At 41.3% G+C, this 71,544-nt stretch overlaps 3 protein-coding genes across 4 annotated transcripts; all 3 read right to left on the reverse strand.

Annotated features, from left to right (window-relative positions):
• Nucleotides 1-24,551: 24,551 nt before the first annotated feature.
• Nucleotides 24,552-35,895, reverse strand: LOC146655533 (phosphatidylinositol 3,4,5-trisphosphate 3-phosphatase and dual-specificity protein phosphatase PTEN). Of its 2 annotated transcripts, XM_085427942.1 has the most exons (10): nt 35,105-35,894; nt 31,220-31,304; nt 31,044-31,088; nt 30,889-30,932; nt 30,444-30,682; nt 29,370-29,511; nt 27,604-27,672; nt 26,853-27,019; nt 25,760-26,101; nt 24,552-25,637 (listed from the first exon to the last, which is right to left on the reverse strand). In XM_085427942.1, exons 1-10 carry the CDS (start codon nt 35,181-35,183, stop codon nt 25,455-25,457), a joined length of 1,395 nt encoding a protein of 464 aa, XP_085284068.1. In that variant the 5' UTR covers nt 35,184-35,894; the 3' UTR covers nt 24,552-25,454. The 2 variants fall into 2 exon arrangements, with proteins under 2 accessions (XP_085284068.1, XP_085284069.1); XM_085427943.1 differs by lacking the exon at nt 27,604-27,672 and having other exon boundaries at nt 35,105-35,895.
• Nucleotides 35,896-40,212: 4,317 nt separating this feature from the next.
• LOC146655534 (bifunctional 3'-phosphoadenosine 5'-phosphosulfate synthase 2-like) lies at nt 40,213-53,726 on the reverse strand. The gene is made up of 12 exons (XM_085427945.1): nt 53,294-53,726; nt 51,359-51,473; nt 51,047-51,282; nt 50,766-50,904; nt 50,476-50,594; nt 48,887-49,000; nt 47,748-47,859; nt 45,312-45,517; nt 45,058-45,193; nt 42,528-42,796; nt 42,215-42,444; nt 40,213-40,585 (listed from the first exon to the last, which is right to left on the reverse strand). Exons 1-12 carry the CDS (start codon nt 53,315-53,317, stop codon nt 40,444-40,446), a joined length of 1,842 nt encoding a protein of 613 aa, XP_085284071.1. The 5' UTR covers nt 53,318-53,726; the 3' UTR covers nt 40,213-40,443.
• Nucleotides 53,727-58,808: 5,082 nt separating this feature from the next.
• LOC146655535 (multiple inositol polyphosphate phosphatase 1-like) lies at nt 58,809-70,935 on the reverse strand. Its single transcript, XM_085427946.1, has 5 exons — nt 70,318-70,935; nt 70,045-70,239; nt 68,245-68,342; nt 65,852-65,982; nt 58,809-59,420 (listed from the first exon to the last, which is right to left on the reverse strand). The coding sequence occupies exons 1-5, from the start codon at nt 70,904-70,906 to the stop codon at nt 59,039-59,041; spliced, it is 1,395 nt and encodes a 464-aa protein (XP_085284072.1). The 5' UTR covers nt 70,907-70,935; the 3' UTR covers nt 58,809-59,038.
• Between the last annotated feature and the right edge of the window lie 609 nt (nt 70,936-71,544).

Genomic DNA, 71,544 nt, shown 5'->3' on the forward strand with positions numbered 1-71,544 from the left:
GTTCTTAATCCCTTATTACACACTTATAACATACAATAAAGCAAATTAACTAGCAGATGTTGAAAGAAGTAGTGGTCCTTAAAATAAATGACACAAGCACATACTCACAGGAGATTTTAGGACACTTTTATAGCTAAAACAGCAAAATACTTCCAGGCAGCCTGCTAAACATTATAGGTCTTAAGAAAATGAAGAACAATTGTTAGAATTCAGTTTAATAACAGAAAATTACATTTGTTTTACTATTTACAACTTAATTCTCAGTTTTTTCTTTTACATAGAAAAAACAGCTGTTTTCTGTGAATTCATAGTTAATGTCTGTTATTTAAGTGCACAAAAAAGTCCTTTTTTTGTTTGCTTGGTTTGCAGATGTGATAAATATATACACACACAGACCCAGTGCAATGTGTGCTGCATAGTCAAACCTTAAAAAGTGACTCTTGAAGGGCTGTGACAGGATATGGACGTCACACAAGTTAGATTTGAAAACAATCGGCTTCCTAGGCTGCGAGTCTGGAGGATAAGTAAGTGGATGAGCTGGTTGCGGTCTTCTTGGCACAGATGCATATAATTTTGGTGCTTTGTCCTGTGTCTTGTGTGGGCTTAATGCTTAATGCAATAATAGCACACAAAGCTGTTACCAACAGGCCACAATGTGAGCATTGCTCTGCTGCATTCTGCTTTACTACAACAAAACCAAATAGCTGCAAAACCGCCACCAGAGAGCTGCTGCTCGTACATTTCTGCTCCGTGGAGCAGCATTATCATCCGCAGCCAATGTGTTCCGCCTCCCATCGCCCCCGGGTCATATGCAGAATAAGGCAGTGTAGTAGCTCCACTGAGATGGAGGAAAGGAACAAAAATAAAATAAAGTAAGACAATGTTTTTGTTGTTTTAAAGAGGCTGCTGGAAGGGGCCGTGTTGCAAAGCATCCCTAGGGACACAGAAGAAACGGTAAGGAGATGATTCAGGGGAGACGGCAGGTAACAGTTCGTCTCCCACTCATGCAGCTTCACGTATGCTGAAGTTCATTAATGGTGTGCATTTCATAGATTTAGCTAACTTTAGTCACAATGCCCTGGGTCTTTTTTTAGAAACTGGGTCACATCAATGTAAACTCAGAATAACAAGCAAAGCAACAAGTTTTGTTTTGTGGTTTTTGTTTGTTTTTTTTCCAGAAATTGTTTTGCATGCATGTCAGTGCTGCAATCTGCTCTGAAGCTGACACGTCTCCTTTTAAGTGCACTATGCATTTGTTCATTTCAATTTTCATGCGATGTTGTGGCAGAGCGCTTCCTATTTCTTTTTAACTTCCTTGAAGTTGAACTTCTTTAAATTTAGCTGCAGAGCATCTTTTTTGTTTATAGAGCTGGCGCTTTTAGGCCTACAGGTGGTAATCATAATCTACAAATGCACTGGGACTGAATACCAAATCCATATTGGCTTTGCTTTTAAATTCAGAGAAGCTATACTGCAGCAGCTTTGACATTTAAGCATAACTGCCATGCTAGTTTTCTCCTTTTGTGTCTCGAAGAGACTTTATTTTAAACTTTGGGGAAGGAATGCACAAATTTAAAGTTATATTTAGGGGTTAAAACCAGGTATGAATATGCTTTTTGGACATATCTTGAATGAGAAGTCCACAGCAAGTATTTAGAGTATTTTGGGTAAGTAAGCTAAGATTCACATGTAACTGGTCTTGTGGAGATAAAATGTGCTTTTGACTTTGCCCAGTGTAGCAGTAATCAGGACTGGGAGGACAACCCTGATGCTTCTTCACACACAGAACAGGAAGAGAATCACGCTGCTCTTCAACTACAGGAAATACCCTCTGTGCCGATGACGCAGGTCTCAGGGGAAAGCTCAGCAAATTCTGTAGAGGTGAAGCAAACTGTAAACTGTGTAAGTGCAAGGCTGCCTGTGCAAAGCTGTGCAACATATTTCAGCATGGACACACACACACACACACACACACACACACAAACGTTCACGCATTGAGATACATTATTTCTTTAAGTTCTATCTTGTGTTGTATGTTAAAACTATGGCATACAATTAAGTTTGACTTAGTTGTCAAACACAACTACAGGATATGCCTTTCTCTCCCTCAGCACCAGCTTACACACATGCACGCAAACTAGATGAAAGGACGTAAATCTGTAAAGCTGCCACTAGATGATAAGTCTGAGCAGCGAGATTTCCCCCAGCAACACGTCCAGCGGTCTGCCTAATTAGAGCCGAGTGTATCTGTGGGCAACGGAGTCTGTATCTGCAAATGTAAAGGGGATTTGGCCAGGAGCATTCATTCACTCGGCTGTCTGGTGGGAAGACAATGGTGAGGGCTGCAGATTGGATTTCTTGTTTCCAGAGGAAAAAAAGAATAATGCCGGTTGAATATCCCATAGAGATGGATTTATTGGGAGTGCTGGTATTGGAAAAATCCGGTTAGGGACTTAATCAAAACAGAGCAGCAACAGCAGCAGAGACTAAGCTGAGCCTGTAGGCCAGGCCAAACTGAAGCCAGCCCTGCATATCCTGTCCTTTACCTGTCCTCTCTGTCCTCAGAGTGGGTCCACTCCACTCATTTATCCTTTGTCTGAGCCATTATATGAAAGGGCGTCCTCCCTTCCTGTCCTCAAGGATAAGCCCTCCCTCATTTCTGCGTGTGACCTCATGCAGAATATACGAACATTTTTCTGTCTGTGTGCAGAGTTTTGCTGTGAAACTCCAAATCAGGGATACCTAGACCTCAAGAGTTACTTAAGCACTAATCAGGAATAAAACAGAACACATAGAATATGGATATAATACATCAAATGTAAGGCACAAACACAATAAAACTATACAACAGTGTCCAATGATGTTCAGTTTAAGCTTATTTGGTACATGAAGGTTGTGTATGTGACGTTTTTAAGTTCATTTATTTAATGGTTCTTTGGAACCTGGCGTCCACATGTGTGGACATCACATTTTGGGCCGTCTAGACCAAAATACTTAATTTTGCTCTACAAGGGCCTGATATCCCCTTATGAGGACATTATACTCCCACTGTTCTATCAAAGACATCCTCATATGTGGATCTCATTTTTCTCAGAAACAAAAATCAGGTAAGAAATAAATAAAAATCTGGTAATTCTTTGTTTTTACGTTCATCTCGTCCCAATCAGCCCAAATAGCAAAGAGAAATTAAAAATGCATGCCGTGAAAGAGTTCGGGTCTTAGGAGGTTTAGCTAAACAATTTGACTTTCATTAACAGAATCCCAGCTGCTGGCTGCACAATCATTTCATTTTATTATTTTAATACATGGATGTTTATGCATTTCAATCAGAAGTCAGTGGTATGTATCGAATTACAGGATGCATAACCAGTCAAATGTTTTACTACACATCAGTGACTCCTTTTTTTATTTCTTCAATAAAATATAAGAATCTTTAGTTGAGGTCATAAAAGTAAGTAATGAAACAATGCGTAACAATGCCAGGTTAACTTATTTCCTCCTATAGCTATAAGATAATGACCAAAAGCATTAGAAGGAGAGAACTAGGTGATTGGCTTCAAATAATGGAAGTTTCCAGACTAAAATCTCACTGAGATGCTTTGAGATGAAGTGGATAGCAGAGAGAAAGCAAAGTAACCAAAGTGCCACACATTTCTGCAACACTGTTTGGACAAATGTTTCAACCAAAGTTTCGTTTAATGTAAGAAGAATGTCATAAGTGTGCTCATCAGGTTTTCACATTGAATCTAGGATTTAAAATTTAATTACTTATGTAACAAGTGTCACCTGGCAGTTTGTTGCTCTCTGCCAGGTGATTGGCTGAAGAGCTGTGAAAAGGTAGTGGGTGTGTGGGGTGAAGTCAGCGCTCTTCTGTGGAAAAAAACCAGAGGCAATTAATTCACTCAGGTGCGAGTGGGTATACTGTCGGTAAGAGACTTTTGCCATTTTTGTTTGGATCTTTTGCTATTGCATGTGCCTATTTTTAATGTGTCATTGGACTTTTTTAGTGTGACCACGAATTTTAATAGAAGAATTGATCAAGCCCTAGATCGACTGCGCGCAGGGAAACTGATCAATATTGTAGGTATATTGAGTGTTTGTTTTAGCTTCATGATTTTGAATGGTTTTATAAAATTGCTATTTTATTGGGTAATATTTTAATTGATAATGTTGTTTGTTTTTCAGCTGTGCTGTCTCTGCTGTCCTTTTTTTTTTTTTTTTTTTTTTTTTTTTTTTGTTCTTTTGATTGATTTGTAATTTTGTTTTGGTTAGTCCGTCCAGCCGTAGAGGCGGTTATTGATTGAGAGTAAGTTTTGTAAGGGCGGACTAACCTCTCTTTTGTTTTTTTTATTTTAATTGTTTGTGCCACTTCCCTTTATCTCTCAGATCACAGGCCATACATAGCACTGATTCCCAGTTGCGCTGAGACCCGAATTGTTTGCAGTGTGTGCCACGATTGCAGTGTCGCTAAGCGGGGTGTGACGGGTTGCAGTGTTATTTCGCGCAGTTTGTATGGTAAGTCTCATGTGCAGCTGGGATATCAGCAGGATGTGTTGTAAGTCCTGTCTGGAAACGACTGGGAATTTGTATGTTTAACTCATGTAATAAATAAATGATCAATTATTTCTTTGCCCCGTTTACTCATCCCTTGTCCTCGGTTACACTTATTTTTAATTTGTACTCACACTGACACTCACCGGCCACATTACTACATACACCTTACTAATACCACGTTGGATCCCTTTGACCTTCTTTATGATTTAGGATTCGTGTAGATTTTGGCTCATATTCAGTTTCAGCGTTCAAGAAACCAGTTTGAGATGGGCTTTGTGACGTGGTATGTCTTCTTGTTGGAAACAACCAGTGTTGGGACTAACGCGTTACAGTAACTACGTTATTATTGTGGTAACGAGCACGGTAACTAGTTATTATGCCAAAACCAGGAACGCGTTACTCGTTACTGGGATTTAGATAGGGTCGTTACTCGTTACTTCGTGTGGTGGCTATCGCGGAGCTTCCACAGATTCAGTAACATTAGCAAGTGGTGGAGGCCAGCAGGTGGATGAAGGAAAAGGGACACAGAAGGAAAAGAGACCCGAGGCGGCCGCCGGTCCAAGTGTGAACTGAACTTCAGGTAAGAAGTTATGACCTGCAGTCTCTCTGGGTCAGATATGAACCAAGTTTAGGTGGAGTTTATTTTCGTTATTCTGACTTTTTCCGTACTGCGTGCTAGCTAGCATGACGGAGTTTCTATACAGCTGGGTGGGTGCTATGAAGTTAATGATGTTGAACTTTATTTTGTTCATAAGTTATTAGAGTTGCCAACCGTCCCGTCTGGTATTCAGAGAAAATATTAGGCGTTTCTTATTGAGGTGAAAAGGAACAGTTTGTCCCGTAATTCAGCTACAATGAAAAAGGCACAAAGCTGGAGTTATTCTGTGTCTTTACTGCACAGCTGCCTCTTCTTCTCTCATCCTGTGCCCCTCCTTCTCCTGTTTCTACTTCAATCATGAAACTGATCAATGATCAGCTTTTCTCTCTTGTTTGTTTATCGCCCACTTTGCGCCGAAAGAGGAAACCAGCGGATGTCGCGCTAAACAACAGCAGCACGTTTAAGCTTGATCAGCTATTGTTAGAATTTATTTAATATTAATTTCTAGTATCAGCTGATGTTTGCTGGAGCCACAGCTGCAAAAAAGCTGCTGGTCAGGATGTCGGTTTGGATATGTGGTGAGAGGGAAACATGAAGATGAAACCAGGAGATGTCCTTACTGAATCATCAGAGCTGAACAGGTGATGGAAAAACAGGTTAACCTTTTAGGTGACATGAATGAGTTGAAGGGAAGTTATGAACTGTTTCTGAGAGACAAATAACCCCAGGATCCTTTTTTAGGTAGCTGACAGCTGGTAACTGTGCAGGTGCGGATCTAGCAAAGTGTTGCCAGGGGGGCAGGTAGGGCATTAACAGGGAAAGGGGGGCACAAAGAAATACTTTTCTTTCTTATTCTCATTTAAAATGTCTCGCTTTTAAAAAACAATTATCTGAATCTTACAACAAACGATTGATAGATTGATGCATATGTACCATCAAAACAGTGCACATCACTGTCACAACAGCGTTTGTTTTCATTCAAAGGCTTTATGGTTTTTCCTATAATGGTGGGCCGGTCTCTAGTCAAAATGCCCAGGACGATTTTTTTGTCCCAGTCCAGCCCTGTATGCAGCTCATCTGCAGTCTGGTGTTACCTACATCTTCCTATTCAGAAGGCAGAATTTCCGAGTTCTTAGTACAATCGAAAGCACCACGACTGCAGTTTTTGTGTTGGATGTAAAAGACGCACATGACGCTGTGACGTAGGCTAGAATCATGGCAGCAGTCAATGACGGTCCAGGCGTGGGATTTCTCTCGTGGAAATATGCACATTATCTTTTCCTTTCTATTGGTAGGTGGCACAGTGCACTTGTGGCAAGTAAGCAAGCTAGAAGACTGGCAAAGTTATGGAAGAAACACATTAACAAGAGAATTCTGAGTAAAACCAAAGTTACTTTCCCTAGTAACTAGTTACTTTGAAAGTAACGAGTAACTTGAAGTAACTGAGTTACTTTTGAGAGAAGTAACTAGTAATGTAACTAAGTTACTATTTTAAAGTAACTTACCCAACACTGGAAACCACTATAAAGGGATGGAAATGGTCGCTAATAATCCTCCATAGAAAACCCCATAGTCTGAACTGCAAGTCCTGATGTATCTGTACTTTACAACAAATTTTGCATTTAAGACTCATCAGACCAGGCAACATTTTTGTCGATGCTCTGTTGTCCAGTTTTGATGAGCCTGTGCAAACTTTAGCTTCAGTTCTCTCTTCTCAGCTGACAGGAGTGACACATACGTTCAGTGTGTTGAGCATTGATAGATGCTCTTCTGCATACCTTGGTTGTAGCTATAGACAGTGCAACAGAGAAAAAAAATCTGACAAGGAAGGGTGGGTCTGACTGTGAAACTGCAGACCCACTAGCTAATGACTGCTCATTAGCCAATGTGTGATTTTGTCGTCTGTTTTGAAACACCAACAAACCTTCAAGGAACATACATACATACATGTATGTATGTATGTATGTATGTATGTATGTATGTATGTATGTACATATGCTATATACATATAGTATAATCATTCTAGTACAATGCTATGAGATATTGTAACACACCATTCTAATCTGACATTCCATTTGGGGCTATATTGAAGTAACAAATGTACAAATATATATACAACTGTGTGATTTGTATATTCATAAGACCCTTATGAAAAGGAAACCGAGGGAACAGTTTACCCTGCCCGGGATAGGGTTACCGGGGCCTCGCCCTGGAGCCAGGCCCGGGGAGGGTGCCCGAGGGCGAGCGTCTGGTGGCCGGGCCTTAGTCCATGGGGCCCGGCCGGGCACAGCCCGAAGAGGAGACATGGGCCCATCCTCCCGCAGGCCCACCACCCGCAGGAGGCGCCATAGGGGTCGGGTGCATTGTGTGCCGGGTGGCGGCCAGGAGCGGAGGCCCGGGTGGCGGCCAGGAGCGGAGGCCCTGGCGGACTGACCCCCGGCTGCCAAGACTGGCAATAGGGACATGGAATGTCACCTCTCTGGTGGGGAAGGAGCCTGAGTTAGTGCGTGAGGTTGAGAGGTACCGGCTAGATATAGTCGGGCTCACCTCTACACATGGCTTGGGCTCTGGAACCAGTCTCCTGGAGAGGGGCTGGACTCTGTCTCAGTCTGGAGTTGCCCTTTGTGAGAGGCGGCGGGCTGGGGTGGGTATCCTAATATCCCCTCGGCTTGCTGCCGGTACGTTGGGGTTTTTCCCGGTGGACGAGAGGGTTTGTTCCCTGCGCCTTAGGGTCGGGGAACGGGTCCTGACTGTCATCTGCGCTTATGCGCCGAGTGGCAGTTCAGAGTACCCAGCCTTCTTAGAGTCCCTGGGGGGGGGGTGCTGGAGGGTGCTCCACCTGGAGACTCTGTTGTCCTGCTGGGAGACTTCAATGCTCACGTGGGTAACGACAGCGAGACCTGGAGGGGCGTGATTGGGAGGAACGGCCTCCCTGATCTGAACCCGAGCGGTGCTCTGTTATTGGACTTCTGTGCTAATCACAGTTTGGCCATAACGAACACCCTGTTCGAACATAAGAGTGTCCATAAGTGCACGTGGCACCAGGACGCTCTAGGCCGTAGGTCGATGATCGATTTTGTAATCGTATCAGCAGACCTGCGACCATATGTTCTGGACACTCGGGTAAAGAGAGGGGCTGAGCTGTCAACTGATCACCACCTGGTGGTGAGTTGGATCAGGTGGCGGGGGAAGACGCTGGACAGACCTGGTGCACCTAAACGCGTAGTGAGGGTGTGCTGGGAACGTCTAGCAAAGGCCCCAGTCCGCGAGATCTTCAACGCACACCTCCGGCAGAGCTTCAACAGCATTCCGAGGGAGACTGGGGACATTGAGTCCGAATGGACCATGTTCAGCGTCTCCATTGCCGAAGCTGCTGCATTGAGCTGCGGCCGCAAGGTGGTTGGTGCCTGCCGTGGTGGTAATCCCCGAACCAAATGGTGGACACCAGAGGTGAAGGGAGCCACTAGGCTGAAGGAGTCCTATCGGGCTTGGTTAGCCTGTGGGACTCCGGAGGCAGCCAACAGGTATCGACAGGCCAAGCGGAATGCGGCTCGGGCAGTGGCTGAAGCAAAAACTCGGGTGTGGGAGGAGTTCGGAGAGGCCATGGAAAAAGACTTTCGGACTGCCTCGAAGAGATTCTGGCAAACCGTCAGACGTCTCAGGAGGGGAAAGCGGTGCTCTACCTGCACTGTGTATAGTGCTGGCGGAGCGCTGCTGACGTCGACTGAGAAAATTGTCAGGCGGTGGAAGGAATACTTCGAGGACCTCCTTAATCCCACTGACACGTCTTCCGAGGAGGAAGCAGAGTCTGGGGATGAGGGGAATGACCCGCCAATTTCCGGGGGCGAGGTCACTGAGGCAGTTAAACAACTCCTTGGTGGCAGAGCCCCTGGTGTTGATGAGGTCCGCCCCGAGTTCCTGAAGGCTCTGGACGTTGTAGGGCTGTCCTGGTTGACATGCCTCTGCAATGTTGCGTGGAGATCAGGGGCAGTACCTGTGGACTGGCAGACCGGGGTGGTGGTCCCCATCTTTAAGAAAGGGGACCGGAGGGTGTGTTCCAACTACAGGGGGATCACACTCCTCAGCCTCCCTGGGAAAGTCTATGCCAGGGTGCTGGAAAGGAGAGTTCGTCCGTTAGTCGAACCTCGGATACAGGAGGAACAATGCGGTTTCCGTCCTGGTCGCGGAACACTGGACCAGCTCTTTATCCTCTCCAGGATACTTGAGGGTGCATGGGAGTTTGCCCAACCAGTCTACATGTGTTTTGTGGACTTGGAGAAGGCATTCGACCGTGTCCCTCGGGGTGTCCTGTGGGAGGTGTTGCGGGAATATGGGGTGTCTGGCCCATTGCTACGGGCCATTCGATCCCTATACAACCGTTGCAAGAGCTTGGTTCGCATTGCCGGCAATAAGTCGGACTCGTTCCCGGTGGGTGATGGGCTCCGCCAGGGCTGCCCTTTGTCACCGGTTCTGTTCATAATTTTTATGGACAGGATTTCTAGACGCAGCCAAGTGGCGGAGGGCTTTCGCTTTGGTGGCCTCAGAATCTCATCTCTGATTTTTGCAGATGATGTGGTTCTGTTGGCTTCATCGGGTGAGGGCCTCCAGCTCGCACTGGAACGGTTCGCAGCCGAGTGTGAAGCAGCGGGAATGAGGATCAGCACCTCCAAATCTGAGGCCATGGTTCTCAGCCGGAAAAGGGTGGAGTGCCCACTCCAGGTCGGGGATGAGTTCCTGCCCCAAGTGGAGGAGTTCAAGTATCTCGGGGTCTTGTTCGCGAGTGATGGGAGAAGGGAGCCGGAGATCGACAGACGGATTGGGGCTGCAGCTACAGTAATGCGGACGCTGCACCGGTCCGTCGTGGTGAAGAGGGAGCTGAGTGTAAAAGCGAAGCTCTCAATTTACCGGTCGGTCTACGTCCCTACCCTCACCTATGGCCACGAGCTGTGGGTAGTGACCGAAAGAACGAGATCACGGATACAAGCGGCAGAAATGAGCTTCCTCCGAAGGGTGGCTGGCCTCTCCCTTAGAGATAGAAGAAGAAGAAGAAGAAGAAGAAGAAGAAGAAGAAGGTGTGTACATTATTGTACTTTATTGAGCCCCGTGGGGAAATTGCTCTCTGCATTTAACCCATTCACTCAGTGAAGCAGTGGGCAGCCATTGGGCGCCCGGGGAGCAGTGTGTAGGGACGGTACCTTGCTCAGGGGTACCTCAGGGTAGCTGTTAAGGGGAATCGAACCCCCGACCTTCCGATCATGGGGCAACCACTCTACCTACTGAGCTATCCCTGCCCCATAGGGTGAGAGGTTCGGCCATCCGGGAGGGGCTCAGAGTAGAGCAGCTGCTGCTCCACATCGAAAGGAGCCAGCTGAGGTGGTTCGGGCATCTGACAAGGATGCCCCCTGGGCGCCTCCTGGGTGAGGTGTTCCAGGCATGTCCCACCGGGAGGAGGCCCCGGGGCAGACCCAGGACACGCTGGAGAGATTATATCTCTCGGCTGGCCTGGGGAACGCCTTGGTATTCCCCCGGATAAGCTGGAGGAGGTGGCTGGGGAGAGGGAGGTCTGGGCCTCTTTGCTTAGGCTGCTGCCCCCGCGACCCGGCCCCGGACAAAGCGGATGAGGATGGATGGATGGATGGATGATTTGTATAAAATATTCGTCTATGCCATACAGGCAATGTTTGTGCAATGTTTCATGAAGACTGGTCCACATGTCTTGTTGAGTATAAGCAACATACGAACATGATAGTATGATGACATGACCAAGATTTGCAAAACTTATTCACTGTATTCAGTATGACTCAAAATGAGTGACTAAGCTCATAGGATCAGCAGGAAAGGGTTTACAGAGGTCAAGTCACAAAGCTGTTTTCCCACAGACATTTACAGGACCGGAAGTCTTTTTGCAATCATAGTTATCGCCATCTGGTGGTCCTCAGATAGAATGCAGCTTTGGAGCGCTTCTGCATCAGATTCATTTTTCGGACCATTTTCTGTAAACCTCAGAGATGGTTGTGAGAAAGTCCCAGCAGATGAGCAGTTTCTGAAATACTCATGGCTGACTAATGAGTGGTTGAGGTATACCTAATAAAGACACAGAGACATTACAGAACATGCATTTAAGTAACTGAAAAAATGGAGATGTAAATAACTTTGTGACCTGTAGTGTTCATGCATCAAATCTGTATACAGAAACAGAGATCAGTTTTTTGTTGTTGTTGTTGTTGTTGTTGTTTTTTTCTTATACTGATAAGACATCTTTTATTGATTGCAGCAACCAAGCCATTTTTGACCCCGGCCTTTCACCTGATGTTCTCCCACGTGTGCACTCAACCCTTTCAGATAGTTTAATAAATACAAACAGCGAACAAACCTCATGTATCTCATTCACTTCAGAGAAAATAATCCACTTTCTGAGAACATATTCATACATGAAACTTTTCTTCTTCACCCACGCAGAAAGTACAGATAAATGTGTTATGAAACACACACTGCATGAACACACCAGTCTATCACCTCCCACCCTATATCCTGGAAAATATTAACCTTCCTCATCTCATGTCACCTTTTTTGTCCTTTGCAAGCACCACGCTCACATGCCTACAGACCCCTGACACATGCACATCGTGAACTACAGGGGAAGCAGTTGCAGACTCGTGTACACAAACACAGAGACACACAAAGGCAGCTGCAGATATCTCAGAGGAACTTCAGAGAATTCAGGGAGTGGAGAGTCATTTTGTTAAAGAGGACCAAACTGCAGGAAATGAGAATCATTGACCCTCCCTTGTGACCGAACTTACAATCTGTGCTTGAAATCAGTTGAAGGAAGAAAGAAAACAGAGAAAGTTAGCTGGAGAAGGAAATGTTTGAGCATCTATAAATAGAAGGCCCGTGTTTGAAATGATTCTGAAAGGCATGCAGTCATTTATTATTCAGCTCATATTGCTCCATGTTTATCATATTAGAAAGAGGAAAAGAAACTTGACTGTAGCAGATCTAAAACTTGTGATCGGCTGCATTTATAGACGTCTACAGCGAGCGAGTATTTGGGGTAATTAAACTAAGATTTACATGTAAGTGGCCTTATTAGCAAATGGATTTCTGATGCTACAAATGTGTATTTTCAAGAAAAAGAAGGAAAGAAAATTGCTGTATCCTTCTAAAGCATATATCAGTTCAGCTCCTCGAATGCAATACCAGACAATCTAATTGTCTTAGCTCAGCACATATCAGCCATCTGCTTTGTGCACAGTGTGACTACACTCAGACAAAGGGGATTAAAAAAAAACGCCTCTCAAACACTGCGTTAACCTTTATTTAAGATTTTTTTAGCACAGCTAACACGGTGCGCATGAGCGTAAGGCATTAGAAAAAACAAACGGTAAACTGTGAGCACGAAGACACGAAGCCTTTTGCACCGAAGAGGTGCATGGGGCCTCATTCATAATTCAGAGGCGTCGCAGCGATAGGAGAGAGGAGGACGCATCTGTCTGCATTACGCCAGCGTTGCCACTGCGTTGCATCACCCTCCCGGGAGGTTCGTTTTCGAGAGTTTGATACGCTCCCTATCAGTTGCGCTCTGGCTGTGGTCTAATTTCAGCCTCAGATAAGAGCCTGTATTTGTCACCCAGCTCCTTTGCCCTGTCACACAGCCTAGAAGTGCTCCTCAGTCTGAAATCTTAAAAAGGAGTGCTGACTGGATGAGATGCTGTATGTCTGTATGTTACGTTTGACTGTTAAGTGTGCAATATCATAAGTAAGAATATCATGCACCCTCGATGCTAAAAAAACCCATCCCCCCAACACACACACACACACACACACACACACACACACACACACACACACACACACTTAGCTGTCTCCCCACACAAAGAGAGGCGCATGTGCTTTATTACACACACACACACACGCACACAGCTGGCTGCTGGTATGTCTGACCTAGTTTATTTCTGTAGGCTGCTCTAATGGAAGGAGTGAGCCTGGTGTATTATCTGACTGTATCTGATTTGCATTTCTGCCCTGTCACTGGCAGATGGCACCAGAGGTCGAGAGCAGAGCTTTTTTTTGGAGGCCATCTCAAACGCAGCACACACTGCGCACAGATACACACACACACACACACACACACACACACACACACACACACACACACACACACACACACACACACACACACACGTGCAAACACACAAAGCTTCACACTTTACCATAGAAAGAAACTAAACTTGATGATCAGAAGAGCCGCCTTGCTGCAGGTTCTCAGATTGGATTTAAGTGTGAGTAAAAGTCAGGTGTGATGCAGTGGGTGGAGGCGTGCAGTAACACAACAAGTCCAGCTGTCCACAGAGCGCTGTGCTCAACGCTTACAAGCATGCATGCATGCGAAAAGGTGGAGAGACCAGTGCTCTGAACTGTAGTTTTTAGTTTACACCCTCTGCTCTCACACTATTCATGCTTAATAGGAAGGAAGTGATGAATCACGCTCACTTATTTGTGGTAGTGGTGAGTGTTCGAGTACAGATAGGGCTGCACTCATACATGCGCACAAACACTCACACTTTCTCTTTGCCTCCGTCCTCCCACCCTACCCCACCCCACACCATCTTTTTCTCTCTCTCTCGAGAAATCACAGAGGAAGTGAACAGACATGAAACCTCAGCAATTTGTCAGTTTTCTATCTGATGGAAGTCTCTTGTCACGGTTGAACTCATCCAGCACGTGGTATAGCGTTTATTGTGACACCGAAATTGTGTGTTTACATCTCCGCCATTGCGTCAGGTCATATAAGCCATCACTAGTGTCATGTGTTCCATTAAATTTGGAAACAAGAGAAAAAAAGTTTCCGTGTTGCAGAACAAATGGCTGCACGATGTGTCATCTTATCTTGATTTAAACCCACCCACCTGGAATTGGCAGTGTCATACGTGGTCTCGGTGACTCTGCGGCCTTGATCTATTTCATTGTACTGACATTTATTAAACATGTTGGTGGTTTAACACAATGAGCACAGCAGCTTGCAGCTGATTTTCATATCGCCTGTTTTCCTCGTGGAAAAAAAGGCTCTTTCTGATAGGCTCGCTTGTGCACACACATGCATTATACTGCTGCATGCATGCATGCATGCATGTGAACGTGTAAGCTTTATTTGGAGACAGGAAACATCAGGGCGTGCTCTCACTCTCTTTACCTCTTTACCTCTTTCTCTCTTTCTTTCACACACACGTACACACACACATACACGGGCATGTAACCGTTATTTAAGGGCGTGGGGACATTCTTGATCATGTGGTTTCAGCGGGTTGCTTTGCAATTGTAAAGTGTGAAAAAAAAAAATCTGGTAGGTCTGGTGTACATGAAGACACAGATGGACTAAATACAAAAGGAAGAGGTTCAAACCAATTAGTTTAAGCCCCACTGAAGCGCTGAGCAAAAGAAAAAAGCTGTCTCTGACTCAGATACGATTACATCGTCATAACTTTGTTCTCCGGGTTCAAAATCAAGGGCCAAGTTCAAACAGAATGCTACTTGTGCATTAAAATCCCCCTTTGTTTCTTCTGTTTTTGTAATTTTCTTTGACACGGCCATCTTCTCTCTGACTCATCCCTCATGTCTCCAGTGTATTGTGGTGAACCGCCGTCAAATTTACTCCACTTTTATGTCCTTTTCCTCTCTCGTATCTCGCTCTCTCCCTCTCTCCATTCCCACTTGCGCTGCATCTGTCTCTCGTTAGCAAAGGTTAACCTCCAGTTCAGTGTAGATACGACTTCAATAATGCATATTTCCCATTAAACATGAATGAGGTGGCTTTTTAAGAAGAAAAAATATTGTAAATTATACAGAGCATGCCAATCTTGTGAGCTGAAATAGTTCAATATTTGGACAAATATGCAGGGAAAATTTGATTTCTTGGCCTTCTGGTGTTTTTAAAAGCAATGGAGAAGACCAGTCATTAACTTCCAGGGAGCTAATTGTGTGGTTGGTGCTCAAGTTGAAAAGAAATTGAGTAAGAAATCGTGTGTGTCAGCATGTAACAAAAGTCCAAAATGACCTACTCAGTTTGCACATGCATGCATAATGTTACAGCAGTGCCATTCTTACTTCAGGTAGTGTTTGTGGTCTACGGGAAAGCCACATTGTGTGTCTTTCTCTTCACACCAGCAGTTGTGTCATTTTTACCTTATAGATATGCAACAGTTTCCTGTCTTGCTTAATAGCCTGAAATGAATGCAAGTGGAACTGGCATAAGCCTGTGTGTTTATTTATCATTGTGCGCAGCCCTCAGTATGTACTATGTGTGTTGTCTCTGGAAGCTGTGGATGGGTACAGCCAATGCACATGCCATAGATGTGGATGATGTGTGTGTGTGCTTGGTGTGTGTTCTCATTTGATGGCTGCCACGCTATCAGTGTTTGTTTGGGGTTAAAAGCCCCTGTCTCTGAGGGTGTTAGCGGGGGTCATCTAAACCGGATCTGCTGCAGAATCGTTTGAGAGGCAGAAGAATAATCTGTAGCTGGCTTTGTGCTCCCAGATTAAAGTGATGATGTTTTAAACCTTTCTCACGGCCACAATATGCCTTTGCTTCCCTCCCTGCTACTCACTGAGTGTGTGTGTGAGACAGCAGATCCACACGGCCGGGTTCAAAAAAAGGACACCTTCCACACTATTTATGAAGCGAGGAGCTTTAGCACTTTATCTGAGACGACGCACGCATGTTCTATTCATCTATTAATTTGCCATCAGCGTGGCGTAGCTATAGCGTATCTTCTCTACTGTTTGAGGGGAAACAGCTGCTAATCCTAATCCCCTGCATCTCCCCCCACGGGATTCTGTCAAATCACAGACCCTTTAAAAAGCTCTGGCTTGCTGGTTTCAGGGCTGGTTGAGTAGCTGGCTGACTGGCAGACTCTAAATGAGAGGATGGACCACGCTTAACCCACTCCCGTGACTGACACCCACTAGGCCTCCAGAAAGTATGTCACTTGTTTGTACATACAAGCACGTAGACACACACACACTCACACTAGAAATTTCCATTGCTCACGGCTCCTCTAGAGGTATCATCCAATACGATGAAAATAACTTCCCTCGTAAACACTGGCAGGCGAGTAGTTTACAGGTATGTCAGAACGTTTAAATAAATGCATACCAAGCTGCAACAGATTAGAAAAAGGGAACTTTTGGTTTACACAAGATATTTGCCGCTGTAAAAGATGTTCTGAAAAACAACCACCGATACCATCGTCTAAAAGGAAACTGGCTTTCTGTGTGGTGCTGTGACCACTTTCTTATGTTTATGGCTGTCCTTTTAGCATACATGGACTGGATCATGCTTTGAAGTGTTACTTTTGGCATTTTAAACCATATCTGCATGAAATCACAGCTTGGGTAGTAAGGTTCACCGATAATTGACTCTGATATTAAATGGGATGTTATTTTTTTTATCTAAAAACGAATTGCACTTTTAGAAAAATGTATTTATTTTTTTACACAATTGCCCCACTTACCGGTACATGTTTCACATTCCAAGGAAATATTTTTACTAAAGCATCTTGATAATCACTGAAACTTTTGAGAAAATTTTCTGTGGACTGTGGAGATACAAGTTTAACTTTTTAAATGGCTAGCATCCCGTTACATCTTGTGTAAAACTAACACAGCATTTAGAAAAGAACATCATACCAACAGTCAAACATGGTGGTGGTGGTGTCATTGTCTGGGGCTGCTTTGCTGCTTCAGGATCCGGAGGACTAACCATGAATTCTGCTCACTACCAGAAAATCCTGAAGAGGACTGTCTCTCCATCATTTTGTGCCCTGAAACTTAAGCGCATTTGGGTACTGCAGCAGGACAATGATCCAAAACACACCACCAAGTTCACCTCTGAATGACTTTTTTTGGAGTGGCCTAAGTCAAAGTCTTAATAAAAACAATTCAGCAAAGAAAAACACACAAAATTGCTCCAGGGTGATGTGAATGATGGGGTGGCACGATCAGTTATTGGGTTTAGGAGGCAATTACTTTTTTTAGACAGGAGCAATAATATTAATAATAATAATAATAATAATAATAATAATAATAATAATAACTGTATTTATATATCACATTTCAAAACACACAGCTACAAAGTGCTTCACAGTTCAAATAAAAGTCACACACTGAAGATAAGTGTACACATTCAAACATACAGACGCACAAACACACACAAGCAGCCATACCATTTTGCCAGTTCGATGGGGAGGATGGAGTGCACAGAGGAGCCTTTTTTGCTGGAGGAGTCGTGAGACAACTGTTACAGATGGTTAAACTCAGATACACCCATGAAACAACAGCATGTTCTTGGTAAAGAGAAAAAAGAATTGTATTTGCGTAGAAACTTATTCACCAGAACATTTAACAATAAAGTTTCAAGGAATGTGCAGTCATGTGACGTGACTTTTTGCAGGCCTCTAACTCTCAGAAGACCCTATCGCTCAAGTAAATGCAAATATTGCCAGTTTTGCCAGTGGGTTCCCTCCCTCTATGCTGTAAATATAAATTGACTGGGGAAACACTTGGGGGTTAGATGGGGGATGGAGGGTACATACACCACACATGGAGATTTGTTTTTTGCTGTCCGAGTATAGAAAGTATACTTAAGTAAGTTTAACTATCATTACATCATCATCACTAGAATTTAATTGATCAAAACTGAAGCACCAACTTCTGTGATGGTCTATACCTCGGATGAAGCTGTAATATTAGTCAGATTATTAAAAATGCTCCAAAAGGCACACACAGGGAAGAGGTGCAGTTTAATGATTGGAAGTAGTGAAGGTGAGGCTTAGCAGACACTGATTTTACTGATCAGCTGCCAGTTAATGTGGTCATGCTCCTAGCATAACTAACCAGGTGAATGAGTTATAGCATTTATTTGACCCCACTCAGTATTGTTATAAAGGGGAAAGTTATCCATAGATGTGAAAGCTATATTTTCTGGCAGGGTGTAAAAATGCTTTTTAATGCCATGGAGTTGGCCATTTTAACATGGAAGTCTATGGAGACTGACTTTGTAAACTGCTACGCTACAGAACCAATGAAGACAAAAATCAAGTGTGGAAGTGGGGGTAACCACTAATTCTGCATCTGTCTTGCAGTGGGACAGTTTGCTGGTTTTATAATTTGCATCATTAATATCTAATTAAACATTTTTTTAGCAGCCTAATACGCCATTGGCTATCATCTGATGGCCATTGTTGGCACCAACTACTGTTTGGGGATTTCATTGTAGCCAGTGCATATCCAGAAAATGGATTTAAAAAATCTGGGCCCAGATTTCCTGTTTGGTGCATGCTTACAGTGCAGTTGTTAATGTTGTCAAAACATAGCTTGAGGTTTTGACACTGTAATAGAGCCAGTGCTCTGCACATGGACTGTTTACCTGTGTGCAGATGAAGCCAGCTGGAAGATGAGTGATCACCGTTCGGCAATGGAAACCAGAAAGTTTACGGTCCTTTCCCTAAAGATTTTGCATATTCATATACATCTGTGTTTGTAGAGAGTGTGTTTATTATCGAGAGACCTTTACAAACTATTAGAGCTTGTGGGTGTCAGGGTTTCCACTACATCATTACAACCTGTCAAGATGTACAGTATTTACATACCCCCTCCCCCGCATATCTCATGTACCGTGAAGCAGTTTCTCTTCTCTGGAACTCCGAAAGTCTGAACTCTGAAGCACCATTTCCAACTTTCACTCTCCAGCACAAACACTAATATCGCTCTTGTCCATCAGCCCTTCTCACATCAGTCATTTCAGATAATGACTCTCAGCTGGGAGAGACACAGAGTGGAGAGACGGTGAGGCTGAGCAAAGAGTATCGGCAGACGTGCTTGCATCTCCCTCCCTTGTTCTTGGTGTATAAGGATGAGATGGGGATGAGGAGCGTGCGAGTAACTATCAGTTATCAGCGTGAGGATTAGGGACTGTCATCAGCAGCCATATGCCTCATATTACCCTCCTGATGACACTAGATGGAGAGAGAGAAAAGAGCAAGGATGAGGCTCGGGGGAAGGATTGCGCCTGCTCTAAGATTTCAGGGTAAAAGTCAGGTAGAGAACAGAGCCTGTCAAAGTAAAGTTTGATATATGCATATACTCTGGCGTACGAACGCACAGTTTCACATGCACAAATTCACACAGATATATGAAGAAGCCCTGCAGCGCGAGCACTTTTCACTGCTGGGTTCCTAAGTGACACACAATGCAAGTTCCTGTTGCAGGGATTTGTGTGTGTGTGTGTAGCTCATGGTAAAGCTGATACGCTTCCTTTCATGTTTTTTTTCTGCTGCAGGCTATGAATGTTGACTCTCATTCAGTACACTGGACACATGTGTGCTCTTCATTGATCACAGAAGAAATAAGTATGAGTGTGTGTGTGAGTGTGTATGCATCTTAAGGAAGGGGGAGGGGTCAGTGGCGACAGCAATACAGTAAGTGTTTCCATGTGCTTCTCTTATTCATGAAGACGCACATAAACAGACACACACACACACACACACAGGCTAACAAAGCATGCTGGCACATCCATGTCAACAAAAACTCTCCCTCAGACACACACAGACACACAAGAGCAGGGCTCGTGTGACTCATTAGGTGACTCAGGTCTTGACAGTAAAAATTACATCTGAAAACATTTACCGTATATTCATTAACAGCTGGTCCAAACTCATGACGAGAAGCACTTTAATGGATTTCACTGTTTCCTGCTAAGTCGTGCTGCTCCATACGTTCCTACAGCTACATGTTTCCAAACGTCTCCTTCTTCTTCCTAATTCCACTTCCTCATTCACCATAGTTCCTGTGTGCTATCGGAGGGGCTATTTTGGGGCATTCACAAGAAGAAGAAAAAAAGAGAAACCAGGCACAGGATTTGCTGAAAGTGAGACGGCAGAAGTTCACAAACGAGAGAAATAATGACAAAAAAATATATTGAGTTTTATGGTGTTCGGAAGGCCCTTTCCCTACTTTGAACGAGTAAAAAGGACAATATAGGTTTAATCATATGCTGACGAATGCAGTGTCTGTTGTGATATTTGTCTTAATCTCCTTTCAAAGAAAAGCTGGATGGGATTCCAGCTTTAATGTGGCGGATTAATTAAAAAAATGGAAGAAGGGAGCCAGCTCGAATAATAATCAGAGTGAATGCATAAGTAATCGGAGCAACTTATGTTGTCTTTATCTCATTCGTACCCATTTGCGCGATGTATGTGGGCTTATATTGTTTACGTGTCATCTCATGAGAAAGAAAAAAATACTTTGATATTGGCACTTACAGGATAGATTTGGGGGAGTTTCGACTCACAGCAGACCACCATGAAGAGGCAATAAGGATGCAGACAGACCATAGGTGTGAGCATGAGCTTGTGGTCTGGCCTGGGCTCATGTTAGTTTGTTGGAGGCAGTGTGTGACTTTTTCATACTGCAGTCATTGTGTACATATAAATATACATATATACACACACACATATATGTATATGTGTGTGTGTGTGTATTTGAGATTGTGATGGTCCACACGTGTGAGTATGTGTATTCTTTCCATAGCCTGTCACTCGTGCTGCTGCTGAGTCTTTGGTAACTTACAGCGCCTGTGTGTGTGTGTGTGTGTGTGTGTGTGTGTTTAAGCTTTTGTTTAATTTCTACTTCCTGTTTTATTCTTGGCCTAATCCAAACGCAACACAGCTGTGCAGTCAGCCAGAGAAAGAGGGCTTGGGGGATGGGTTGCCAGGTCCTGGTGAGTGCAGCCATGCTCTACAACTGCTACCAACAGATGGAAGGGAAATGGGGTTACCAGCTTGGACTTAACTTCTCTTTGTAGGCCAAACTGACCCCCACCCTCCCCTCTGTCATTTCATCATAATACTATGCTTAAATCTCTGTATTTTGGTGTTAGCTTCTTTACCTCCCCCTTTTTTCACAGTAGTTAGAGGCTTAGACTGTGGAAGGCCATACATGCCACAAAATAAATATAATTAAATGTCAATTAAAAAAAAGAAAGACATAATACACGGTCTTATTGAGTCAATATTGTGACAGCCTGAAAAAACCCCAAAAGGTTCATGAACATTTGATGTATAATTCTGATTCAGTATCATCGTTTAGACACATCTCGGTGCAGAAGTATTCACCTGGTTGTCATTTTGCAGGTTCTGGGGTCTATCACAAGAGCTCCCAGAGATTTAAGCTGTTTTTTCCTGACTTTTCTCTTTAGGTCCTCCCTGTAACATTTTTATTCACCATTGTACACCATTTTTATTGGTTAAAATGAGTACTGAAGAGCAAAGTTCACTGAATGAATTCCTTAATTAGTCACTAATTATCTAATCTAGGAAGTAAAATATAAATTAGGTACATCTGTTCAACTGCTTGTTATCGCAATAACTAATCAGGGACTCACATGGCAGCAACAGCAGGCAGACATCGTTAATACGACCTGCTGAAGTTTAAACCAAGCATCAGAATGGAGAAGAGAGATGATTTAAGGTGGCATTGTCAGTGACGCCAGCTGTGCTGGTATGAGTATTTTAGAAACCACTGATCTGCTGGGATTTTCCCACACAACCATCTCTAGATTTTACAGAAAATGGTCCAAAAAAGAGGAAATATTCCGTGAATGGCAGTTCTCTGAAATGAATGAAAATGCCTTGTTGATTTCAGAGGTCGCAGGGGAACGGGCAGATTGCTTCGAGGTAAAAGGAAGGCACCTGATACAACCAAGGTATGCATAGGAGCATATCTGAATGCACAGGATGTCAAACTTGGATGGGCTACAGCAGCAGAAGACCACAAAGCTCAAATCATCTCACAGTGATTTCTTGAACATGCCTATGGCAAATCTGCACCAACTACGTGATGCTATCAATACGGACCAAAATCTCTGGAGACTTTTTCCAGCACCTTGTTGAATCTAAGCTATAAAGAGTTAAAGGTACAGTGTGTAAAGTCTCACAACTAGATCTCAGTAAATTGCAGAGTCAACCGCATTCTGTTTTCTTGCCCTTCACAATTCAAGTGCACAGTGTTTTGACACTGTTAGTGGCCATCAGTGAAACCTTCCTTGAAGTGGATTTAACATCGTTGGAAACTTGAGCCTGAAATTATAGGCTATAATAAAACTATAATAAAATAAACTACTGCCCACGCCTTACTTTTAATGGATTAATTCTGAGTTTATGAGAACACATCATGTGTTAGAAGATGTAATTATACACTAATCAATGCATATTTATGAGTACAGCAATCACTTCTTTCTATCACGTAACCTGAAAAAATACTTACTGTACCTTTAAGACAGCTCTAAAGGCAAAATGGGGTTCAACCCAGGATCTTAACATCAAGCCATTAAGCTACATTTGAGATTAACATCTTTATACTATTAGGATAATATATTCAGTTTAATCAAACAACTTACACACACACACACACACCTTTTATCTAAGTAGTAAAAAGATTGTACTTCTATAGATTAAAATCAGTTTTTCTCGGGTATGTGAGACAAATATTTTTTGGGCAGCTGGGATTTCTATTTTCATTGCAATACTGGAAGTGACCACCTGGAAAAATTAGCACCAAGGTGTACAGATCTCTTAATTATTCTTAATTAATTAGTCTTAGGTTCAGGATAAGCATAAACACATCCATCAATACGGCTAGTTATCCAACTTTGGGAGTCTTTACCAGCTGATTCTAACTGTAACAAACCAACACCTCAGTTTTTCCACATCATATCCGCAAACGCTGTATCATCTTCCATCTTTGTTCTGCTGGATGTATAATGTACTGTTTAATCCACATGTCGGAAGGAAAATTCACATTCACGTTATGCAAAGCAAACATTCCTCCAAATCTCCTGCTTCTCCATTGGTGCCTCACCTCTTGAGAGATGGTAATGTGGGGGAAATCAAACATTTTTTCTGAGGAGCCAGCCCTCAAGACATTCAAATGAGGCAATACATTTCGATTCATATTTCAGGTGCAGTTTCTGGAGTGTTTAAGTGATGAGAGTAGCAATCAGAAGCAAAGAGCTGGACTCTCAAACTTGGCTGAAGTCACGGCTCTTGGTTCGCTTCAGTCTTGTGTGCCTGTGGAGAGCTGAGGCATCTCTCTGGTCTCTCAGCCCAGCACAGCACATTCATTATTAATCTACAAGAGTCTCTCCCTCCTTCTCGGCTCAGCCAATTACAGTTGGGCCCCTGCGACTGCTGCCTGTCTCATTTGACGCTGCGCTGGTTGGCTTTGATGTCTCTATCAACACGAAAGAGCCGGGCACCGAGTCTTAATAGAGCAGAAGGGGATTATGCGACTGCCAGCCCCCGGGGGTGGAACAATTTTTAAAATATATGTTTAATTCATACTTTATTTTATTATCAGGAGACTTTGGGCCAAGCTTTAGCCAGGGTCTTGCCACTTTCTGCACTGCTATCACAGCAACATGCTTGTTAATCCTATTACCCTTTCATTTGGGGAACCACACAAGCCTGCAAGCAGAGCAGGCTCGACTACCAGAGGCCTCGCACACCTCCCTCCTGGGCTGGCAGCCTTTCCTTCCTCTGCTCATTTCATATGGAGAACGCCTTTATTAACCAGCAGAAGCCACTCCACATGCAGCGCTGATACTCTGGTATGAAGTCGGGCTGCTTTGGCTCATAAATGTTAATGTTGTTATTAGGGTTCAGAGGTCAGTTTGCTTCTCAGAAAAATCTACTGGTACTTGGCAAAAATGTAAAAACCACGAAAGCGAGGTTGCACAAACTCCAATCGGCAGCAATGTTTCCAAATATAATCAACCAATTTCTGCTTTTTCTCACCACTACACTGCCATTAGATGCTCGCAGCTCCCTGGTTCCACTCAGTGTTATTTGTTTAAAGTGGGCTTTTCGCCATCAGTTGAACTTCTAACAACAATCGTTCCATCACTTCCCTAACTCAGGTCCCACTCGCTATTTGCAGCACTGACCTTTAAAGCAGGAAGTTACTGTTAACACAGCTCCAACGACAACCTGCTTTACAGCATTTTTTTCCCTCCCCCTTCTCACCAGGGACAGCGCTCTGCACTAAAGTCCCGTCTCACACATGCTAAAAATTTAGATTACAGGGTCTGGGTATCGTCATTTAAAATTACGACTTCATTTGACAGCAGCGGTGTCAAGTTAGAAGACCGCACTAGCCGCGACGCCCAATGACAAAAATTCACTTTGGAAATTCATTTTCATTCTGCATGATTTTCATTAACGGAAAACAGCAGCTCTATTACATAAAGCTGTGATGTAATTTTGTGAGCATGACTCAAAGCAGCGGGAAACCCCACGCAGAAGAATCTCAAAGCTGCTTTCATTATCAAAAAGAAAAAAAAAAAAAGACAACATTGCATACATTTATTAGGGATGGACGCCAATTCTAATACATGCAAATTCACCATTGTCCTTGAAATGTAGTGTCAACATTATTGCAAACACTTGTCTCCCTGCTGTTTTGTGTATTATATTTTTATTATCTTAGGATAAAAAAAACATTAACAATTACATGGGATGCCTTGTTCTGCATAATTTAACATATACACAGTGGGAACAGGAATGGCAATGCTTTAGACATCATCACAGCCTCTTTATAACCCCCGCCCACCCCCAACCCACTGCCCGCATGCAGTTTGCACTGCACAAAGGCCAAAAGTCACGTGAGACAGCCTGCAAAGAGCACAAGAAGCATTCACAGTAAAGGAATATAGGAAGGAGGAGAGGATGGAGGGTGGGGGAGAGTAAAAGATGAGAGGAGAAGAGAGGGAGTGAAACAAAGTGACTGCAGCACTGGCCTTGGTTTAGACAGGAGAAGAGCAGCATAGTCCTCGTATATCATTCTAGCTTCTCCCACACTTCAACTCCCATCTCCTGATTGTGGTACTCTTTCCATTGTCTTTGACACGAAAAAGTTTGTTATATATGCATGTATATATGTATATACATATATGTATGTATATATATATAAACACAGTTTTATAGCTACAGCACCTTTTCCCATGGGGCAACAGTGTCAATACCTCGCACATGGTTCATGGTCGTGCCAGAGAGAGAAAAAAACAAAACAAAACAATATATTGGTCAGGATATTTCATCTTTTTCCCCCCTAAAATTGGCATTTGACATGATGATATTCTATTGCCGTCTGGGGGAGGGAAGGGACAAAGGTTCTTCTTTTGAGTTTATATTCAAGTTTTCTCCTTTTTTTCTGCTGTATAATTTCTTCCTTTTTCTTGTTTAAAAAGAGTTCACACTTTTGTGATTTGTGTGTGCTGCTCTTCATCAAAAGGTTCATTTTCCGGATCTGAGTCAGTGGTGTCAGAGTATCGATAATGGTCTGGCTCATTGTCGCTAACGTCGGGGGTGACTGATGTTGAAGTACTAGCCTCGGAGTTCGGCTCCTCCACGGTTTTCGTAAAGTACAACTTCACCTGGAAACCAAGACGAGATGATCACAAACAAGTCTCGTCGCTGCTCTTTTCAGTTTAAAAATGCAAAGTGAACTGACAGCAGATATACGGTTATTCAACAGCAGAAAGATTACAGCACTTACTTTGAAGTTTGGTGAGAAGTAGCGGTTAGCTTTGTCTTTGTTGGCCTTGTCCAAGTCGTTCTTATTAAGTGTCAGGATGAGATAGTCCTTGTCCCTGTCGCTTTCTTTGCTGCTTTCCTTCTTCTCCTCCCTGTAGTTTTCTCTCCAGTTGTCCTTGCACTCGGCACTTTGCAGTTGGCCCAGTCCCGGTCGGCCTGGTCCAGGTCCCTGTCCCGGAAGACCCTGCCCTGGTGGCCCCTGCTGGCTCTCTAAACTGTTAACTGCCCCGTTCTCCATCTTGTCCCCACCCTCCTCTGGTCCAGGGATGAAGAAAGTGTTCACCCAAAAATGAAACATTTTGTCCTGGAGGGGGAGAGGTTACAACAGATTGAGTGAATGAAGTACTGAAAGGAAACTTTACAGGTTTTTGATTAGGTTTCTTTCCAAAATCAGTTGTTCTAGCTAAGGCTGATGGTCCATTTTTTACTGTCAACAAATTCAGAGAAAAGCCAGCCTTGCACTAGTCAGTTTAAGTATTTTTCAACTGCTGTGCACCCAGTACATTTCTTTCTACCAATGCACTATTCTACTCCTGTTTCAGAAGCGTTTGTTAAAAACTGCACCCAGCCATTTTAGGAAATTAGCGAGCATTTAACCAGTGTCGTTTTTAGCAAACACTACTAACAGGAGTAAACAGTGCATTTTTTGGGGTCTATTTTCAGCTGTGGGTTAATATAAATTTCAGTATTTATGGCAGCAGGACAGCGAATGAGGGATTTACCTCAAAATAAACTGGTTGCCCTGCTTGTGGTCCTGAAGGAACATGCCAATGGTGTGCCTAATTGATCTGTTTTTAATAGTTTTTGGGACAAAACTGGCCTGCAGCACAGAGACCCAAGATATTAAAAATACCACATTTTTGATTTTTGGTTTATTTGTGAGAACTGTGGCAATAAAACCGTAATTGCTGGCACCCTGCCAAGTGTGAAAATGCTTAGTCGTCTTATCGTTCTGTGACCTAGTCACTTTATGGCATACAGTGGCTGAAATAAGCTCCTAAATTAGACTGAGCAAATGAAGCCGCAATGAAATCTCCCAAACACAGACAACTAACCTTCTTCAACATCTTATTCTGTTTATGGAAGAACTCCACTTTGATGTCTCCGCAGACTGGGAGCGGCTGGGGAAATTCAAAAAACATATGCTTGTCCTCGCGCCGTGTGTGAGCGGGGTTCGATGTGTGAATCTTCACTTTCAGCTGGTACACCACAAACTGGGGATCTGGAAAAAGTGTTGACGTTGTACAGGGGTGAGGAGCACGATGGGTGAGATTTGTGAGAGGGGGAAGGGGGGAGTGGGAGAGAAGAGACAGAAAGCACAATAAGAGGAGTGAGCGACAGTGGAGGAGGGAGTAAATCAGGAGGGCGAGACAGGATACAAGTGTTATTACATGAGTTTGACAAAAGAAAATGGCACAGCACACCACCACCTCCCACCCACTGAGTAAGTGAAAAAAAAAGTGATAAAACATTATATTAAAATTAAGGAGGAGAAAGGGAAAGTTAACAGGCCACAAAATGTAACACCCAAATAGACCCAGAACCAGAGACACAGGACCCTATTCTGATAGACAGTCATTGGTTTGGTCTTGGACCAGCACAACACGTTGCATTTAGAAGAATTTTAACCCTTTCTTCTTCCTGTCAGGGTGGATGGTGGTGCTGGAGATGACTTCATGTGCCCCTAAGCTTTTCCTTTCCTGCTAAGCAACATGTCTACCTCAGACTGCTCCTGCCTTCTGGATCTCTGGGGCCATATAAAAACAAATGAGTGAAAAAATAATAATGGATGAAAGGCTCATTTACCCCAATGCCAATTCCCTTTCTTGAAGCCCTGAGGGGTCGGCTCGCTCCTGTTTTTAATGGTACTGTCCCCTTAGAGAGAAAGAAGGAGATTATCACAAACAGGGCCTGGCTGGCCTGTCAGGGGCTTGACAGCACAGCAGGTACAAAACACAAGAGCTCTACACAAATATTTACATCTACATAGCTTTTCTTAACAACAACATTCAATCCGTGGCTTCAAAGCAGAGTTGTGCATCTTACAAAAACGTTTGACAAGGCACCTAGTGTGCACATGAGAAACACAAAGAGGAAGAAACAAACGGGGAACTTTGAAATTGCTGAAAATCAAACGACCAAAATGCGTCAGTTTTCTTTGGTGGAAATAAAGAGAGAAGTGTTTGACATTGAGCAGTTTCTAGCAATTAAACTGGTTTCTATTTTATCACTGCAGTGAGCTAAGAACTAGAAAAGCTAGAAAAACAAACCGCAAAACAGAAAAAAAGCGATGCACATACAAAGACGTCAAACTCAGAATAGGGCCTTTTTAAGCAGAGGGTTAGCAGGGGAAAAAAAGAAGGAAGGATCGATACAGTCAGGGGTTTGCAGCACAGTCACGTGTTAGGGTAAAGAAGTCACAGACATGAAGGAAGGACAGGTTGCTTTTTCTGACCAACAGCTAAAAATGGACAAATTCAGATACGAGGAGAACACAACATCGTATGACTCAGATGCATTTGAGCAGATAAGCAGAATTATTTCACTTTTTTTTAACCCCCTCCTCAGGCTAAAACAGAGCACTATTTAAACACTAAAAAAAGGTTTTCTACATGCAGCTAAACACTCTGCATTCATGTGAACATGAAAAATGAAACGCAGGGAATGAAATTTAATTAAGAGACATTATTTGCTTAGAAATTTGGGGAAATCACTAAAGTTAGCACTGCAGTAAGCATTTGGTTTTGACGGCTGTTAAAAAAAATAAATCAAACGGGTTGGACTGCTTGCGTTTGTCACTACGTCAACAGGGGAGAACAAGTGCAAATGTTGGCAGACATTTTACAGCCGTCATATCAATTAAACTGAGCAAACATGCAGTGATATGTAAATACTCATAACTGAGTGGCTGTTACCGTCAGTGACTTACTGAGTGCTGCGCTATTGTTTGCTAAAATTACTGCCATCTAAATTCCTCTCGACTTTAAGTTACTTCCTGGTTCGGCCTTAGGAAAACATGTAAAACCTGTGCTTATGTAGCTACTACTATAGGATGCGCTCTTCTCTATAGAAGGGCATGCTGTAGTTCTTCTCGATGGTGAGCATAGAAAACGAAATCCTATAAAAGTCTCTCACTAGAGAGGAGCCAAAAAAAATTTAAATTAATGGCTCGGCTTTGCAGTTTTCGGAGCTAATAAAAATCTTAAAAGGCTCCTGTGGAAAAAAAAATCTGAAATTTTTATTAAGACAACCAGTGGGGATCTGGTTCACCGGGATTTTCTGTGAGCAGCAACAAGCAGACTTGATCGATACAAAACCGCCCTTGTTAGTTAAATACAGCACGAAATTCAGCTGTACTCAACAAGGCTATTAAAAAAAAAATAAAAAAAAGAAACAGCAGAGGACAACTTGGCTCCACCACAGATGACCTGCAATGCCCTACGGTGCTACGCTGCAGTGTGTGGGTTAGCCCCACGGTGCACCATACATGCAAGGCCCTCGCTCTGTCTGAACAGCGGTATGCATGCCTACGCCCTAGATTGGAGTTGAAGTTGAACATGAGCGTGACTCACTGCAGGTGCCCCCGCTGAACATAGGGAGAGTCTCGAACACCATTTTGTGGAAGAGCAATGCCACCGGCTTGTACTCCAGCTGGTGCTTCAGTAGGTAGCTGTAGTAGTAGACGTAGCGACGCTGGCTCGGGATCGTTACTCCCTGCAAACAAAAGCAACAATGTTTAATCCAGGGGTGCCAAACATAAAGCCCAGGGGCTGGAATTGGCACGGAAAAGAGTCCACTCTGGCCCACTGGACGGCTTTGAAAAAAATTGAAAGGATGACATGAATTTGAGACTTTTAAGTGTATTTTATAAGTTTTATGGCTTTCCCCCCACAGCCAGTCATACTAAACCACTGTAAATAAGTAACAGATAAACAAATAACAGAAAGCTCCCAATCAGTCACTATCTACTATAGAAATGTATGATTTTAAAGTCGGATTACAGCGAAAAGAAAAAAGAAAATAAATATTTTTCATTTTATAATTACAGGACAGTCTTTTTCTTACATTTTAAGCTCAAAGCAGCATTTTTTAATCATGTAGTAAAACTGAGATGTGTTGATGAAACTACAGTACTATTACTTATGTTAAAATATCTCGCAGATTAAATGTGTAGTGAAACTTTTTTAGACTGACAGAAAAGGGAGTTTCACTGGTTCGGCACACTTAAGTAGGCCGTATCTGCATGTGGCCCACAATGCAAAATGAATTTGACATCCGTGGTTTTGACGCAGATGAGGGACGCAGGATGCAACATGAGATCACCTTCGAGTTTATCCGTTTAATATGTATTACTTCTTAAAACAGAGCACTGGTGCCTGAAATTATGCTTCTGTTTTCTATGTGTGTTCAAATCTTTGTTTTCTATGTGTGTTCAAATCTTTGCAACCTTGATAATTATTAGTGAAAATCAACTCAGTCATCTTGTATGGTCTCCCTCTCTTTTTCTTAGCTTGAACATGAAATTTACTTTCAATTTGAAACCAATTAAGCAGGATGTGGCTCATCAGTCACTGCCCTGCTTGATGCAACTGCTCTAAAAAGTAATAAAGCCTTCGGAATTGAAAGCATTTGTTTCGTGATCTCACCTTCTTGTCCCTTGTCCTGACCTCCCCATAAAAGTCAAGTGCTTCTTGGGCCTCCTGAAATTTCCCACGATGGAGGAGATACGCGCAGATCATGACTCCGGTGCGGCCCTTCCCGGCCTTACAGTGAATGGCCGCCACGTGATTGTCATCCTCACTGAGCCACTGGTCCAGGTCTTCACAAAACGGCTTAATAAGCTCCAGCTGAGGAGGGTTATGGTCTTCGAAGGGGTACTGTGCAACTGAGGTGTGGCGGGATGCAAGCCCACGCAAAGTTGTGATGAGAGAAGGGGGGGGGGGGAGACAGTGCAAACAGGTCAGCATAGACAAGGTGGGCAGGGAGATGCTGAGTATTTTGAGAGATCTGACGACCTTGTGCGTCATCAGGCCTTCAGCAGGGCTTTTATTTCTTAAAAACAGCATTTATAGAAAATGTGAAGCAGCCTACCTCTGCAGTTAAATTTGGCAGTATCGTAGTGTCTTTCTGCACAGCTGAAATGTCAAGAAAATCCCCCCCAGAAAACTCCAGTTAGCAATCACACAAGAGGAAGCTGGTAAGTAAACAAGGATGAGCTCAGATGCAAACAAAATGTAGAAACTTACAGGTTGTAGATTTTGTAGTGGTTTTTATGCTTTGAATCCAAAAACCTGTCCGCAGAAAAATAATAAAATCATTAGATCGATATGAGATCAAAGTGCTAGAGCAAAACGAATAAACTCATGTACTGCAGGATAAACTGCATGTTTGTTATATTACCCTTTACCGAGATCACACTTACCGTACTACATCATCTATATTGTTTCTGTACACGCCTTCAAGTCTCTCTGCTGGAAAGCCCATTGCAATGATATTTGGGTAAATATCTGTTCAAGCAGTCAAGGAAATGTACAATCTGCAGGAAATCAAGAGGGAGCTACTACCAAGGCTCCCAGCGTCAGAACTAAAGCTTTTAAAGGAAAGGACTGCTTAAAAGAATTTGCCATTACAGCACAACTTCAAGAATGCAGACATGAGTGAAAGGGTTGAGAAAAGTTTTAGTCCACGCCATTATAAGAGTGTGATTGTAGTTATGGATAGACAGGAGAATAGGGGAGGGGTGCTGGCCAGTATGTGCGTGCATGTTGTGACAGATGGCCTTGACAGTGAGAAGCAAGCAGTGACGGCAGGAGTAACCGTGCTCCTGCTTCAGCCAGGCCCACATGTGGGTGCATGAGTAGAGTCTCTGCTCCCTGACCGGCATGTATTTTTAGAACATAAAGTTATATTGGGATGATCGCAAATGTTCGACTTATCTAGTCTGAATTCAGCCAGAGACATTTGAATATCTGCGAGATTGCAAGCGGGAAACATGAAGTCACACATGTAAGGAAGAGGGAAAAAAAGTTAACTCAAAAAACAAATGCGCCGAGCTGCAAATTTGCAGGTGCAGAAAAAGGTGGTGTTTGTGTTTCAAATGGCTCCATATTTCCGCAAGAACGGTGAGGAAAATGTCGTGGCCAATTATATGGTGACATACATTCACTCTTAAAGGCGCACATCAGTGTCACATTGCACTGAAAAAGAATAATTTGGTTGGCATGCATGTCTTGAAGGCTCGGCTCCAACGCCTACCTGTAACTGAAGTCTGCTCGTCAGTCTAAGCTGTGGGATTTCACACTTTAACCACTGACTAAAGGGCAACCTTTTCTTACACTTCCTGTGCCACAACGTCAAAAATAGAAAGGCTGAATATTTCTAATTGGATGTGTTTCGTTTTGTCCCCCCCCCCCCCAGAGTCAAATCACTTTTTAAATGGTCAAAATAATTTGACACACGCATCTGACAGCTTTGGCGAGAAAGCACAGCCGGCAGCCTCTATACAGCCCTCAACTTTCCTGGTGTGTGCAGTGCACATACAAGAACCTGTGGATGTAAAAAGCCCACAAGGTCAACTCTTTTGATTCAGTCTGCATACACACAGCTCATTGTTCAATCAGCAGACCTACAAGTACAAAAAAAAGGTTTTCCACAAACCCGGGTCAACTGTACTATGGCAGACATTAATGCTGTTTCAGCCATTTTTGGGGGAAATTTTCAGCAAAACCCCATCAGAGGATTTCAGTAAGTGCCTGCACGCAACCCCATGCAACCAGGCTATGCACAACACAGGCCTCGTACATAAATTCAAGCCAGCCCTATAGCAAATCTTTGAGGTTATTTGCATACAGCCAAGCTACTTCCTTGAAACTCAGCACAGCCGCCTAAGCTGTATATCCTGTACTATAATAAACCTGTTGATTAAGGGCTCAAAAACCTAATTAGGAGATAAAAACTAGTTTTTAATGCTTTATAATGGGCTACTCTAACCCGTGGATCTACGGGCAAAGTGGGTCCAGTCAGACTTTAACTGATCTTTACAAACCTTCAGGGAGAACTTCAGTCCAGAGCATGGGGGTCTTGGTTTCTGCAGCTGGAAAGAGATTCATATGTTGGACCCCTGAAGGAAGCTCCAAGTAGGAGGAAAAAAAAATCTGATGCTTTAGACACGCCTTTTCTTAAAAGCCAGCCCTGCTTCAGCTCTATGCATATGCCAAATCCACAACTGAGAACGAGAGAGGGGGGGAGATAGGGAGAGTGGGACCCAGCAGGAGCTAAGGTGGGGAGGACAGGAAAGGAGGAGAGCAGAGGAAAAGGGGCAAGCAGAGGGAGGGAGAATTAGGAGTGGGAGTAGTAAAGAAAAAGAGCAAAAGGAGAGGAGAGGTGGTGGATTGAGAGGGTAAGAGGGAGAGAGCACTCAGACAGCAATGATGATACAAGATCACTGGCAACTCTATTTTAAGGGCAATTCCCAGAACTGTGATACTGCATTACATAACTGCAGAAAGCCCATATTGTTTTTAGACATAGTGCCAAACATGATAAAAGGGATAATTCGAAAGGGCCCACATCCAAACAAGAGGTGGCTTCACACCAAAGAAAGATTCCACTTTTGAGTGGTGTACCCTATTCACACCTGCACAAAGCTGTAGAGGTATACCACAAGAGTCCTGCCACTGACAAGACATGACATTCGATTTACCACATTATAAAAGCAGGCGAGAAACATCAGATCAAATACTGTGAGACACGCCTTTCATCAGCATCTGCAGTCACACATACATCATAGATGACAGCTCTGCCTGAAATCACTTCACTATGTTTCTATCTATAGTGTCAAGTCAAGGTAACTAGCACTCAGCTCTACATCTGCACTTTCAGAAAAGAAAGAACAAAAAACGCCACTCAGCAAGGTTTTCAAGTTGCTAACAATAACAAAAGTAAATTCGGTACATAAACACTCCAGGCCGCTCAACTCTTTGTATACTTTAAGGAACCAGATAGGGTTGGAACTTCCATTATTGATTAATCTGCAATTTCAGATTCCTACCCCCCACCCCCAGCACACACACACCACCCAATAATAATGTGGAAAAAGTCCCAAAGCCCAGGTGGGATTTTCAAACGTCTTAATTTCTTCTTACAGTAAACTGATTACATCAAGTTTTCACATTTGAGAAGCTGGCTTTGTATTGTTTTTAGTTTGCTTAGAAATGTATTTATGTTTTGTGTGTGTGTGTGTATATATATATATATATATATACATATATATATATATATATATATATATATATATACACACACACACACACACACACATACATATACACACACATACATACACACACACACACACACACACACACACACACACACATACATATATATTTTTTTTAAACAATAGGATATGATCTGACAACTTAATTCCGCCATAAAACCAAAAATGTCAAACTCTGGGACTCAGAGGTGATCTCAACACAAAGGCATATTAATTGAAACTTTTACCATTAACCAACTTTAAGCACTGTAGCAAATTACATTTTGCATTTAGCTGCCCAAAGTCAACCACTTAAGTTGCTATTCTAGCTTACCACAAGCCAAATAAGCAAAAGTACCAACTTTAGAAGCGGGAATACTGCGCCAGTGAGGTCAGCTATTGTCAGTGTCAGTCCTGCTGTGAAGATTGAAATTTAATTTCTTTTAATATTTTAATAGCCATCTTAACAAAAGGGAAAGGAGTTTTATATCCATCAGTGAACGTTAAATCCATTAAGAAACACAGATAAGAGGGGCAAGAGTACTTTAGCCATTTGCTCGATTGTGTCAAAACAAACGAGAAACCCACCGAAAATTAAAAACCTGGGTAGCAAATCCAGATGTAAATAAAAGCCAAAGATACCCTAAAACAAATCCTAAACGCATCATATATGCTTACGAGAGGCACAGATTTAAAATGATAAATATGGCCAAATGACTAACAATTTCACAACCTTCACCCAGGTTCACCCAGGCTAAATGCCCTGTCACATTTAAACACAGAGACCAATGTCCAGCTTAACAGAGGTTTCCAGCTGTGATGTTAGTGTGGTATTCATACGTGCCGCTTTGACAGATCCACCATCTTTCAAACATGCTGGGTGACAGCAAAGCTGCGCTGTCGGACCAACTAGCAGCTAGCTACGATAAGTAGCAGGGGAGCCATCTACCTCACGTTACTCCACCGAACTGGTTCCAGTGCTCTTAACCAGTGCAGCTAGACCATGTTAGTGACCAGTGGCCCGAAAGCTTTACAAATTAAGAAGGATACATGTTAAGTCCAGGTCGAAACCATCCTCTTGGTATCTCCTTTTGTTCCGACTGACCATTTCTTTTATAATCGACGACATTGTAGCAGGTGACAGGAGTCTATATGGGGTAATCTAGTATTGGCGGTTTGGCCGATTATGTCGCAGTCACTGGGTCTGCTCTCGGTGGCTCACGGCTGAATTTTCCAGGTCCTGACAGAGAAGTGCTAGCCAGCAGTAGCGGTGGCTGTCGGTAGGATTAGAAAGGCTTCCTCTGGATCATAAAGACGGGCCTTGCTCTGCTCCTCCGCGGAGGCCCGACTTTCCCAATCCTGCAATTCGTTTTGCAAACACCCCCGGATAAAATACATGCAGGTGTCCTTAGAGGAAAATACTTCAGAATGCCGTGAAATGTCCAAGCTGAAGGCTCAATGGCAGCTGCCGCGATTGACAGCAAGAAGACAGAGAACTCACCGGTTCTCTAAACCCGTATCCAGTCACTAAGACGTAGCTAGCTCGCTAGCTAACTAGCTAGCTAGCACAGCTAGCTAGCAACAATAGCTAATGCTACCTCCTTTTTCGATCCAAATGCCCCCTAACGATTTAACATTGTCATCGACTGATTGCCAGGAACACATCTGAAAAAAAGTGACAGGCTCCACCTTCGATGTATAGAGACTATACAAAGTTCAGAAATGTGTACAGGCTGATTTGACAGTTCCGTCCCGGGAAATCATCTTCTTTTCTCGCTCCTCTAGCTCCAGCTGAACTCTCAGGCTCCCATCATGGCCTCCACAGAAGGAAAAAAAGAAGGTAGAGCAGGCTGGGATTTTAGAGTACGTATCACGCCGCCTTCATCGTTATAGTCCCACCCGCTTAATGAAACCTGACAAACGCACACGTCTGTAATATGCTTCTACTAATTACGAATACGCGCTGAAAAGCAAAATGCCTACACGAGTAATCGTTCTGACCCCGAAAAGCGAGATAATAGAATTATTTCGTGCTTGTGGCGGAAGGATAAAATGTGTTCGCTTACGACGCTCCCTTCTGTCAGTGATCACGTGTGATGTAATTAGGGAAGTTTCCAACATAATGTCACTTTTCGCGGTTTAAACTGTCATTTCGGGTATGGCAAGTATATCAGTGCAAACTGTCGACCACGAGTTTGCACTGCATTTGCTTTTACAGAGGAAATGCTTATGTGTTGACAATATCTCCATCGGTTCCTTTGTTTTTTCAGTCTTCTCAAAGCAAGTAATTTATACCCAGGTTAATTGCATGATCATGCACTTTGTCTGCAATGACGAACACCACCATAAATAAATAAATAAATAAATAAATAAATGAACAGGATTAAATCTGCATGATATAATTGCGGACATAATAAACACAGGTGTGCGCAAACTGTGAAGTTAAATTCACAGTTAAATTTAGGGTGCATCCTTCACAATATCGTGTACAGTAGTTATTTATTGTATTTAGAGTTAGAGATGAAACGATCGATCAATAATCCATAGTAAGGAGGGAAATCCAGCCAGGATTTTCTGCTGGTTCCGCTTGCTAAAATGTCACATACAGGCCTATTTACTGGGTTGTTATTCTCAATCAGGGACGTGCAGAGGGGGGGGGGGGGGCTAGAGGGGCTTGAGCACCCGCCCCTTTCCTGATGAGTGCCCAAAGTGCCCTTTTGTTGAGGCAACTTTTAAATTTTATTTATTTATTTATTTATTTATTTATTTATTTATTTATTTATTTTATGTGTGTGTGCGTGCGGAGTCCTGTCTGTGCCCCTCAACAATAATATTTAACTATTAATCATAGTTTTGCTAAATAAAAGGATCTGGCTTGCATCAGTCACATGATCACATTTAACCAATGATCGCCCTCGACGGCAGAACGCGCTGGTTACGAGCCGGGAACGAGCTCACAAAGAGCACGCGCATTTTTTGCGGTCCGGAGCTGTAGGAGAAACACAAGTTAACTCAGAGACACAGACTGATGCGACAAAGTAGGTGTACAGCGTACACTGTAGTGTGTAGCACACAGGAGTATTAGCTTATTACGTACACGTTGGTAAGCTGTCTTGTTGCAACTGACTAACCGAAACAAACGAGCGTGCTGTGTGTGCAACAGCGCGACAAACATTACTTGTCCTTTTATTAACTGCACAAGTAGTGCTGGTCATAGCTGCTGGCTACCTGTGTAAGGCTGTCATGGGTCTGTAGCTCTGTCACCGTTTTAGGGAACATATTTAGTTTTAAAGTAAGTTTCTGGACATTTCCTGCCTTTCTGGAGGGATTATATTTCACTAAAAAACGATCTAATATGCATGTCCACATAATAATTATTATAATTATAATATATTAAAAAACACACGCTGTATTTTAAAGAACATACATTAAGAAGCAGATTATATTAGATTTATATTTTAAATAAGACAAAAGTTGGATTTTACAGCAGTAAAATGATTGTATCTCTACAGTTTAAAAATGTAATAAGCTTTGCCCTGCACAGAGTGGATAGTGAAACAAATGGAATCATCATAAATACATTATTTCATATTTATTACTTCCCCCTCCTCATTGCTTTATTATTGTAGCTCTAGTAATAAATAATAATGTAAGGATGCCCATAGTATATACAGTATTCTGAAGAAGGTCTAAAATGTCACTGTGTGTGCATGTGTGTGTTTTATTTAGCTGGATTTAAAAAAATATTACTCATGATATAACATTGTGCAGACATGGCTGGTAAGGACATGAGGAGGAAACAGTAGGAGCTGTGTGAGGCTACTAAAGGCAGTGCTATAACATTTTTCTGTCATCATTTTATTTTAGATTAAGTGCTGGAGTTGTTAGGTGTGGATAATTAGATTATAGTTTATTGCAATAGCAAGTTGTGCCTTGTTCTCAGATAGACAGCAAGTGGAGAGTGATATATGAAATGATGGGAAGGAAGGAAGAAGAGAAGCAAAGAGTGATTCACAGGCAGAGCCGAGTTTATGTCACAGTTTTTCGTTGCCTTATGGTTCCAAGCGCTGTCACCAATCTTTGCATTTTGTTATTATCTCATGACACTTGTTTAATCAGCTACCATCTCTCCTGTGGACTTTTTAATGTCTACAGTCTCAGATCAACACAGCCCTGCCCTTCCCATATTAGATTCTTGATGAATGTGTGTTGTTGTTATTCAGCATGGTTCAATGTGCCCCTTTTTAACTTTGAGCACCCGCCCCTTTAAACCTCTCTGCACGTCCCTGTTCTCAATAATGGCTTTGAACAAACAAACAAAATCAAGTTGTCATCTGGGACATTCTGCGCTTGTGTGTGTGTGTGTGTGTGTGTGTGTGTGTGTGTGTGTGTGTGTGTGTGTGTGTGTGTGTGTGTGTGTGTGTGTGTGAAAATACAGTCAGACGACTAATGAACAACAAAAACAGCAGCTCAATATGCGATGTATTTCATTCATACCAACAGAAGGCACCTTACCTCACTGTGTTTTAAATTTCATGAAAGCTAGAGACAGTTAAATGGATTCTTTGGTCACAGAATGCAACACCCATAAAATGATCACTTAATGTAAGACTGTGTGTCAACATCAGTCAGCATCTGGAAACAAGGAGGCTGGGCTTAGTCCATGTAACCTGACAGCTGTGCAGCTGATAGTCATTTTAAATTAGCAGCCTTGCAATGCGGAACATCTGAGTGGGAATGTGACTTCTGCTCTTAGAGTAGTGCATCCGATTTGGAGTGTTACTGCAGCCTGTATTTAGGAATATGCAGGTCTGTAGGACACTGGAGATTTACATGTGGTCATTTCTCAGTGACATGACATGCTAGAGTAGTTGGGAGATTTTATAAAGTAGTGAGGGTACAGTTCAGCAGATTTAAATGGGTTTACCTGGAACATCGCAGATTAAATGATCTGATCCCATGTAAGGCTAATTAGGAATCTCCTTCTTACAGCGAAGACTAGTTCTCCCCACTGAAGAGCACTTATCTTGTAGCGCTGTAAGCCCTCACAGCTTAATGAGAAGCGAAATGAATCAGTCCTCCAACTTCGCTCAACCATCTCTTAAGTGTAATTTGAAAGCGTCTCATGTTCTCCTTAATCTGTTATAGAAGATCTAGTTAGCAGAGTCAATCCAGAGCCAAAACCTGAGCTCTCTTAATGCACAAAGTGACAGTGTGACTGTTGTTAGTCCGGTTTATTCCTATAAAAAGAACAGCTGGAAGTTTTAGGATAACATGCAGGGATAATTGACTGTCTTTGTGTCCATCTCAGTAAGTAAATACAATATGCTGTCACTGAGTTTAGCTGTTAAGTCGGAAACCAAAACTCGATTGTGCCCTTTTACACACATTTACGTTTTTTTCTCGCCTCTCCACATTTCTGCCAGCAGATGGCGGCATTGCACTTTTGGCTTCGCAGCTCCGGCCGCACCTGGTACCGGACTTTTTTATACCCCCTCACCCCACCCCCAATCCGTTAAATGGAGTTATCCGGCAGACCTTTAACCTTATACAGCACTGATAAACATGCACTCTGTACAGACAGAAGAGGTAAGTATTGCTGCACAACCAGGGCCACACAGTCACAGTCGGGCCAGAGGTACTGCAGAAAACATTTAAATCATCTTGTTCAAAGTACATATCATCTCTGTGCAATGTAGTCGCTAAATAGTCATATAACAAATAAGTGTTTTTATTATTTCATTTTACATTTATTTTCCTACGACCAAAGATCCTATAATATGAATGCATATGCACAATTTATGAAGTCACAGAAATCTTAAAGACAAAAAACAACAACAACAACAACAAAAAAAAAAATCAGTTTTATAGGACTGAAATTGACCACAAAGACACATTTTATATATATAAATTCCTGTAGTACTTCATAATAATATAAAAAGATTAACATGAGGGATTAACACAATGACATCTATAACATGTAGGCACTGTGTGCAATGATAAGACTACGGCTTTCATTCAGGTGATACAAATACAGTGATACAGTTGTCATGTTAAAAAGGTAATAAAAACTTCAATATGCATGTTTTTTGTCGTGCGCCCTTCAGTGTCTCATGTATGCATATATATAAAGATTTCCTTGTCTTGGAATGTGCTCCTATGTGTACAGTCATACAAAAAATTCAAGTTAGATTTAATTTATTAAAACACATAGCTTAAGGTAATATGCATATAATCACAAAATCTCCCCACTGTTTTACAGGAATGAGATTCATATTTTGATTTGGTGAAGATAAAACTCCCACCGCTGCAGTTTGCACCAATAAAAATCCATCCCACCTTAAATAATCCTAAAGAATAAACTGGATAGTTGCTCATGAGCTTGTTGATTAGTTTTTCTTCTGAAGAGAGGTGTAGTACTCGACCAACACCCTCCAGGCTTTGGGGGCCATAAAACCATCTGGAGGGTACTCTCCGCTCCGAGCCAAGCTCCTCATCATGGTGCCAGAAATGAACTGAAACTCGTCGTGTCTGAGAAATTGTAGAAGAATGGGGGAAAGGGAGTATACAGTGGCAAGGACAGGTTATTAGAAATCAAAATTTGTAAATTCTATAATAGCGCCGTGATTAGATCTCGACTCAAATACCAACTACGACACAAACACATATAAACGCACAAGCCTAATAATTTACAGTCTAATTTTTGTGAAATTTTTAGTTTGGCAATGAAGTTTTTGCCCTAAAAGTGTGTCGAAGGCAATGCAATGTTTTACTGTTCAGTAAAGAACACCCAAATAAGTACTAATGAGCTACTACCCTTTGTCCTTAAAAATGTGCATTCCTTCAACAGCTGGTGAGCGGAGAGCTGCACCAAAAACTGTAGCTCAGGAGTTAGAGCAGGTCATCACTAATCGGAATCAGTCCGATCCCTGACTACAGTCTACATGCCAAGTATCCTTAGGTGAGATACTGACCCTCACGTTGCTCTCAGATGCATTGATTGGAGTGTGAATGTTACATAGAAAACACTTAAGCATGGAAAAACATTCTTGTATGAATAACGAGCGCTCTCACTGCTCAGGTAGAGTAGAGAAGTGCTATATAAGAACCAGTTCACTGAATGAAGAAAGTGTTTCATGTTTGTGCCGCACTTTTTTACAGTTTTATTTTATGTTTCCATGTGTGGAGCCAAACTCTGGAATAGAAAGAGACAGTCTCAACAAGCACATGGATGACAAAGGACTTTATCAAATACCACATGGTAAACGAGATATATATGTATATATATATATGTATATGTGTGTGTGTGTATATGTCTCTGAGTATATATATAAATATTATATTCTAAATAGAATTGTTTATTAAACCTGAATGCGCTTAAGGTCAGTGATTGTGTGTGAGTGAGTCTATAAATAGAGTTAATTAGTTTTTATTTTAATTTTATTTTGACTTTTTGCTTTTAATTCAGTTTAGTTTAAGTTCCAGAGTGAGTTTTTAATATTAAGTATTTAATATTTACTTAATAATGTTTAGTTTTAGTTTAAGTTTATTGGTTTCAGTCTTAGTTGTTATTAATTATTGCTGTATGGACGACATGTGTCAGAGGTGAGATTTAGAAAAAATTAGAACAGGTATTACAATGAAAACACAACTATTAGAAAGTGGTTGTCTACAAGATGTCCCTTGTATTTTTTTTTCCAAGTCTAGTTTCTATTTTAGTTAATTAAAATGGTTTTTAACCATCTAGTTTTAGTTTTTACTTTAGTTTTAGTTAACTATAATAGCCTTGTTATAGCTCTAGGTGAATGTATGCGTATATTTATAATTGTCTGTCATTTCATATACGGGCCATTAGCTTGTGAAAGGAAGCTGAATATTGCAATCATCCATTAGATATGAAGGAGGGGTAGAATGATATTTTTCAGCAAATTTTTGAGATGCTTATATACAATCAAGCATCAGGTTTTGTATTTTGTTTTAGTAGTGTTTGCTAACTTCAGATTACTTCAGGTGGTTAGTAGGGGAGTCACTGACCGGTCTTTAGGCTGGTGTGAATGGGGCTTTAGCAGTTAATTTTGCATTTCTAGAAGTATGCGACCCCTTGAGGTTCAATATTGACTGCAACTTACAAGAAAAACCTGCAGATCTTTCATCACTCACCGGTCTTTGTCATAGAAGTCCATAGCCTTCTTAGTTTTGTTGTAGGCAGCTACCCTGAAGGGAATGATCTCTACAGAGGTGAGACCTGGGGCCATGGACAGCACTTTTCCACCATGGGTGGGCTCATACAAGTCCTTTTTAGTCTCTGGGTGAGGCATACCTGCAGGATCCCGGCCGACAATGTAAAAGTTTGCTCCGGCGATCATTCTGGCTCTGCAGTGCCACTGAACCTGAAAGACATTGAAGCTGATATCACATGCACCCGTATTTTTTAAAACCTTTGAGTGAGCCATAAGCCACCACTGCTGCTCACCTCTGTAGGTCCAGCATACATCATAGGGGAAGGGAAGATGGCAACAATGGTGCTAGCTGGGTCCAACACGCCCTCCTCCAGGACAGCATCATGTTGCCTCATCCTCCACTGCAGAGGCACATCGTCGTCTTTGGTCCAACCACCGAGCGGGTGAAGTAAGAGGACTGGATTTTTGTATCCTCGCTCCAGCAATCGCCGCTTGGTGTCCTGCATGAGCAGGGCGTGACCATTGTGGATCGGGTTACGCAGCTGGAATGCAAACACCGCATCTAAAGACAGAGGAGCATATAATAAAATTAACATACAATAGACACACGTGCTTCATGATCATGCCTTCCAAAATATTTGTCACAGCCAACATGCGAACCATGCCTTTAACAGAACTCAAATACACCCTGATCATAGTGTTTAAATTCACTTTTATCAGAACAAAAGCAACAAAAATGTTGGTGGTGTGTGACGACAGACAGATGCATAGAATTTTATATTTTTCTTACTGTCAACAAATCCCATTATACCTAAAAACCAACAATACTGTCCACTCACATTTTCTCCTCCTTCTATATCTATCTATACAAATATATAAAAAACGTAGTTTAACAGTGGGTTTAACATAAAATTTAGCTATACTTTCACACACTTACAAGATCTGCATTACTTGTTAGTTATGTTAATCTGATGTTTCATAACTAGTCCTATAGGGCTTTGCTATTGAAGAAGACTTAATCCTTCCCACTTTGACCACATATTCAGCATTTTTTTAAACTTTTGCACTGGGTGACATTACAAGCATAAAAGAAATAGCATTGTGTTTATTTTAAGTCAGTCCCATGTACATTAATTACTCTTTAGCATACTAAACACAGCCCCCAAAATGCATAATTTCCCTCTGTTTGATGTTGATGTTTTCTATGACAACAGTCCAAAGCTATTTTAAGAAATCACATGTTTTATAATGTTCTTAGGTGGGAACAAACAGGTTTGGGCTTGGCATGCTATGGGAACTACTGAGACAGACTGTTGGTTTCTTTTTGCTTTGGGCTTGTTAACAATAAGAAAGTACAGGTTATTGTCCACCTAGTGCAGATAACACCATGCTCTCACACCGGTAACAAACCTCAGCATAGTAAAAACACAAAGTGCCAAAATAAACAGTGCATTGTGGATAAGATGAATAGGTAAAACAATATCTGCACAAAGCAGTCACATCAAAGTTAGCGGGTGAAAGTAAAAACAGATGATGTCATTTAATTGTTCATTGCATTCAGGAATACAGTTAGCTCCATTAGCTTTTGGACAAAGACACTTCTTAGTTTTGCCACCACACGGATTTCAGATCTAATAATCAAGATGTGATTGGCGTGCAGACTTTCAGCATTTTGATTCAAGGGGTTTAACAAAAGTTTTGCATTAACTGTTAAGGAATAACTACTATTTTTGCAACCCTGCCCAAATTTTCAGAGGCGCAAAAGTAATTGGGCAGTTAAACCATCAGTAAAAACTGGTGCAACCTGTAACCATACATGGTCATGCCATAATGACATGTGAATATCCTTCTGTCTTGTTTAACAGGTAATATAGTATGTTTCAGATCACTTCTGTCATTTGGGTACAAATTAATCTTGTTTTTAGTTTTCCACAACCATGTAGGCTCTTTGACATGTTGCTTTTAGGAAAATCTAATCTGTCCTTCCAGTTCCAAAGTGTAACCAGTGTTGTAAAAATTAAGGAAAACAACTTTTATTGGATATAATTTTGTATTCTGGAGTCATCAACTACAGTTATCTTCTCTGCGGTTGCTCTGCAGTCGCTCAGACCTTTTGGTGTTTCTGAGCAGATTGTTGATCCTAAAGTGTTTGCTATCTCTCAGATAGGTTTATTTTGGGTTTCAGTCTAATAATGGGCTTTTTCACTTGCACCAACATCTCTTTGGACCCCATACTGAAAATTCCACTGAACACTTGGAATACCTCCAGATGTTTTACTTGTTTAATGTGCCAGGGAATAATGAGAGTACAGGCCTGCCCATGAAACTCCTGATTAGCCTTGGAAAATGTGGGAGTGCATATACAAATATGCCTGTAATTGCTAAACAGTTAATAATTGAATACTTTTGTTACCTTGAACTAAAGTCTGCAGTTCAATCAAATTCTGATTGTGTGAAGTAAAATCCACTGAGGTGGTGTACAGAGGCAAATTTACAAAAACTGCCATTGTCCAAATACTTACAGACCTAACTATACTATATGTGCCCATTGATCACAGGACGTGTCACAAAAATCACCATGCAGCTTTAAAGTTACCATTTAATTTTTTCCATCTGGTCCTTAGTCAAGTTTTCTGAAAGACAAAGGGTGTATTGCTAAATACACTGCTTTAATTTTTTTCATGTTTTCACCGGTTACCATAACTGCTTTATTATAGAGAAATATATATGTCATACTGGAAGTTACTGACAACAAACCAAACAAAAAGGCCACTTCTGTATCTCCTGATCGTCACTGTAGTGTTGTACTTTAGATTTTCTCACCTGCTTTCATATCTTTGAACTTCTGCCTGAGCTCCTTTGGAGTAAAGCGGTACTGGTCAAGTCCATCGTTCCATCTGATTCGCTCCAGCACCTCCAGATCCCCACCTACCAGCCAGTCACCTCCTTCCATAACCATCTGCCAAGGATAAAAGCAGAGAACAGTTTTTCATCATTAAAATGTGTGATGCTGGCATGAGAACACCTTCCAGTCTCCAAATTTTTAACTGCGCACAGGTTAATAGCTGCATTATAACCTTAATGTACGGGTGTTGTGGACAAGTAGTGCCCCACTGGCGGGCACTGCGTTCCTCCTTGCGGTGCGCGTAGAACTCGGGGTTCCTGAGAACAGCCACACGTGAACCTTGGTACTCCAGAGCTACCGCTGCACAGCCCTCCAGCTTCTCTTTGGTCTCAGAGCTAACAGGCAGGACAATGGGAATAGACATGTTGATGGCCCCACCTGAGAGAGAAGATGAAGTGATCTTAAACATACAAAGCCAAGCAATTATAATTCTACGAGTGTTTTCCTTTTGAAATACATGAAAATATGAAAACATATATGAAAACAGGTGCAGCATGTTAGGATGCCTGGGTCGTTGACCCAGAGGTTTGAGTTTATTATATTATTTATCTTTTCTAGTCTTTGGTTTCTTTGTTAGAGTTCTTTCTTATGGTTTATGTCTCTGTGTAATCCTTAGTTGCTGTCTCCCCTGTCTGCTATATCCCCGTGTCCAGTCGGTGTCTGCCCTGGTCCCACGTCTCTGTTCCCCCTGTTGTAGTGCCTGCCTGTGAGTCTGTGTCTGTAAGTTCAGTCTGTGTTATGTTTCCTGTTTTATTTTGAAGGTCCTTGTCTTATGTTAATGTATCTGGTTTTGCTTCCCCAGTTTCATTAGGCTCGATTTGCCACAGCTGTGTTTCTCTCCTGTTGCCCATTCCCTGATTGCTCCCTCTGTGTTTCTCTGTGTCCGTGTCGCGATCTACCCTTATTGAGCTGTGTGTTCTGTCTGTGTAAGTGTATTTTCTAGTCCTAGTTTTGTTGCCCTTTTGAGTTCACGTCTGTCTCTGGAGTCTGCACTTTGGGTCCTTGTCCTGCCTGCACACAGCCGTTCCATAACACAGCACACTAATGACAAACACTTCAAAGAGAAGGAGTGTGATCTCAGAAAGGAGCTGTAATGTCTAATTAAATATAATTACTATTATTGGGCAATGAAGAAATAATCAAAGAATTAATTGGTCTGTCATTAAATAATAATATATTTTACAGTTACTTCTGTGCTTTAAGGACATGCACATTATCTGCTTTAGAGCAATTTTGTATGTCAAGTGGAATAGCATGTGCTCATTTTAAAAATTAGAGGTTCATTCATGCTTTCCCTTCATTCTTGCCTCATTTTAAATTGAACCAGACAATAATTTGTCTGTGTTATTTACACACAGAAAGAGAAGAGAGGAATAGAGATATTGCTTAATTTCGGACTTACATTATGTGTAAAGTTTGTTGCCACAAGTGTAGGCGACTTGTAACAACAAAGATTATCAACATCAACTCTAGTTAAGTGTGGCCACACTTTTGACTCACTTTTCTCTCCTGTTGTTGTGTGTGCGAGCTCCCTTACACCCCTTGCACATATACTCACAGAGTGAGAGAGAGATCTCACTGCCGAATTGTGAATGGAGAAAATGAAAGCGAGTCAAATATTTTAATATTACTGTGAGTTAGAAGTGAAACAGCTGAGATCAAATGCTATGTTATGTATATGTGACGATTGAGTCAGCAGAGCTTCTGTAACTTTTACACGCCATTCACATCAGCCAACCTCGCCAACCCTGCTCCGTAACTTTAACTGTCTTGAGCTGCTGTTGTCCCTAAGCGCTTTCACTTTGGAATGGAATATCTAGGAGGGAACAAATTTCATGAAGCGACTTGCCGCAACAATCGGATCTTATTACAGCGTGACGTTTGAATGCAGTCAGCTCTCTGGAACAACCCATTCTTTCACAAATGTTTATTAGACATTTGATTTTATACACCTCTTGGCAATGACAGTGAAAATACCTGAATTTCAAGATTAAGAGGCATGGCCCAATAATTCTGTTCACATTCATTGATTGCAGTAGATTGCAGCTTGTGCTTTGCATCCACTGTTAGGCTTGTATGAGGCTGAAAGTGATGTGTAAATGTTGCTAGATGTCGCTGTGAACCGTTTGCTTGAACTTGGAGATGGTGTGGACTCCGATCTGGCCCAATGTATGGCTGGACATAAATTTTGGACTTTCAACTGTATTTACACAAGTTTTACAGCTTTTCCTATCAATAAAGACCTCCCCGAACGCAATTCATAATTCAATAACAGATTTCTGTAAGTTTGCACGTTTACTTCTTACCATTTAAGCCAAAAGAATCATGCTAAGAGATTTCTTTCATTTACTTTTTACTGCTGACATTGCACTTCTTTTTCTTATGTTAGAATATCTCATTGATTAAATGTGTAGTTACATTTCTTTGCACTGGCAGAAAGGGGAGATTCACTGGTCTGGCCCACATAAGATCAAAGTGTATGTAAAATTAGTCTGACATCCCCACACTAACTGAATTAATCACAATTCAGCTGCCTAATGTCACTTTTAGGAGCAGGGAGGGGGTGTCTAGATGTTGTAGATGTTGAAAGTTTAAGGACTTTTCTTACCATCTAGGAGATTGCCAAAGTGCATAGTCTGGAGGAACTCTCTCTCTCTCATGAATCCCTTTAGTGGACTGGCCCAGCCCTCGGCCAAAACCTGCACCCACTGCAGATCCAGCTGTAGATGAATAAAACAGCATCGTCAGCAGGATGAAAAGAAAATAACACAAAATACTTGTAAACTGCGATTCCAGTTCAGGAAAGCCATATATTTCATTTGCTGTATTGCAAATTAAACACATTTCAGTGGTATTCACAAGTTAATCTGTAGGCCTGCTCTAAATAAGTGAATAATTTAACAGTGGAAGGATTGACCCCAGTGGAATACGATAAAATAGAGACAGACAATATGAGCTGCAGATTTACAAAAACCATTTCAACTATAGACACAAAGAGTAAAATAACAACTTGGCTACACAGAGAATAAATTCACTTTAAAATACTTTCCCTTTTTAAAATGAGCATTACTGATTTATTTACCTTTATTTTCACAACGTTTGAAACAATGTTTGCCAAGAAGCTGCATATCTGTTAGCATCTGCAGAACACTGACTGACAGTTACGTGAGCATTTCCCTATTGATTAACCAGGGAAAAGGAAATATTTTCTTAGTACACAGTGTCAGCGGTTGGGTGGAGGCGAGGAAGAAGGAACCCAAACGCAGGACTCGCAGGTAGGTGACGATTTATTATAAGGAGTGGATGAACAGAACAAAGGGAGAAAATGGCTGGCTGGACGACTGACTGAAGCACTGACTGACTAACGGAACATACAGACGGAGAGACAACATCACAATAACATCAATGACACGACATTGGACTGGTTGAACTGAGGGACATAAATACACAGGCTGAGTGATGAGAGATTAGAACCTGGTGAGTACACAGCTGAACATAATGAACTAATGATAAACGGGAAGAGGACGGAACATAATGTACATGGACCAAGGCTAACACAATAAAACAGGAAGTGGAACAGGCAGAAGATAAACAGTGAACGTGAACTGAAAATACTGGGTCACCGACCCAGGAACCCTGACACACAGTGTCCACACTGCAAGGAACGTACCCATAACTAACTGTCTGGAATGTTTTGTACTGACTCTGAGTTCTCATTTGCTATGTGACAGTAGAATGTGTACTTACTTTTGTAATGCTGATGGTGGGCAGCGTGTTTGCTTCAGCCAGAACATGGTTCACCCTGTCCTCTGGGATAAACAGTTCAGTCACCTCCTCCAGGATCTCATTTGGTACAATTTTCTACATACGAGAAGAAAGTGAATGTTCACAGTTTAATAACGCTGCTCATGTAGGGACTCAATGACTTTTTTTTTTAAGAGTTTAAACAGCACGGTTAGTGCATCGGAAGGCTGTAAAATAACATTTCTTTTTAGATTAAACTATACTGCTGGGTGTATGCTGCATATTTTTTGTTCCTTTTGGTGCAAAATGGTGCTTTTTTGCATGATTTGCATTTGCCAAAGAAGTTCGCCTTTGGGCACTAGCTGAGTGGTGCACACAGTGCGTCTAATTACAGGTTTACATTCTGAATCAGACACGGCACACTAAATAAATAGCAAATTCATAAGTATAGTATTGGCTAAATAATTTATTTTCTGCACCGTTTGAGTTTACGGAAGCTCCTTTCAATAAAATCAAACATCTGTGAATGCCTTGCCTGATTTTGTTTGATGTAATTCTACACAGCAGGATTAATGTGTGCACACTGCTTCTGCGTATTCATGTTGACACAGCGGGGATATTTAAAAACAAAAAAATCAGTCACCTGTTACCTCAACGACCGGGGCTGTAAAAATACACATGTTTACACATTTACTCTATCAGCAACCTTTCCTTTAGTAAAGATAAGACGCTTGGCAACAGAACCAATGGCCTTTTAAATACCCAACAGAATCTTGACTGTGTGTGTGTGTGTGTGTGTGTGTGTGTGTGTGTGTGTGTGTGTGTGTGTATAAAGGTCGGTTAGTGTCTTTTCTACATAGAGCTACACTCTTTACCTGTTTTTCCAGTTTTGCCTTTGTAATATAGATCTACATTTGTACATACATGAAGTGCAAACATATTGCTCATTCACATGCCTTTGAGTAAACTAAACTCTTTTGTGCATTACTCCGAGATTAGCGTGCGTCTCATTTTCACAATCATGAAAATTAAAATGATGTCCTTTGTGTTTCTCTATGTTATTTGCAGCAAAAAGGCCAGGGGTTTTTTTTGGAATGGGGGGGGGGGGGGGTTAAAAAAAAAAGGGAGTCCATATCCTGTACTTAATTTTTTCGTTTTTAATACTGTACTTGCTGAATCACTATTGTTTGCTGCTGTAATATAAAACCACTGAAGTACCAGGTAGTTCATTGCCTCTGGCTAGTTGTTACCAACCACTTCCTTCTCATGTGAAAGATTTCATTGATGGGCAGAGAACACTGAAAGATTGATGTTAATTATCACGACTTATAGTTTGTTTTAAGGGGGTGTGGCCTCCCTTAATAGGCCTCCCTTAGTATATTGAACTTATTTTAGTACAACAGCTTCATGTTTAAATTAAAAAATAACTGATCAAGTATTCAAACTTTTACATAATTTACATAGTGTCCTCTTCATCATCCTGCTGAGAAATTGCCAAGTGTAAATTAACACTGTGGGTAGAGTCTGTGTACACTGTGCTGTGTGGTTTATTCTGCTTTAAAAGGTCTGGAGCAAGTCTTCTGGAACCCTACCTGTTCCTTAAGCAGATCCAACACTTGATGGAGACATTCATTTACAGAGAGTTCTCCGGTTTTCAGAACAAGCTCTGGACGCTCTGGACGTTCGTACTCTGAATCAATCCCAGTAAAACCTGGCAATAAACCAGAGATATCAGTCAGACCCTATCAGCATTAATACTACCTAATCACTTGACTGAGACAGAATTACAACATGTGGTAAACTAGCCTGTAGATATTCATAGGGTCTGGGATGACTTTCATATCTCATAGATGTTTCTTGCTGTGAGTACCATCACACTGACCTTTGATCTCTCCAGCGCGAGCCTTTTTGTAAAGTCCTTTCACATCCCTGCTCTCACACACTTCAAGAGGCGCGTGGACAAACACTTCAAAAAATGGCAGCCCGGAACTTGCGTGGACGCTCCTTGCCTCGTCGCGATCCTGTGGGAGAAACGGCACGGATACATGATTTCAATGCATTTTTGATTCGAGGTCGACTTAAAATCTAGCGTCAACCTTTGTTAGGCAATGATTTCAGTCTTAAATAAACACATGCAGCATGTAACTCTTAAGCTTTCCTCACCTTGGCGAAAGGAGAGATGAAACTGGTGACACAAACGAGGCCGGCATCGGCAAACAGTTTGGCCACCTCTGCAACACGCCGGATGTTCTCCTCGCGGTCTTCAGCAGAAAAGCCGAGATTCTTGTTCAGGCCGTGGCGAATGTTGTCTCCATCCAGTGAGTAGCAGGGGATACCATGGGAGACGAGATAATCCTCCAGGGCAAAACTGATAGTAGTCTTTCCAGCACCAGACAAACCTAGAGGTAAAAGCATGGTGGTAAATAAGCAAATTGATCCCAGTCTAAATATGGTGGAAAAACTATAAAGATTTACCAGTGAGCCAGATGGTGCAGCCCCTAAAGCCCCCCTTGGTGCCCACGACCTGCCCTCTCTTGCTCCGGCTGACGTGGTGGGCCTGGTACACCACATTGGTCGCCTTGTTGAGATTCTAAAAGAGAAGCAGCAGGGGCTCCAAATATATTATAAATATATAGGCTAATATATTACAAGATATAGACCTAATGTATAGGCTCAGAAGCAGACAAAAGGGTATTCAGTTTGAGCGTATTCAGTTCACACACCAAATGACATATTTACCTGGATAGACATCACAGACAAGTCTCACCTGCTGTTCACGATGTCATAGAACAAATAGCATTTGCTTTTCACTGGATCCTTTTAAATTTACTTCCAAGTCATGTAAAGTAACACGTCATATATAATTTTTCAGACTAGACGAATCTGGTTCTACAAGGATAAAGTAACTATGTGGATGTGAATGAATGGAGCTGTAAAGACTTATAAATGGGAGGGTAGGGAAGCTCATGAGGGATGCAGGGAGGGAGGGAGAGGGAGGAATAATTGACAATGTGTCCAGTGTGCTGCCTGTAGCCAAGCGATGATGTGGCAGTGCTCGTGCCCACACGTTCACCCTCTGCACCCAGTCGCCCTTCTTCCCTACACCCTTATGCCTATAATGCCTACCCAATATGAAAGTAGTTTAACAGCTCGAAGGACCGCACAGGATTCCAGCTGCCATTGGATGAACTTCTGTGAAAAGAGCCCTTTTTTCCTGGTGCTAACACAGCCTCGGTTGTAAAAAAAAAAATAAATCCTGCACTCTGACACAGCACAAATCAAGGTGTGTTTCAATCAAAGGACATGGAAGGCATACCGCATGTGAAAAATATACAGACCCACACGCTGTGGGAGAGGCCTAGACAAACAGGGCTATTCTCTTAAACATAGGAGCCACCTTCCACTGCAGCCTTGCGCTGCCAAAACACCACCTCATCATGAATACAATGATGGCACTGGCTGGAAAAACAAAGTCCCATCATTCACTATTAAAAGTTGTAATACCTCTTGTAATAATACCATCCTACCTTGATAGTTTTTACCCTCTTTTCATTTCAATCCCCTTTTCATTTTCTCTTGTTGTTGCATTCCTTTTAAAGAATGCCCCTTGTGTAACTCTTCTCCCCTCGCTCCAGTTCAACTCCCATCCTCTTTCTCAGGAAATCACAGGCGATAAATGCTGATAACTATGTCAGCGAATTCCTCAAAGAAAATGACACATGAGTATTTCTTACTTACTTAATTGCTCCTGAGTTGCTCAGCATGGCAATTCTGAAAGCTTAGCCAATTGAATTAGCTACTAAATGTCAAAAGGAGCGACTATTTCGCAACTTCCTTTGAAAAGTGACTTTTTATCAAGAAAGCTGATGATTAATCTTCGTGGTTGCATCAGTGTTACAGTGTCAGTAATGATGCACCCCTTCAGTGGTGTATCTCTCATATGTGGCTCCACATACGTCTGCGGCATTCCCGTGCAGCATCACTCTGGCACTTTAACAGGGGCCTCTTTCTCCCCTCTCTCAAAAGACACTCTATGTTATGAATGAACTACACTGACATGGATACGTTACTACAACAACTGTCCCATTCAGAGTCGAGGCAAGTCTACAAACAGCCACACCTGGCAGGACAGTAAAAAAAAAGCCTGCTTTTCAGAAAATTGCATTTAAATAAATAATCACTCCTAATGAAAAAAAGAAGGGTTTTTTTCTGCACGACCAGCAGACCTTCGTAGTAAGATCGCCGTTTTTAAGGAGGGCTTAAAGCAGGTAGTCTATTAACGTGACACTAAGTTCGCACACATGTCGGGCTGCTGGCTGACACAGTACATTTCGCTTTTTGTGGGGCTAATCTGATGACAGCTTAAATTTCTGGTGTCTGATTCGACCCGTTATCTCCACATCTACTCACTGTGCGAAGCCTCACTCCGGACATTTCGCTCTAGTGTTATGCCGCCAAAGGACTCCTGGACGCCGGACTCGGACCGCTGCACACACGCAGGCCTGGATGTTCGTCGGATGCTGGATCGACTTATAAAGCAAGAAACTTTGGGCTGTAGTAATCGAAAGAGGCAACGGAGGGGGGTGTTTAAAAGGGACTTTCAAGACACGTAGCACTCCACTGGCCCTGCCTCTCCTCCTGGCCCTCCTCCTTCAACGTTAGAAAAAAAAAAAGCGGATACCGGCAAACTTCAAGAAAAACGGCACTAGCAACAAAACCGAGGTAAAACCGGGTAAAGCTGGATATATCGACCCAATGCCACAAACTGGCAAGCGTTGGAGTAAAAATCACTCTTACTGAGGCGTCGAGGAAGTCGCTGGTGTCTTCCCATTTCCCCCCACACGTCCAGACGCCACTGGCTCACACCACACCTCACCCCATATGAAAAAAACCTCTTTAAAAAATCCAGTCATAAAACAAGCAAGTAGAAAGTTTCTCCTGGATGGAAATCTATTTTGTCCCAAAAATGGGGCAACAAGGGGTTAAATGTAGCCCACGTTTAATGATTAAATGTAGGGCACAGTAAGGAAGCACCAATGGGAGAATGAGCCTCTCCTTAGAAGGGGTCTTTCAAAGGAGTCTTTCAAAGTTTAGAAGTATCGATAAGTGAGTTCATAAGTTTGTTTAGCAACAGAAAAAGATGTGTAATCAACTAGCCAGACATTTCTAAACCTTACAAAATATAAGCGTTAATTCAATTTTATTTATTTAGCGCCAAATCGCAACAACAGTCACTTTAATATTGTAAGAATACAGAGAAAACAGAGATAACCCCAACAAAGCAGATGTCCTACTATGAGCGAGCACTCTGCAACAGTGGGAAAGAAAAACTACATTTTAACAGGAAAAAAACTCTGGCATGCCAGGTTCAGAGAAGGGCAGCAATCTGCCACAACCGTTTTGGGGTGAGGGCAGGGAGACAGGACAAAAGACAACTTATCTAGCCATTACTATAAGCTTTATCAAAAAAGAAACTTTCAGGCTTAACCAGAGGCTGTATATCTGCCAAACCCAAAGTAGGAGCTGATTCCACAGAAGATGGGCCTGAAAGCTCGAGGCTCTGCCTTCACTCTACTTTTAAATACCCTAGAGTGAAGTGCTCTGTTGGAGTGATATGGTAATATGAGGTCCTTAATATAAGGTGGGACTTGACTATTCAAGATCTTTTATGTGAGAAGAAGGATTTTAAATAGATTCTAAAGTTCGCAACAACTAACTTTAGAAAAGAGTCGGTGAAGGGAAACCAGCATGGAAGAAATATGCTTTCTCTTTCTAGTCTCTGTCACTACTCTTGCTGCAGCATTTTGGATCAACTGCAGTCTTTTAGGGAGCTTTAGAACAACCTGATAATAGTGAATTTCTGTAGTCCATTTTAGAAGTAACAAATGTGGAAAGTAGTTTTAAAGCATCACTCTGAGGAAGGATGTTTTTATTTTAGAGACACTGCAAATGGAAAAGAGCAAGCATACCTATTTGTATAACATGCACACTGAAGGACATATCCTGATCATAAACAACTCCAATATTCATCTCAGTGTTAGTGGAGGTCAACGTAATCCCATCCAGAGTAAGTATCTAAGTAAGGAAGTTTCTAAGATTTTTAGGGTGAGTAAAATAACCTCAGTTTTATCTACATTTAGACACTGAAATATCCATGTCATTCAGGCCTATATGTCATTAAGACATTTCTGCAGTTTAACTAATTGTGTGTCATCTGGTTTCATGGATAGATAAAGCTTTATATCATCTGCATAACAATGAAAATGTATGCTATACCTTTAAATGATACTGTGTAAAGGAAACAAATATAATGTAAATAGAACTGGTCCCAGCATGGAATCCTGTGGAACTCCAGATTCAACAAAGTGCTGGAAATATTCCTGAGAGATTTTGGCCCTGATGGAGTTGTTGCACATCCATGATGCAAATCTCTTGTTCTACTACATTCCAAAGGTGCTCTATTAGATTACAAATAGACTATATTAACCAATAAATTTACAAGATTAGTGACATTCTGCTAGCACAATATTGCATTTTGTGTATCTTTCTTCAGTCTCAGATGACTGCAGGTTTCACCCAATCTTATAAACAGTACATTTGCATAATGACAACTCACCACGTCCAGATGAACAGAATCAACTTTTGGGGATGCATGATTGAACCTGCATCAAGACGTAACATGTAACTTGGTCAAGAGCAGTTTATGTTTAGCGTTTCAGTTTAAAATAGTCCTTTTTATTTTTCAGTATGGTCAAAGTACAGAATAAATTAAATTTATCATGAGAATGTTTAGGAAGTCAAATTAATGTAACTTTGATCTGGCAACAAACTAAAGTAACTTCCACGTCCCCTTCGTTAGAGCAAATTAGATCATATCTAAATTTAGACCGCGTTTAAAATTTAAAAGCAGGAATGTTGTTTGAAACTTTAATCAATCTAAACAATCTTTTTTACCTGAAATGTTAGTGAAAGATCAAAAGCAAATAAAATATTTTAACTAATGTATTTACAAGATTAATGATTTTTGCTAGCACGATGTTAAATATGGTTTGCCATACCTGCATTCTCTGACTGGGCGTTTAGATTTTGTTGTAAATTTATAGTACACCTATAAGATGAAACATTCCTTTAAACTGAATGCTTAAAATCAATGCTGAAATGATCCCCAGTTATTGCTATTTTAAGTAACAGTTTTGATCATTGCTTTTAATGTTATACTATGGATAATAAAGAAAAACATAATAGTCACTATATATTTAAGGTGTGTTCACTGATTTACACTTTTAACCTGTGCTCCAAAGAACAAGCAAGACCATGTTCCATTTTTAAAACTGCTGTTAGCTTCTGATTATGTTGAGTGGCACAGTTAATTTAATTTCCCTTTATTAGTCTGTTTTCACTTGTAAATTAGCTAGTTTTATTTCTGTTTATTTTATTTGTTTTTGTGGTCTGCAGGCTGGATGTGGCACCAAGGAAGTTAATCGCTGATATTAAATAATAATCCCAGTTATTAAAAAAATGTGCCACCACTTCATTGTCCATTCACAAAACCAAAAAGCATTTTCTGTACATTTGTATTTTCCTTATTTCATTGCTTAGATGAGTGCTACAGTATAGTTATTAGCAGATGCATCAGATGTCAGCAGAATGAGGCAAAAAATGAGAGCGACAGTAGGTTTGGCTAACAGCAGACTACTTGTTGAATACCAGTTGTCTTTAATGAGAGTTTGCTGAATGAATCCAAATGAGAAGCCTGTGCTATAGTACAAGTAACAGAGCAGGAAAAACAGATGCTGTTTTTTTACAGCTCTGTTAGTGGAGATCATCCATTTATATATCATGATAGACTGAAAGACTGAAAGATGGTTGTTGCTTCTGGATCTCAAATGTGAAGCCAGACTTGCTTAACACATGTATACGTGTATTTAAACATGTATTCTTCTAAATGGCCAGCAGGGAGCACTTCCTCTGGTGGCAAAAAGACTTGCAATTCTGAGAAAACAGCCATCAGCCTCCTTGCTCTGTGGCCTAAACACTCTGCTGATGACTGTATGTGTTCATTTGCCAGTGTGGGGATGAACAAAAAGTATTTGACCAGCATAATATAATCTGCAGTATGATCATTGCTTTAACCATGTAACAGATAGCTTTAAGATGGCCTTAAGATGTTATGCATACAGTTATTATGTTGACCTTGTATTTCAGGTGCAGTTATGACTATTTTATACACAATGCATATCTGTGCTTATTAAAGAGTTGGAGCTCGGTCAATTAATTGGGGGTTGGAAGCTTTGTTCGGCGCGATGTCCGGACAATCTATTGTGCAAGTGACTTGGAGCCATAGAAGGAATTGCAATACATGCTTACAAAACACTTATATATCAGATCATTTTATATTAAGGTTTTAGTAGAGGTTCTTGGTTAAAACATTTATTTAGTAGAAGACATACACATAGTCTCAGTGAGCTTCTGGTCTAGTGAAAGGTCAGAAGTGCAACAGGTGAATTGAGAAAGAGCATGTGAGGTCAACACATACACACACATTAGTTAGATTTATTTAGAGGAGAGATTAGTTATGTCTCGACAAGAAAGAGGAACAATTCACTTTAAGACAAGAACGGAAAGTACCAGCCATGAAAATAGAAGATGATTTTCTGGGTTAAAAGTCATTGTGGTGTTGATCTGATCTATGTATAAAATGTACCTGTGACGCATGAAGGGGCGTCAGTAAACAAACCCTGATGTTATAAAATAATTGTTTGTGCTTTAGTAAGTCGGAGATCACTTGCTGTCGGCGTACAGAGTGTTCTTCCCGCACGTGTGTATTCATTAAAATCATTGTTTGACCAAGACCTTCTGGACCAAGGGTGGTTTGTACTCTCCCTCCTCAATTGTGAACCTTAACACCAGTTTTAAGCCTTGCTGATAAGATAAAGTTTATTTTGTAAACTATGGTCATCATTAGAGCAAGAAAAGAGAATAAAACAGCATATGCTCATTGGTGAATGACTTGTCAATCATGATTTCTTGGCCAATGGCTGTACAGCGTCCTTCAGTTTTACAGTCTGATCTACCAAACCGTAGATCTAAAGCTCAGACCAAACCGTTGCAATGGGACTTCACTGTTGTGGCTTTGCCCAGCTTTTACACCGTCTATAGTTTTCCGTTGCAGAAGCATTATGTTGCTTTTCAGTGAAATAAAAATATGGCAATACAACAAAAAACAAACCACATCTGATGCTTTCCCATCACTAACAAGTGCCATTTTGCTTAATTTTACTGCAGCTGTTTCATTTTGTTTGTTGTACATTTCATGCACTCTTTGCACTTCTGTAATGACTGTTCCATGGACTGGACTATGACTGGATTGTATTGTAGACAACTTTAGAGAAGCTTTTCCTATGACATTTCCAATAGGCTAATAAGCTATGCCTAACTTTTCCTTCTGGCTACCCAAACATTCACCTTCTCATTTATGTCACAGTAAATATTTAATGTGTAGCTATCAAAATTACATTTTCCTTTATTTTGTCATTTAGAAATAAATTGTGATTTTGAAAAAAAAAAAGATGAACACAGTGTCCAACCTTTTTATTATTATTGTTTTTTGTTGTTGTTGTTGTTGTTGTTGTTGTTGTTTTTTAAATCAAACATACAGACATGTTCTCTTTTCATGGACAAGTGAATCTTGGGAGTGACCCCAATCCAAGAAGATGGTTCTTGCCCACAAATGGTAGTGCATTTAAAATAGTTTTTCACTGCTTTACCTTAAAAATAAGACAGAACACTGAGAAAAGTGAGTGACCTTATCTGCAAGTCATAAATGTTTACACTGGAAAAATGGATTATTTAATGAAAGCATTAGGTTGTGTAGTGATGATAGCGAATCTTGCAAAAAACAAAAAACAAAAACAAACCAAACCCAAAATGTTATATACTTTATTATAGCAGCGATAATACTGAAATGCTACAGGAACTTCAAATTCACTTTGTAGGTTTGGGTCTTTGGGTGTTTCAGAGACACTGGATTGCTAGAGTGAAAATCCTGTTCAGAAAGGCCGTGTTGAACAGTGAAATATTCATGGAATAACAGACACATTCTGACTAAGGTAATGCTTGTATAATGCCTTCTTTTCCAGAAAATACTGTGCTTGCCTAAACTTCAGCAGGCTGCTTGAACAGCTGACACTCAGTTTCAAAGTCGCAGCCTTGGAGCAGATCCCTGTAGTGCTGCAAGACATCCTGATAGAGCGGCATGGAGGCCTGATCAGCCAAACCGGGGAATGTTACAGGCTTCTCATTGAGCAGCGGCTGCAGTCTGAGGTCACCTCCCCCGCAATCATAAAGCACCAGGATCAAGTTAGCTGCATAGGGCAACATATGGCTTGTGCGAAAGGAACGGCGGGTCTGTGCAGCGAAGTTAGTTGAAGTCAGCGGTTCGCTGTCATTGAAGAAGCCCAGAAGGGTAAGCAGAGGCAGGAGGGTCTCTGCATGGCCCACCTGGACTGTCACAGCTTCAGCCACCTGCTGGCCTGACCTACAGAATACACAGTTTCAGCGTTGAAATATGAGAACTCAAACAGTCAGTTAATTGGTTTGTTGATTGCCACATGGACTCAGCATTTCTGACAGCCTGTGAACACCAGGTATCTATTAGGGATTGGCTGAGCTTATCAAATATGGGGATTGTGGGGTTATTACCATCTTCAAATACATTGAAGTGATTGACATTAATTTTTAACTGTAAATATGACTGTAGTTTCTAAATAGTTTTTAGAAATAGCATTTAATTAATTAAAAGTACATATCAGGGAGGAGCAGGAAATAGAAATTCCAGCTAGAAATGAAAACGAGTCAGAAGCAAAGGCAAGGCAAGGCAAGGCAAGTTTATTTGTATAGCACATTTCAACAACAAGGTGATTCAAAGTGCTTTATATACGACATTAGAAACAAAAACAAATAAAAAGCATGATTTAAAATTGATTAAAACAAGCAAACAAACAAACTAATTAACAAACAAACAAAACAGTATATAAAATCAAAACAGATAAAATCAGAACAATAGATAAAATCAGTAGTTAAATGTAAGTTTTGAAATTTAAGCTTAAAAGTGTGGATTTGGTGCTTTATTCAAATGCAGCTGAGAATAGGTGAGTCTTCAACCTGGATTTAAATAAACTGAGTGTTTCAGCTGATCTGAGGCTTTCTGGGAGTTTGTTCCAGATATAAGAAGCAGAAAAAGCTGAATGCAGCTTCTCCGTGTCTGGTTCTGACTCTGGGAACTGATAAAAGACCGGATCCAGATGACCTGAGGGATCTGGAAGGTTCATACTGGGTCAGGAGGTCACTGATGTATTTTGGTCCTAAACCATTCAGAGCTTTATAGGCCAGCATCAGAACTTTAAAGTCTATCCTCTGATGGACAGGCAGCCAGTGTAAAGACCTCAGAGCTGGACTGATGTGGTCCACTTTTTTGGTCTTAGTGAGGACTCGAGCAGCAGAGTTCTGAATGAGCTGTAGTTGTCTGACTGATTTTTTAGGTAGACCTGTAAAGATGCTGTTACAGTAATCAAGCCTACTAAAGATGAATGCATGGACTAGTTTTTCCAGGTCCTGTTGAGACATCAGATCTTTTATCCTTGAAATATTCTTGAGGTGATAGTAAGCTGACTTTGTTATTGTCTTAATGTGTTTTTCTAAGTTTAGGTCTGCATCCATCACTACACCCAAATTTCTCGCCTGGTTTGTGGTTTTTAGATGTATAGATTGAAGTTCTCTGGTGACCTGTAATCGTTTTTCTTTGGCGCCAAAGACTATTACCTCAGTTTTGTTTTTGTTTAGCTGGAGAAAATTGTGGCACAGCCAGTCATTAATTTCCTCCATGCATTTACCAAGAGCTTGTACAGGGCCTCGGTCTCCTGGTGACATTGTGATATATACTTGTGTGTCATCTGCATAGCTGTGGTAGTTTATTTTGTTGTTCTTTATAATCTGTGCCAGTGGGAGCATGTAAATGTTAAACAGAAGGGGTCCCAAGATGGAACCTTGGGGAACTCCACATGTGATACTTGTCTGCTCAGATGTGAAGTTACCTATTGATACAAAGTATTTCCTGTTTTCTAAGTATGTTTTGAACCAGTTTAGTACAGTTCCTGAAAGACCTGTCCAGTTCTCCAGTTGTTTGAGTAATATGTTGTGGTCAACTGTATCAAATGCTGCACTGAGATCCAGTAAAACTAAGACTGACATTTTTCCACTGTCTGTATTCAGACATATGTCATTGAACACTTTGGTCAGAGCGGTTTCAGTGCTGTGGTTCTGTCTAAAACCTGACTGGAAGGCATCGTAGCAGTTATTCTGTTTTAAGAAGTAACTGAGCTGTTGAGAAACTGCTTTTTCAATGATCTTACTTAAAAATGGGAGATTTGAGATCGGCCTGTAGTTGTTCATTTGTGTCTTGTCAAGATTGTCCTTTTTCAGTATAGGTTTTATTACAGCAGTTTTTAGTGATTCTGGAAACACACCTGATAATAAAGAAAAGTTGACGATCTGTAACAGGTCTGACTCCAAAGTCTTTGAGACCTTTTTGAAAAAACTTGTTGGCAGGACATCTAAACAGCAGGAGGAGGAGTTCAGTTGACCTAAGATGTCCTCCAGGTCTTTGCTGTTAATAGGTTGAAACTGTTTCATGGTGTTTAAACAGTTTTTTGGTGGACACAGTACATATTCTGGATCTGCTGTTGATGTACCAATTGCTTGTCTAATTTTTTGGATTTTTTCTGTGAAGAATTTGGCAAAGTCATTGCAGGCCATGGTCGAATGAAGTTCAGCTGCCACTGACACAGGAGGGTTTGTTAGCCTGTCAACTGTAGAAAATAAGACCCGAGCATTATGACTGTTTTTAGTGATGATGTCAGAGAAGTAGGACCTCCTTGCACTCCTCAGTTGTAAATTATAATTGTGAAGTTTCTCTTTATAGATGTCATAATGAACCTGGAGGTTTGTTTTTCTCCATCTGCGCTCAGCTTTCCTACACTCTCTTTTTTCCATTTTTCAGTAGTGTGGAGTTTCTCCATGGAGACTTTTTCCTTCCAGAGATAACCTTCACCTTAATGGGAGCAATTGGGTCCATGACATTTAACATGTTAGCATTGAAGCTATTGACGAGCTCATTGACTGACCCTCCGGAAAGGTCAGGTGTTAATGGGAAGACCTGGTTAAAAATTGCACTACTGTGTTCAGTTATACACCGTTTTGTGATCACTGTTGTTGATATATTTATGTGGGCTGAGATTTTACTTTCAAAGAAAACACAGTAATGATCAGACAGGCCCACATCAGACACAGTAACCTTTGAAATGCTCAGGCCCTTGGAGGTCAGTAGGTCAAGAGTGTGTCCTCTATTATGTGTGGCCTCTGTTACATGCTGAGTCAGCCCAAAGTTGCCCAGAGTGTTACTCAGGTCTTTAGTCCCTTTGTCCTGAGGGTTGTCCACATGGATGTTAAAATCCCCAACAATAATTACACAGTCAAAATCAACACAGAGCACAGACAGCAGTTCACTGAGGTCATTAAAAAAGTCTGTGCAGTATTTGGGAGGCCTGTAAACATTAAGAAACACAACTTTGGATGGGGCCTTCAGCTGTAAAGCCACATATTCAAAAGACTGAAAACTTCCAGGAGACAGCTGCTTACATTGAAATGATTCATTAAATAAGACAGCAACCCCCCCTCCTCTCCTGCTCACCCTGACCTCACTGATAAAACTGTAGTTAGGAGGGGTCGTCTCGATGAGAACAGCTCCACTGTTACTTTGGTCCAACCAAGTTTCAGTTAAAAACATAAAATCAAGGCTGTGCTCAGTGATTAAATCATTAATTAAAAATGTTTTCCCAGCTAAAGATCTAACGTTTAATAAAGCCAACTTAAGTGTTTTAGAGGTATTACTTGTCCCCTCGTGTTTGGGAGCAGTCTGTGGCACACAAGGTATGTTTACTATGTTTAAAGATCTTTTAGAGTGCAGCTCTCTGTGTTTTGACCAGGCCACATGTCTCCTGTCACCTAAAAGTACAGAAATTTTAAAACCTTCTAGTAAACAGGGTCCCAGCTTCTCCTGGAAAAAGTCGCCACTGCCATAATCCTCGCAGCCCGGACCCTCCACACATCACACATCAGACTGCGGAGACAGGGCATGAAGGTGGTAAGGAGGAACTAAGAGCAATGTGACTTCGATTGCTCTGTTGAGGGTGGGGCTCGATGGCGAACCTTTGGCCGCTCTGGTGGGGGGTTTATGGGGGACAAAAAGGGATTGGGCCGGGGGGTAGATCTGAGCCCAGCATTGACCCGCTTCATCATCTCCTCAGTGAATTTCAGGTGTGGGGAGGAGGGAGAAAGGGAGGGGGAGGAGGGTGATGGCCTGTCAGGGGTTTGGGGGACTGGGGAAGATTGTGGTCCCTGGTCCTGGTCGTTGGTGTTGTTGAGAGAATTGGAGGCAAATAGGGACCCCTCTTCTTGCCTCAGATGTCTCTCCTTTCTGAGGCTCTTCCCGGGTGGGGGCAGATGGAGCTCCTCCTCAAGGTTTCTGCTGGGCTTTGTCTGTTCTTGGAGTACTGTTTGTTCCTCTTTATGAGATAACTCCTCGTTTATCTCAGCCTTGGCACCAAGCACAGATGGATGACGTATGGAATAAAACAAGTTGGAGGTGAACAGTTTCACCCCTGACTTGTTAAAATCAAATCTATTTGCTTTAAACAGATGCCTGCGTTCCCAAAAAATATTAAAGTTGTTGATAAAATGCACTGAGTGGTCCGCACATGCTGATATAAGCCATTTATTCAGTGTAAACAACCTGCTGAATCTCTCGTCTCCTCCTCTGACGGGCGGTACAGGTCCACTGATGAATACAGCTGCATTCAGAGAGTTTACAGTATTTAGTAATCTAGTAAAGTCCCGTTTCAGAACCTCCGACTGTTGTTTGGACACATCGTTTGACCCTGTATGCAGAACAATGTTTGTCACAGTTGGACATTCATCTGCAATTTGAAGAATTCTCTCCTTCAGGTTGTTGACCATATCGTTAGGAAAGCAGAGGACTTTTCAAAGAGTTGTTAAAGATCTTTAACAACCAGATAATAGATTAGGGTTCATACATCTGTAACCTTTTTAACAGCTTACTCAAGATGACATTGCAAAAGTCCATTCATTCAAATTCATTGCTAAAAACAAGCCCCAGAAAGGAGGGCAAAGCCTTTGCTCACTCTGATGTTTTAAAACTCCCACAAATCTAGCTGGAGAAATACCCAATGTTGTTTTTATTGTCCTATTATCCTATGGATTAGAAAGACAAAACATAATGGTCATTATATATTTAAGGTGTGTTCACTGACTCACAGCTTTAACCTATGCTCTAAAGAACAAGCAAGGCCATGTTCCATTTTAAAAGCTGTTGTTAGCTTCTGATTATGCTCAGTGGCACAGTTACTTTAATTTCCCTTTATTAGTCTATTTTCACCAGTAAATTTGCTAGTTTTATTTAAAGAAATCAGTATTATTAGCCTAATATTTTCCAGTAAAGATGAAAGGCTTACATATATGCAACTCCTAAAAATAAACTTAACAAAAATTAAGAACAATGTTAATATTTTAGCTCATGTGGTCTGCAGGCTGGACGCCGCTCCAGGAAAGTTTTAATCCCAGTTATTAAAAATTCGAGTTCATAATGATTAAGTGCAACCTTTTCTATAGCTTACTCAAGATGACACTGCAAAATCCATTCATTTGAATTCATTGCTAAAACCGAGCCCGGTGAAGGAGGGCAAGGCCAGAATGTTCTAACTTTTACTAACGTTTCTCACTCTGATGTTTTAAAACTCCCACAAATCTCACTGGAGAACAACAAAATGTTGTTCTGCTGTTTTTTTGGTCTCAGAATTTCTGTGACAGATGACTGCAGTTGCTTGCACATTGTGCTTGGCTGAAAGGTACAACCCACAATCTGCTCACTCTGCAGTCACATTTTAAACAGTCAGAATCACCCACACACATGCTTTAACGGTGAGCGTGTAGTAAAGTTGTTCTCTTTTCAAAACGGGAACTTTACGATTGCATCCTTTCAACACATGTAACAACACAACCTGGGTTGGCTCTTCACTACTTACACTCAGTGGCTGGATTATTAGATACATTTGTTGCATTTTAACACCAATATCTAACTGGCCAATCACATGACAGCAACGTATTACATTTAGGTATTTATACATGGTGAATAACTAACCTTGAAGTCAATAAGCTACAGCAGCAGAAGACTACTGTTGCCAGCTAATAAAAAGAAACTGAGGCTACAAGTAATATGGATCTCAAAAAATGGACAACAGATAATTGGAAAACTGTGGCATGTTCAAATGTCTCTCAGCACAAAGTAAGCATTGTTTAACACCGCAGCCTACCTTAGCCTCTGTACATATTTGTACATCTGATGGCTGCTCCCAGCCTATCTCAAATAATCTCAGACTAGTTGAATGAACAAGACAACTGGTTCATTCCACTCAAACGCACAATCATCAGATCTCAATTCAGTGGAGCAACTGACAAATATGCAGCAGTTGTATGATGGTTTAAGTCAGCATGTTTCCAGCACCTTGTTGAATCTATAGCTTCAAGGTTTAAGGAATTTCTAAAGGCCAATGGAGATGGGTGGGGGTGGGGGGTGTTCAACTTAACACAGTAAAATAGGAACTTTCCTAATAAAGTGGTCAGCGAGTGTATGCTAATGAGCCACACTTTTGAAATATAGCGAACACGAGCTCTGCTGTCTTTTGAGCTGATCCCACATACTGTAGTTCAGCTAAAATAATATCCAGCAAGTTTTGCTTCTGCCTGGATTCAGGGCTGAGCAGTGAGTCCTTTTCCCCCAAATATGTTTATTAACATGAGAAAAATATAGTGTAACACCATTTAAGGTTTGCTTACATGTTCTCTTTAGCTGCTTTTTCCAGACGGCTGAAAACATCATGGAAGAGAATGCAGCTTGACTTGCTGTTAATGTCATAACCATAGCTTCTTTTCCAGAAGTGCTTCAGATCATTTGCATACTCCATTACCTGTTGAATAAGAAAGTCAGCGTCAATGCCAATTTTACTTATATAGCACATTTCATTACACATAAGCATGGGCTTATTGTAAAAGTTGAAAAAAATAAAAAGTCTAAGGCAATAAAAACAGCAAAACAAAACTGTAAAAAGGAATGAAATACAAGTTAACATTTACAGGCATGCAGACACACACACAGTTATTAAGTGTAAGGCTGTTAGAATAAAGAACGTTTTGAGTTTGATTTCGAATGTGAAGCTTTAATTGGCCTTAGCTTGGTTCACAGGACAGCACTACAGTAACTAAAAGCAACCTCAGCACACTTAGGTGTAGCTCTGGGAACAGTTAACAGATCTGATAACCTGAGAGATCTAATTGGGTTACAGACAGTGAACAAGTCAGAAATGTCCTGGGGAGTCAAACTATTGAATCCTTCATAAACTAACAGAAGGATTTTAGAGGTAATTCTATATCAAACTGAGAGCTAATGCAATGACGTCAACGCTGCGGTAATACTACAAACACAAAATTAGTCTATGTGCAAATCTGGCATGACTAAACAAAAAGGATAGAAACCTGCTGATCGTTCACTGTGCAGGTGACAGTTCAGGCTTTCTGAGATCAGATTGCAACATAAGACACAGGAATCTCTTTGTGAGGTGAAGTACAGGACACATTGGCAGGATCTTTCTCTAATCTGAAGCTTGTCTCTTTATTTGTTTCTACTTATTTATTCATAAAACAGACTGTGCACATGAAATGCAACAGCTGTGATACAGGGTATTTCATTTAATTTGGCTGGTTTTCTTCTTCTTGTCTAGTTATTTGGTGAATTGGAACAAAATTTGGCAAATTACTGCCACCAACTGGACAAACTTGTTATAGTTTTATTATTCTAGTAGTTGGGGTGTTTGTCCCTTCAGTTAAGGGTAAGAGAGTCAGCTCACAATAATTTATTTTTAATAAAGTGACAGAAAGTTTGCACTTGTAAAGAATTTTATTTAATGATGCTCAGGATGATTCTTATGTTGTTCATTATTTTGTTTTCACCTATGCGTACGCTCTTGTGTGTTTTCAGCCTTGTGTTTTCAGCCTTGGGGCGACCGTGGCTCAGGGGTTGGGAAGCGTATCTGTAACCGGAAGGTCGCCGGTTCGATCCCTGGGCTCTCTGTCCTGGTCGTTGTGTCCTTGGGCAAGACACTTTACCCTACCGCCTACTGGTGTTGGCCAGAGGGGCCGATGGCGCGATATGGCAGCCTCGCTTCTGTCAGTCTGCCCCAGGGCAGCTGTGGCTACAACCGTAGCTTGCCTCCACCAGTGTGTGAATGCGAGAGTGATTGAATAGTGGCATTGTAAAGCGCTTTGGGTGCCTTGAAAAGCGCTATATAAATTCAATCCATTATTATTATTGTGTTTTAGTTTTAGTTGTATTCCCGTGTGGTCCTCAGGTCAGGTTGTCAAATCTCCATCTAAGTTTGGTTGTGGTTGTGACTGTGTTACTTCCTGTTTTATTTTGGTAGTGTCTTGTCTCTTGTGTCTGTATTAAGTTTTACTTCCCTGTTTGTTCCCTATCACCTATAGGGCTATACTAATGAAACTACATGATAAACATTTAGAAAAGTTACAGAAAAGATTCTGTTTAATCATTGCTCAGACTTTCTTGTAATTATAAGTTTAGAATATAAAACTTTAATTAATTCACACAAAATTGCCTTGCACTTTGGTGTGGCATGAATGGCAGTGGGTGGAGGTCTTTATTAGTTGGAAAAGCTGTAAAATTTTATACACTCCTTAATATTTTCCAAAACTGTCCATTGGAGTCTTTCCTGGGCTGATTCTGGCCCTCAAAATGTTTGACACTCCTGTTTTAGAGTTTTCTGTCAACTTATTCACTGACTGAATTTTAAATATCTTTTAGATTCTTTGGACTTCCTGTACTGAGTGCATTAAAGGCTGATTGCCTGAGATTAGGTCCTACATCTGCAACAGAAGCTCTATTCAATCAGTAATACATCATTTATCTCTGTGTGTATGTGCTTGATAGCACCCTTAGTAAGAAAAAAATATGGCCTGTAAATAAATTGCCACAGTCTACAAAAATTAAAAGTACTGTGGACATTTCTGAAACTGGAAACATTGTAATCGGGGGTGGGGTGGGGTGGGGGGGTGGGGGGGGGTCCATCATGCTTTCCCTACTGTGATACACGACTCAAAGTTAATCTGAAGCACATATTACTGCTTTATCACAATGTGCAACCCTATTCCTGTGTCACCTGTGCATCGACCTCGTCGTAGAGACGACACCATGGAGAGTTCACAGTCTTGATGGCAAACTCATACGCACACAAATAAAATGCAGCTTCGGCCATATCTGCAGGAAAAAGATTAAAACAAAATGTTAACAGTCAGTGAAATCACAGCAGTCAGGAAGCTGTTAGAAAAACAGAACTGAAAGCAGGAAGCGACATATTAAAAATCTTAGGAGCATGGTATGTGTTGCATTTTCTTTATACAACTTTAAGTATGGAAGAAAATCCTGAAATTAGGTAAAAGTTCCAATTTATTTGGGTAATAAAGACAACAAATAATGGAATGGAGAATGGAGTAGTATTTGAAAGACACCATTAAAAGTACAAAAGTACAAATAAACATAATTTAATATATATTACATATATTTTGATAGTTTAATATATATTATATTAGGTAGTTCATTTAAATGGTAACAAATCTAGGAATCAAAGATCATCTCAGAGGTTTAAAAGATTCTCTTTTTTGTAACAAGATGTATACATATTTGGCTTTTTGGAGCATGTAATAAATTTCTGTTTACAACTCAGAAATATCTGAAAAGAACTCCTAAAATATATAATATGATAAAACATGTTAGAGGTAAAAAAAAAAAAAAAGGTTGAAAAGTATTATTTCAGTATTTTCTTTTCACATTTCATGTATAATGAAGATGTGAGAGTTAAAAAAGCACAACGCTTCTCTGTGAAATATGGAAATGAACTTTCCAACACTCATGCTGTTTCAAAGCCACAGCTGAATGTTGTCGAAAGCTGCACGTTCCTAAACCGCACCAAGCAGACAAACTTCTACTATCAGCATTAACGCTGAGTGAACTTGCAGTATTATTGTTATTATGTTTGAAAACAGCTCCATCTACTGTGCAAATATCTGCTGTAAGAAGCCCAGTGACACGCCATAAGCAGAATTTCAGAAGTTTTTATTTTAAAATGTTTGGTAATAATTTAGTAATAATTATTGGTGAAATGTAGAAAGTGTTCAATTGTTAAACCCGTGAAGCCAAGATGTGACAAAATTATCAAATAAATGTGTTAATAGACCAACTAGAAATTGTAAATAATAACACACCAGCTATTTCACGGATAAATAATAGAGCCTCTGTCTGTCTGTTCTACATCTAACTCAAAAGCTTTCAGCTGATCTACTTTAAAACACAGTGACTTTAATCCTTGGGAAGTGCACTACTAAGCTGGTGTCATTCTAAGGAGTGACAGATTAATTTTTGTGGCCACACACCTCTGTGGCAATATAAAGATGTCACCAGCTACAATGAGGGTAGTTTATAAATCAACTTTCACTGACTGTGAGATCTAACTTTGCTGTTAAAGACATGCCTGTAACAGTTAGACCCACAGTGGTAACACATATTAACATAACAAGCGGTAGACTTACGAAACCAAAGCGGCCAACTGATGTTTAAGTTGTGAAATGTGCATCACGTATGGTTTTTGACAGTTTCATTACTTGTGAATTCATGTGGGGGAAAAAAAAGTCTACTGCGTCTACTGCAAGTTCTTTGAGCTTGCACTGTGTAACGTGGCACAAAGAAATCCTGCACAATATTAACCTACTATATAAACATATATCTACTGTCATATTTAGGTGTTCTGTACTCTAATCAGCTGTAATCAAGTGGTACTCTATATCTATCTATCTATCTATCTATCTATCTATCTATCTATCTATCTATCTATCTATCTATCTATAGCTTAATCTGATTATATGTAATGCTCTCAAAATGATGGATATGATAATACACCACTAACCATCTGTGATTGCACTGTATGGGATGTTGAGGATGTCTGCGATCTTCTGCTGGACCCTCCTCATCTCTGGCCCTTGCTTGAACTTCTCCACCTCTGTCACAGCTGATGGGTTGTTATCAACTTCCTCCAAAAACCTGGTGCATTTATCAAAAAACCTCATGAGAGCGTCATTCACCGCGTGATCAAACTCCATATCTGCACAGAGGAAAGCAACAGATTATAATGAGCAACAGGTTATGCATAAAGGGGCCATCATAATAATCATGGTCGTACCTTTAATATGCCACAGTTCTGTTAGTCCTGCCTTGAAGGACAGTGTGCTGTTGACACACCTGTGCTTTGAGCTGGTTATGAATTTGATGAATCCACCTCGAAGCTTCTCCTCTGAAATCAGTGAGGGGAACAGCTTTGACAGCCTGACAGCCAGGTGTTTGTGATCATTCACACCTTTCTGGACGAGTCGTCCGTCCATGTCCTCGGTGTACCACATCCTCCACTGGTTTTGCAGTTCACGCAGCCAGTTCCTGTTGGAAACATTGCTGCCCTGAACCACGTCGTAAAGCTTCTTCATCTTCTTGACGTTTTTTGTGGTCGGGTATCTGGTTCCGTGCCTTATTACGGCTGTCAGATGGATTTGGCGACATTGTGCAGACGGAGGCTGTAAAATTGATCTGTTTACAGCAAGTATGTCCTCTATGAGATACGGGTTCACTTCCTCATACCTTCCTTTCGTGCTGAAATATTTGGCGATTGCTGGGATCTCTGGGTTCTCCTCTGGATTCACGTCGGTACAAAAACAGCTGGAAATACCGGTTATGATGGTAAAATAAAAAACTGCGCTTTTCCTTAAAGCGGTCGTCATGATGGGTTACTTGTGAGGCCGTGCGCAGACCCGAGAATGACGTCGATCATGTGGGACTGTCCAACCAATGCCTTGTAGGGGGAACGATACGAAAATGACAAGCTCTGCTTGTTTATTAATATTCATGGTGATCGTATAATTTCTGAAAGTGACTGTCCGTCGGTTTCCAAAAGTTATTTGATACTTTGAGGAATATTTTGGGTTTTTAAAAAAAAATTGATTTGATAAAAGTAGCTTACTGTTTCACACTAAAGCTTTTGAAGCATGACTACGAGGCATGACTTTTTGGGGCACATCACCCTGATCTGAAGTGCTAGAGTTTTCTCTTCTTGCCACTTAATTAGATTAAAATGATTAAAATGAAATTCTAAACTCTTCATTAACTCCTTTATTTAGGAATGTAGCAGGAGCAAATGATTAGTAAATAATGGTAATGTGTTAAAAATCTCTTAACATCATCAATTAAAAAGGGTTTTCTATAAACAAAAGACAGTTGTCTGCACACACAAACCCACAGATTTGCATCATTGTATCTTCCCTCAGCGTTAGTGCACTGTAATGGAGATCAGAGATTCAGCTTACTGAAAGTCTACACATGTTTTATTGTTTATTGAATTCTTTATTGAGCTTAGCTGATA

Source organism: Rhamphochromis longiceps, linkage group LG13 (genome assembly GCF_057381845.1).
Source record: "Rhamphochromis longiceps isolate RC_006_pf linkage group LG13, R_longiceps_female_GT1.1, whole genome shotgun sequence".
NCBI lineage: Eukaryota > Metazoa > Chordata > Actinopteri > Cichliformes > Cichlidae > Rhamphochromis > Rhamphochromis longiceps.

What these genes read in the sequence shown, in the direction of transcription:
- LOC146655534 (XM_085427945.1), bottom strand. Translation starts at nt 53,317, where the DNA reads ATGTCCGGAGTGAGGCTTCGCACA. An exon ending in TCGCGCTGGAGAGATCAAAG is followed by an intron (nt 50,595 to 50,765) that starts GTCAGTGTGATG and finishes GTTTATTGCCAG; the next exon opens with GTTTTACTGGGATTGATTCA. An exon ending in GTTCAAAGATATGAAAGCAG is followed by an intron (nt 42,797 to 45,057) that starts GTGAGAAAATCT and finishes CTCTGTCTTTAG; the next exon opens with ATGCGGTGTTTGCATTCCAG.
- LOC146655535 (XM_085427946.1), bottom strand. Translation starts at nt 70,906, where the DNA reads ATGACGACCGCTTTAAGGAAAAGCGCAGTTTTTTATTTTACCATCATA. An exon ending in ATACAGTGCAATCACAGATG is followed by an intron (nt 68,343 to 70,044) that starts GTTAGTGGTGTA and finishes TTTTTCCTGCAG; the next exon opens with ATATGGCCGAAGCTGCATTT. An exon ending in AAAGCAGCTAAAGAGAACAT is followed by an intron (nt 59,421 to 65,851) that starts GTAAGCAAACCT and finishes TGTATTCTGTAG; the next exon opens with GTCAGGCCAGCAGGTGGCTG.
- LOC146655533 (XM_085427942.1), bottom strand. Translation starts at nt 35,183, where the DNA reads ATGTCGTCGATTATAAAAGAAATGGTCAGTCGGAACAAAAGGAGATAC. An exon ending in AATATAGATGATGTAGTACG is followed by an intron (nt 31,089 to 31,219) that starts GTAAGTGTGATC and finishes TTCTGCGGACAG; the next exon opens with GTTTTTGGATTCAAAGCATA. An exon ending in ACTTCTCACCAAACTTCAAA is followed by an intron (nt 25,638 to 25,759) that starts GTAAGTGCTGTA and finishes CTTGGTTTCCAG; the next exon opens with GTGAAGTTGTACTTTACGAA.